General features: G+C 40.3%; 1 protein-coding gene and 4 long non-coding RNA genes across 8 annotated transcripts; 1 reads left to right on the top strand and 4 right to left on the bottom strand.

The window, feature by feature from the left end:
* Nucleotides 1-1,735: 1,735 nt before the first annotated feature.
* Nucleotides 1,736-2,996, bottom strand: LOC120441711. Of its 2 annotated transcripts, XR_005614217.1 has the most exons (5): nucleotides 2,820-2,996; nucleotides 2,409-2,528; nucleotides 2,154-2,329; nucleotides 1,872-1,943; nucleotides 1,736-1,788 (listed from the first exon to the last, which is right to left on the bottom strand). It is a non-coding gene; the product is annotated as an uncharacterized LOC120441711 (long non-coding RNA). The 2 variants fall into 2 exon arrangements; XR_005614218.1 differs by lacking the exon at nucleotides 1,872-1,943 and having other exon boundaries at nucleotides 1,742-1,788; nucleotides 2,820-2,994.
* Nucleotides 2,997-11,536: 8,540 nt separating this feature from the next.
* Nucleotides 11,537-15,429, top strand: LOC120441800. Its single transcript, XR_005614297.1, has 5 exons — nucleotides 11,537-11,764; nucleotides 12,919-13,030; nucleotides 13,797-13,954; nucleotides 14,382-14,440; nucleotides 15,397-15,429. It is a non-coding gene; the product is annotated as an uncharacterized LOC120441800 (long non-coding RNA).
* A 1,757-nt stretch (nucleotides 15,430-17,186) lies between these two features.
* LOC120441963 lies at nucleotides 17,187-18,213 on the bottom strand. Its single transcript, XR_005614422.1, has 3 exons — nucleotides 18,043-18,213; nucleotides 17,838-17,928; nucleotides 17,187-17,458 (listed from the first exon to the last, which is right to left on the bottom strand). It is a non-coding gene; the product is annotated as an uncharacterized LOC120441963 (long non-coding RNA).
* Nucleotides 18,214-24,900: 6,687 nt separating this feature from the next.
* Nucleotides 24,901-27,915, bottom strand: LOC120441721. The gene is made up of 6 exons (XM_039617068.1): nucleotides 27,637-27,915; nucleotides 27,350-27,537; nucleotides 26,997-27,128; nucleotides 26,720-26,791; nucleotides 25,107-25,465; nucleotides 24,901-24,972 (listed from the first exon to the last, which is right to left on the bottom strand). Exons 3-6 carry the CDS (start codon nucleotides 27,126-27,128, stop codon nucleotides 24,963-24,965), a joined length of 573 nt encoding a protein of 190 aa, XP_039473002.1. The 5' UTR covers nucleotides 27,350-27,537; nucleotides 27,637-27,915; the 3' UTR covers nucleotides 24,901-24,962.
* Nucleotides 27,916-29,981: 2,066 nt separating this feature from the next.
* On the bottom strand, nucleotides 29,982-32,242 carry LOC120441774. Of its 3 annotated transcripts, XR_005614265.1 has the most exons (6): nucleotides 31,888-32,242; nucleotides 31,650-31,770; nucleotides 31,278-31,413; nucleotides 30,933-31,052; nucleotides 30,727-30,828; nucleotides 29,982-30,581 (listed from the first exon to the last, which is right to left on the bottom strand). It is a non-coding gene; the product is annotated as an uncharacterized LOC120441774 (long non-coding RNA). The 3 variants fall into 3 exon arrangements; XR_005614267.1 differs by lacking the exon at nucleotides 30,933-31,052 and having other exon boundaries at nucleotides 30,727-30,790; nucleotides 31,888-32,240; XR_005614266.1 differs by lacking the exon at nucleotides 31,650-31,770 and having other exon boundaries at nucleotides 31,888-32,240.
* Between the last annotated feature and the right edge of the window lie 28,706 nt (nucleotides 32,243-60,948).

Genomic DNA, 60,948 nt, shown 5'->3' with positions numbered 1-60,948 from the left:
TATGCCACCTTCACTTTCTAAGCTTTGTTTCCGGGAGGGAAGTTCTTGTTCACGCGTTTCTGGTCCTGGAACAGAAATAAACTCCTTGTGGGAGCAACAACTTTTGTCAGCCGTTTTGGGTGCATAATGAATAATAGAGGGTCTGGTATCCTCTGGACTTTGCTGGCACTGAGGGTCAGCAGGAGGATGGCAGGGGGGCATCTTCAGGTCTGTGCTGCTGTTCACTGTCTGACTGTGAGTTGGGTATTTTTCATTGTCACTGATATTTACATGGTGGCTTCTTCTGTACGGCTTGATATGGTCAATGCTGTAGTGATTTTTAAAGTGGCTCCTTCCGTGTTTTTAATCTCACACATTTGCCAGTGATGTCTTGAATGGTGTAGGGTCCTGAAAAATCTGGATCAAACCTTCCTCCCTTCCTTCCACGTTTCCTCATGTTCAAGAGAAGAACTTCATCTCCAACGCTGTACACAAGGTTTCTGTACTTCTTCTGGACTCGTCTGGCATAGGCTTCCTTTTGTAAGTCTTGGCACTTTGCCATATTTTCCTCGACAGTTTTTTTAACTTGCTCTTGTGCGTCTCTTGTAGAAGATACAAAGTCACCGTAACTCGACTCCTCAGGGAGAATGATGGAGGACAACTAAAATTTTCACATTTTAAATTACAATTAAAATCATAAAGACAAATAATGCATGTGAAACATGAACTGAAAATTCTAGCTATATTAACTCATATTTAAAAGTAAATATACTATTATAAAGCTTTGAGCACAGAAAGCCACAAAGATAGACTCATATCATTTTTTGTATAGTCACTTTTTCCTCTTGATACACTTCCATAGGTGAACACATTATACTTAAAGGTCTCCTCAACATTTATTACTTTACATAAAGAAACAAACATAAAGAAGTAACTAGTCACTTACTTTATCTTTTAAATGTATCTTGCATATAGAAGTTAAGCAGAGAAGATTAAAGCTGCAGCCAATATCAATATGCACAATTTCCAATTAAGATGACATTTAATTTATGCATTATCATAGTTGTTGCATAAATAAAATTCCTTAATAACACTTACTGGGACTTCGACAGGAACTTCAGAAGGATACGTAGCTTCTCTCCCATACATTAAACGGAATGGTGTGTATTTGGTTGTGGTGTGGACCTTGGACCTCAAAGAAAACAGTGTAGCATCCAGATACACATCCCAGTCATTCTGTTGACTGTTGACTAATTTTCTCAGGGCTCTACATGTGGACATAAAAAAACCACAATAGTGACAGTGTCTTAAAAGCAAATGAAATGTTACATACAAATAAAACATACCTTTTTATGTTGTCATTTGTCTTTTCGTCGAGGTCATTTGTCTGAGGGTGATACGCTGCTGTGACACTTCTATCTATTTTCATTAAGCTGCAAAGTCTTGAGTTGAGCTTCAAAGAAAAAGAAAATTGTTTTATAAAACAATCACACAAAACCTTTGGCCTGGCAGCTACTTGGCACACTGTGGCCAAGTATTTACCTAAAGAGGTATGGAAAAGTAAACTTAACACTTACCTCGTTAACAAATTCCTTCCTTGGTCGGATAAAATTCGTTTTGGGCAGCCATGTCTATATATGATTGAGCACAACTGATGAGCTACCTCAGCAGCACTTTTGCTTTTTAATGGAAAAGCCTCAACCCATTTTGAAAAATAGTCTGTTGCAGTCATAATGTACTGGAAGCCACTAGACGTTTTGGAAGAGGTCCAGTTAGATCTATTCCGATTAGCTCCCAGACATGTGACACCTGTCAGTGATAAAAGAATCACATTAATATATAATGTACATGATAACATTACTATTTTCTACTAAAATGCTACTGATATTTACCTTTATACACTGCAGTGGTTGCACAGCAGCCAATGGTTTTCCCATTTTTTGACACTGGTCACAAGCCAGGACCTTAAACATATTGAATGATCTTTATATTATCCAACAATCGCAATTAATTAAACAACAAAATTGCTAATGTTCTATAAAAATACTTGATCAAGTGGCGATACAGTGTTAATTACTGTACATCAATCTGGTACGGGTCTTCAGGATAACTATGCATTCTATTGGTGCACTATTAACATACTATATATAAATGACAACTTTAAAAATACATACCCAATTAACAATGTCAACCGACATTCCATATCAGTAAAATCTGGAACACATTGCAATTCGAGTCTTGAGTACACCAGTGTGTCCACCGATGGGACTTGAATGAAACTCTTGAAATAGTCCCATGGCTTCTTCTTTTGTTTTTATCACTCTCCTGTTTCCAAACAAGAGCACTCCGCCTATATTTAAAAATGTAAAATAATTATAACATGTATTTAACCAATAATTACATTTAGTTATTTACATTACAATACTGACCCTTCAGCCTGAATTTTGCGGCGTATCTCCTAAGGGTTTGCCTCTGGGACTTATCGTATTCAGATGGGTAGGACCCAACAGACAGAAACATGAGCAGTTCCTCGTATTTGTTCTCCATAACTAAGGAGAAAATCGGACAATTTCAACATGGCTTCGGAATCCATACAGTAAATAAAACGACTACACAACGTTATCACGCAATTAACAAGTATGTGGTGCAAAAGTACTTTCTTCGACATAACAACGGAGCGTTTATCCAACATAACAATGGCGAGTGGTGTCCAGTAACTGCAGGAGGACTAAAATAAATTTTAAAAGCACCAAATAAACACTTGGAATATGACTTCGATTGAGCAGCTTAAGGTAAACAATTATCATCTGTAATAAAGAAGTAAAACTTTTAATACAAACCTTTTTTCGAAGCAACGAGATCGGCACAAAAGCAACGAGATCGGCACAAGATCGGGGTAGGATGAAATAATAGGCGTGTACTATTTAAACCGGAAATATGGCCATTTTGAATTGTGCGCATGCGCAGTAACAACAAGTAGGACAGCTTGATAGGTAGGACGTTTTGTCAGAACAGGGGGCTCCAGGGAAGTCCAGGGGGAAAACACACGTTCTTCGGGATCTCCACTCACACGACCACAGGCTCACTCTCCGACACTGCCACACGGGAATCACACGAGGGGAAAAATCCAGGGAGCTCTGTAAACAGGGAGACAGGGTAAGTACGACGCACACAGGGAAACACTCTTAACTGATTTGCTGTAGCTAGCTTCACTAACGCGTGGTAGACAACGATCCAGCGATGAACGGCAGTCACCTCCTGGCTTAAGTACTGGTCACCTTAATGAGACCCAGGTGTCTCATCTCCCGAGGGCGTGGGCCGAGGGCGTGAACCCACAGTGAGTTCCGCCCCGGCGAGAGAGAAGAGGGGAGAGAGAAGAAGAGAGAGAGGAAGAGAGAGTGCTGATCAGCGTGCAGCTGATCCGCCTGGCCGTGACACATCCATCCCACTTTGGATGGAGCAGCTCTCATTTCTAGAAATATGGACCAATTTATTAAACCCCCCAAAATATGACTATCCAGAGTTGGGACCAGGAATCAGAGTTGCAGTCTTACACACCTCTCTGCAGCTTCTCTCCTCCTGCTACCCCCCCAAAAACCCATCTCCATTGAGACTGTGTCAGCTCCCAAACAGACAAAAAACAAACCAAAAACCAGAAATAAACAACTTAAACATAAAAAATCACAAAGAAAGAACAATACAGTATCCACATCTGAACCAAAGAGTAAAACAGTGAAATGTGGATTATTAAATATTAGGTCTCTCTCCTCCAAGTCTCTGTTAGTACATGACTTAATAATTGATCAACAAATTGATTTACTCTGCCTTACAGAAACCTGGTTGCAGCAGGATGATTATGTTAGTTTAAATGAATCAACACCCCCGAGTCATTCTAACTACCAGAAAGCTCGAAGCACAGGCCGAGGGGGCGGTGTGGCAGCAATTTTTCACACCAGTCTATTAATTAACGAAAGACCAAGACAGACTTTTAATTCATTTGAAAGCCTGATGCTTAACCTTGTCCACCCCAGCTGTAAAACTCAGAAACCAGTCTTACTTGTTATCATCTATCGTCCACCTGGGCCTTACACAGAGTTTCTCTCTGATTTCTCAGACTTTTATCTGATTTAGTGCTCAGCTCAGATAAAATAATTATTGTGGGTGATTTTAACATCCATGTAGATGCTAAAATGACAGCCTCAACATGGCATTTAATCTGTTATTAGACTCAATTGGCTTCTCTCAAAATGTAAAAGAACCCACCCACCACTTTAATCACACTCTAGATCTTGTTTTAACATATGGCATAGAAACTGAACATTTAACAGTGTTTCCTGAAAACCCTCTGCTGTCTGATCATTTCCTGATAACATTTACATTTACAATAATTGATTACACAGCAGTGGAGAGTAGACTTTATCACAGTAGATGTCTTTCTGAAAGTGCTGTAACTAAGTTTAAGAATATAATCCACCCACTGTTATCATCTTCAATGCCTGTACCAACATAGAGCAGAGCAGCTATCTGAACGCTACTCCAACAGAGGTCGATTATCTTGTTAATAATTTTACCTCCTCACTACGTACAACTCTGGATACTGTAGCTCCTGTGAAAACTAAGGCCTCAAATCCGAAGTACCTGACTCCATGGTATAATTCTCAAACACGTAGCCTAAAACAGATAACTCGTAAGCTGGAGAGGAAATGGCGTGTCACAAATTTAGAGGATCATCATTTAGCCTGGAGAAATAGTTTGCTGATTTATAAGAAAGCCCTCCGCAAAGCCAGAACATCTTACTATTCGTCACTGATTGAAGAAAATCAGAACAACCCCAGGTTTCTCGTCAGCACTGTAGCCAGGCTGACAAAAAGTCAGAGCTCTACTGAGCCAACAATCCCTTTAACGTTAACTAGTAATGACTTCATGAACTTCTTCACAAATAAAATTTTTATCATTAGAGAAAAAATTACCAATAATCATCCCACAGATGTAATATTATCTACAGCTACTTTTAGTACCATTGATGTTAAGTTAGACTCTTTTTCTCCAATTGATCTTTCTGAGTTAACTTCAATAATTACTTCCTCCAAACCATCAACGTGTCTTTTGGACCCCGTTCCTACAAAACTGCTCAAAGAAGTCCTGCCATTAATTAATTCTTCAGTCTTAAATATGATCAACCTATCTCTAATAATCGGCTATGTACCACAGGCCTTCAAGGTGGCTGTAGTTAAACCTTTACTCAAAAAGCCATCTCTAGACCCAGCTGTCTTAGCTAATTATAGGCCAATCTCCAACCTTCCTTTCATATCAAAAATCCTTGAAAGAGTAGTTGTCAAACAGCTAACAGATCATCTGCAGAGGAATGGCTTATTTGAAGAGTTTCAGTCAGGTTTCAGAGCTCATCACAGCACAGAAACAGCTTTAGTGAAGGTTACAAATGATCTTCTTATGGCCTCTGACAGTGCTTGTCCTGCTAGACCTTAGTGCTGCGTTTGATACTGTCGACCATAATATCCTATTAGAGCGATTAGAACATGCTGTAGATATTACAGGTACTGCACTGCAGTGGTTTGTATCATATCTATCTAATAGACTCCAGTTTGTTCAAGTAAATGGAGAGTCCTCTTCACACACTAAGGTCAATTATGGTGTTCCACAGGGTTCGGTGCTAGGACCAATTCTGTTTACATTATACATGCTTCCCCTAGGCAGCATCATTAGAAGACATAGCATAAATTTTCACTGCTATGCAGATGACACGCAGCTCTATCTATCCATGAAGCCAGGTAACACACACCAATTAGTTAAACTGCAGGAATGCCTTAAAGACATAAAGACCTGGATGGCTGCTAACTTTCTGCTTCTTAATTCAGATAAAACTGAGGTGATTGTACTCGGCCCTGAAAATCTTAGAAATATGGTATCTAACCAGATTCTTACTCTGGATGGCATTACCTTGGCCTCCAGTAATGCTGTGAGGAACCTTGGAGTTATTTTTGACCAGGACATGTCCTTCAGCGCACATATTAAACAAATATGTAAGACTGCTTTCTTCCATTTGCGCAACATCTCTAAAATTAGAAATATCCTGTCTCAGAGTGACGTTGAAAAACTAGTTCATGCATTCATTACTTCCAGGCTGGACTACTGTAATTCTTTATTATCAGGATGTCCTAAAAACTCGCTGAAAAGTCTTCAGCTAATCCAAAATGCTGCAGCAAGGGTCCTGACAGGGACTAGAAAGAGAGAGCATATGTCTCCTGTTTTGGCTTCCCTTCATTGGCTTCCTGTTAAATCCAGAATTGAATTCAAAATCCTGCTCCTCACATACAAGGTCTTAAATAATCAGGCCCCATCTTATCTTAATGACCTTGTAGTACCATATCACCCTATTAGAGCACTTCGCTCTCGCTCTGCAGGCTTACTTGCTGTCCCTAGAGTATTTAAAAGTAGAATGGGAGGGAGAGCCTTCAGTTTTCAGGCCCCTCTTCTGTGGAACCAGCTTCCAGTTTGGATTCGGGAGACAGACACTATTTCTACTTTCAAGATTAGGCTTAAAACTTTCCTTTTTGCTAAAGCATATAGTTAGGGCTGGACCAGGTGACCCTTAATCCTCCCTTAGTTATGCTGCAATAGACGTAGGCTGCCGGGGATTCCCATGATGCATTGAGTTTTTCCTTTCCAGTCACCTTTCTCACTCACTATGTGTTAATAGACCTCTCTGCATCGAATCATTTATGTTATTAATCTCTGTCTCTCTTCCACAGCATGTCTTTCATCCTGTTTTCCTTCTTTCACCCCAACTGGTCGCAGCAGATGGCCCCGCCCCTCCCTGAGCCTGGTTCTGCTGGAGGTTTCTTCCTGTTAAAAGGGAGTTTTTCCTTCCCACTGTTGCCAAAGTGCTTGCTCACAGGGGGTCATATGATTGTTGGGTTTTTCTCTGTATTTATTATTGTGCAATCTACTGTACATTATAAAGCGCCTTGAGGCGACTTTTGTTGTGATTTGGCGCTATATAAATAAATTGAAATTGAATAAATTAGATCTTCTTAAAGGTTACTGGCAGGTCCCTTTAACTGAACGTGCCTCTAACATCTCTGCCTTTGTAACACCTGATGATTTTCTACAGTACACAGTCATGGCATTCGGCATGTGTAACGCTCCTGCCACCTTCCAGCGGCTGGTAAATAAAGTCCTCCGTGGCCTGTCCAACTGCAGTGCCTACTTAGATGATCTAGTAATTTATACTGAAACATGGCAAGATCATTTGGAAACCTTACGCCAGGTATTTCACCGTTTGGCTCAAGCTACTCTAACTCTCAACTTAGCTAAGTGTGAGTTTGCCAAAGCTACAGTGACGTACTTTGGCAGGGAGGTGGGACGTGGACAGGTCCGGCCCATTGATGCCAAAGTGGCAGTGATTACAGAGTTTCCCACACCTACCACCAGGCGTGAGTTGCGTAGGTTTCAAGGGATGGTGGGCTACTACAGAAACTTTTGTAAAAATTTCTCCTCTGTAGTCACGCCATTGACTGACCTACTCAGCCCAAAGGTTGAGTTTATATGGTCAAGTGATTGTCAAGATGCTTTTGAGAGTGCGAAAGCCCTCCTCTGCCACACTCCTGTGTTAGCTGCACCTGATTTGACGTGACCGTTCAAACTTGAGGTTGATGCCAGGGCTGTCGGGGCTGGGGCAGTGCTGTTGCAAGAAGACTTGCAGGGTTTGGACCACCCCGTTTGTTACTTTTCCCGCAAGTTCAATAAAAATCAGTTAAACTACTCCACCATTGAAAAGGAGACCCTGGCTTTGTTGTTGGCTCTTCAGCACTTTCACGTATACCTGGGGTCCAGCATGTTACCTCTTGTTGTGTACACCGACCACAACCCACTCGTGTTCCTTACTCGCATGTTTAATCATAACCAGCGCCTTATGCGCTGGGCTCTGTTGTTGCAGGAATACAACTTAAGTATTCACCACAAAAAGGGGTCTGAAAATGTTTTAGCTGATGGTCTGTCCCGGTCGTAAACATGTACTGCTGTGTTTGTTCTTTGTTTTTGTTCACACTCTGTAATGTCTGCTTCTGCCCAACATAGTTGGTATTTTAAGGGGAGGGGTGTTACGGCCTCTGGCCTCAGGTGGCCCCGCCTTCCTCTATGGAAATCAAAGTGTTCCAGGACTCACGGGGGATTGGCTGGCCCGGACCTATGCCTGCCCCAACTTCATGCAGATCAGAGTGTGCCAGACCACTCACACCATTGGCTGCTGCAGGAGCCTTGAACACGACGGACCAATGACACGGCTGCCTGCATTTACTGGGGAATATAAAAGGCTGAGGATCCTTCATTTGGAGGGGGACTTGTTGATTTGAACAGACTGTGCAGCTTGTCTCTCCTGCCTTTGCGCTGCTGCCCTTTGGAGCCTTTGTTTTGGAGTAGCCGCTTGTGAGATGTTTAGGTGATTGTCATTAGCTGATTAGTGTTGTATTCGTGTTATTTGAGTACATGAGCTGTTTGTTATGTTCGTTTAAAGCACCCTACTGCCTAGTGAGTTTCACTAACGGTTTTCAGTTGTATTAATAAACCTTGTGTTTTTCTTTTTATCTAACCCCCTGGTCTCTGGGCTCATTTATGTTACGTCCACTGTCGCCTAGCAGAGTCGGGTCGTAACATCCCTAGATGCTGTGCCATTAATCCAATCACTTTATTTACAAAGTGTGGACCATCATCACTATAAATAGTCTCCGGAATCCCGTGTTCCAGGATGATATTCTTACATATTGCTTTGGCAACCGAAATGGCATCTGCTTCCCTAGTTGATAGATTGATTGATTGATATACCTTTATTAGTCCCACAAGAAGAAATTTCATGTTACGGCTGCCGACCTATTGTACGCAAGGGGGGCGCCATCTTACCCTCCAACCACATTACACAAAAACATCACATGGTGAAGACAGGTCAGAGAGGTATAACAATGGAAAATGCACCACATGAGGAACGATAAGGAGACACATCAAATTCACCAGGGAGGATATGAAAAGTGGCAGGTTAGCCTTCTTAGACTGTGAGATTTCCATCAGCAATAGGGGACATTTAAAAAGCTGACGTGTACCGTAAACCTACACATACGGATCAGTATCTAAGGTTTGACTCTCATCATCCACTGGAGCACAAACTGGGTGTCATCAGGACGCTACAACACAGAGCGAACACCATCCCCACTGACACAGCGACCAGGGAGGCAGAAGAACAGCACATCAAGAAGGCCCTGAGTAAATGTGGTTATCCCAGCTGGACTTTTGTCAAAGCGGGAAAGGCACCTAAAGAAAGCTCCAGCCGATCCAGGAGAGAAGGACAACCGCTGCCCAAGCGAAAACCTGTAGTGATCCCATATGTGTCAGGAGTATAGAGCAGTTGAGACGCATTTTTTCTAAACACCGGGTCTCTGTGGCTTTTAAACCCCAAAACATGCTGCACCAAAAAGTGGTCCACCCTAAGGATCGGGTCTCCCGACACAAACAGAGTAACATAGTGTACGCTGTTAAGCACCAGGAGGATTGCCAGGATTTATACATCGGGGAAACCAAACAACCTCTGGCGAAGCAGATGGCACAACACAGAAGAGCTACCTCGTCAGGCAACACGTTCTCACTCCCAACTCGTCAAATGTGTGAGGCATGGTCAGGCTCCCTCTGCTTCACTTACCCCCCTCGCGTCGAGAAATGACGTGCACTGGGCCCCGGTCCGGATGGGCTTGGGCCCCCCTTTCCCTGGCGGGTTGCAGAGTATGGGGGTGCCTACTGGAGTCAGCGGGGGAGCTGGCCCCAGGGAGGGGTCACTTACCCCTCCCTTCCTTCCCTCCCCATCTCCAGCTGCCTCCCTCTTCTCGCTCCACCACAGTCACCCACACATGCAGGGCCTTGGGGTAGGGGTGTGTCACCAGGGTGCAGGAGGCATCCCCCTCTGTCCCCTTCTGGCTGCCTCTGCCTCAATTTTATCCCACAACTTAGACATTCACATTACTCACACTCTCATTACACATACATGTAGGATCTTGGGGGTGGGCACGCCACACAGAATCCAAATTACCATCAGGGTGTACACCTCACCCCTGGCGTCGTTGCCCACCTCTCAATTTTAAATACACGTAGACATTGAGGGCTAGCAGGAGGGGCTATGCGCTTACCTGCTGCTCTGGCAGGTAGCTCCATGCCCTCCTGGGTTTTAAATGCACCTTAGAACACACATACATCAACACTACATATGAGCGGGTGGAGGGAGGTTTGAGTCTTCACACACCCCGTTCTCTGCGGCCTGCTGGAGCGGGGGGCTAGGAGGAGGAGTTGGCCGTCCGACTGGGGTCTGGAATGTGGGGCCTCCCTGCTGCTGCGGAGTCGGGGCGGTCTGCTTCTCCCCACCGCAGGGAAAAGGTAACACCACCTGGGTCTGGGTGCAGTTTCCCCTCCAGGGGCAAGGGTACCTAGACCCGGTTCTTAGAGTACGCTTGGGGAGAGTGATTGTGTGTACAGCGTCTCTTTATGTCTGTCTCCGCGTTGGTTGAGTGTGGAATAATTGCCTATGAGAGCATGAGGGTGGGAATGTATGTTTGTATCTGTGTGTGCCTGTATGTCTGTGTCTATATGTCAGGTTGCCCTGGAGGACGGGGCAGTGGCCCCCCACACCCTCTAGCAGATCATTACACGAAGGAACCTTTCAAAAAAACAAAAAAACAAAAAAAACAAACGCGTCCATGCTCACAGGTGTACACACAGGTGATCACACACAAACTACACCCTTTTTGGCTCTTACCTCAAAGCACACTGTGCGCTGTCGATCTTACATGCTGCACAATAATGTTTAACATTTAGTATTTACTGTCATATTCCCATAGATCCTTGTGATGTTGTTTATTACTCTCGTTTTCTTCTGCTTGCTTTCTTCTTTCTTTCTCAACAGGTGATCCAGGTGATCGATATATGTATTTTTTTTGTCTGCTTATTCTGTTGGTTTTTGGTTTTTTGCCCTTTTTCCCCGTCCCTCTTCCCCGCTGTTTTTCTTTCCCCTCTTCTTTCTCTCCCTTTCTTTCCCCAGTCAAGTCTGTCCCGTATTCAGCAAGTGAAAATAAAATAAACAATAAAGTAGAATCAAATGGACCATTACGGCAAGGCTGGGATGGTCCATTTGGTAAAGTAAATCCGTTGGGCATCTTTCTTCGCCTTTAGACAATAATTCTGATGGCAAAAGAACCAAACGGGACAGGTATTAAAAAAAAAAAAAAGAAAAAAGAGAGAATTGACGTGCAGGGTCCTCTCATTGAATACTATAGAGCTCCCTAAACGTTGTTTATTGACGACAAGAGATTGCCGCGGAAGAGCCTGTTGTCCGTATATTTATAAATTTCCGAAATCACATTGTAGTGACGTGTACTGAACACAATATATTATATAATGTAAACAACTACCCGAGAAACAGCAGATACAGCAGCTAAATTAATTATAGGCTATTACTTTTGTATCGTTTATTGCATTCATGGAGGGAGAGGTGTATGCTGGGTAATGGCACAGCTAGCGACACGGTGACTTTATTCACCCGCTTCGGCTGTTATCAGTCCATACAATGGGCGTTATTAGCAGAAATCAGTCCCATAGATGTGGGCCATCTCCACCTGCTAGATTGTTGAGAAGGTTGTTATCATTCATCCAGATGGAGGATCAGTAACAGGAGCGTGGGAAGACTCCAGAATCCACTCTGGCTGGAATCCGGTGGATACAGCAGTGTTTACAGGTAAGACCATTTAAACGGACAGCATTTATAGAATGACTATTAAAAGTCAGCGAGTGTCAATAATGTTAATGTGGTTATGTTAGTAATACACCGAGTGCTAATATAACAGCTTTAAGATGCATTTGTAGATATTATCACGTGTTTTACCGTCTTTATGGTGCTAGCTTAAAGTTACGGTGTAAACGTTAGCTTATATTGTAGTAAAGCTGTTACTGTTTAAAGGATGTTAGCACAGAAATATTAGCTTCTGTCATGACTGATGAAGTTACTAGTTAATAAAGTTTCCAGTAAAGTGATTAATCGCAGCCACAGATTGACAGTAAATATCCCGATTAGCTTCAATGCATCTGTTATAAATATGTGCACGTTTCAGTGCTTCGTTTAAACTGTATGATACTTATACTGACCCAGGGTCAGTGTAAAATACAATCCTAGCTGTGTGAACAAAGCCTGGCTCCTTTAATCCTGCATGACAAACCTCAGGATGCAGGTTATTATTACTATTTCCTGCTGGCACACCTGTCACACCTGAGAGTCAGCTAGAAACTTACAGTGACGTGGACATCATGCAAAGACTGCCAGACTCTGTAATACTGTAAATGATCAGTGACTCAGGTTAACACTAAACTTTAAACAGTACCTCTGTGTCTCTGTGTGTGCTGAACATCTGGAATCAGGATTTCATTCAGGCTGCATTGACTGTGGGACTTTTCTCTGTTAAAAACAGGTTGAAGATGGCTCAGAAACATTTGAAGATTAAAATTTAGCGTTATGGCTGCTCGTGGTGTGTAAAGCTTCTACTCAGCCGTATTTTTGTTACTAATTTATGTTTGTTGTTGCTTAACACAGATTTCAGAAGAGCAAATATGAGCACTCTTGCTTAATCCTTAATAGTTTAAAGCAGGACTGGATTGGAAATAAAAAAAAAATCCAGATTCTTCTTCCACAGAAGTTTCATTTGTCAGTGTGGGACTGCTGAGTCACCTGAAGAACTCATTTCATTCTCCATGATGTTCATTTACAGAAATGTTTCACAGGAACTGATTCCTCCCAAAGGGTGAACTAGTGTGTTTCCATAATGATATGTTTTTCATATCTCTGTATGAATGTACTTCTTAAATGAAGGCAAGTGTTTGTCCTTTTTTGTTCCTCAGGTACAGTACGTGATATTAAGGGCAGGCGGTCATCACTGGGGGAAGACAAGAAGCAGACGTACTTCCAAGAGGGAGCTGCAGTGAGGACACAGCCTGGTCACTGAGGTCAGAGGTCAGAATCTGAAACAGCTCAGGTTTATATTCTAGGGGTTATAAAAAATTCTAAATGTATTTATAAAGAAACCTTTAAATAATATTTTAAATAATAATCATAATTATGATTATTATTAGAAATATCAAACATTTAAGTGGATTTTCTGTCACACGTATTGTGTTAGCCCTGTCACACGTATTGTGTTAGCCCTGCGATAAACTGGCAGCCTGTCCTGTCTTTGTCCTGTATCAGCTGGGATAGGCTTCATCCTCCCGCGACCTTGAATTGGATACATTGTATTCCAATTATGTAATCTCATCATTTACAAACTCAAGGTATCCAATCAAAATGTAGGCATTAATGGTAAAAATGGGAAAGCAGAAATAAGTGTGACATGAATGTAAATGTGTGAGCTGACATAGAGGAGAGCTACATGTAGTCTGAAAAATCTTTGTTGTCAAGTTTGCAGGTATATCAGCACGAGACATTCTTACATAGAAGAGACTGTTAAAGTCTCTAACTCAGTGAAGCATTATTGGTCCAGTCTGTTTGGATAAATATAGTAAACTGATGTATGTGCATTTATTGACACATTTTCTTAAGTGCTTATCCAGTTCAGGATCACAGTGGAGCTGCAGCTGGATATGTTCAGTAAAGAAACCTTACAAAAGTTAACAATATACCTGCATCTCTGTACGTTGTTGTCCACAGGATGAGAAAATCAAACTGGAAGACTGTGGAACATGTTAATAAATGTTTGTGTTTATGCCTGTGTCTTTCACAGGAGGCGCTTAAAGGTTTCCCTAATAGTTCCTGGTGAATCAAAGCAGAACCATAAAGGTTGCTGGACTGCATGCTGGCCTTACCCCTGAGCAGTCATCCTGTTAAAGGAGGAACCAGTTAGAAGCTGTTTTCAAAGTAGCTGAGCAGATTTCATCTCAAGTAAGCGATTAACTGTTTGTTTATTTGTTCTGCCACTTAAAGAACATTTAAGGACGTCTTTTGAGTGTTTAGTTGAATTAGTTATACTGGCTCTCATGGTCATTTGTGATTATGGACATATTTTTCATGTTTTCAACCATTTAGTAAATTCTATCTATTTAGTAATATCTGTCAGCTATAAAATATAAATATAAAAATATCTAAATATCTCCTGCCCTTTATATTTTAATGATGTAAGACCAGATGTCTGTTATCGTGTTACATTAGCATTCCTCACATATGAATGAGATGCTGTACAGTACAATCCTACTGACACAGCAGAGGGATAACGACGGTTATTCAACATTGTTACACGACACATTCGAGCTGCATGTTGCAGACAAAGTGACTAAATCGTCTTTTTTGTGGTTTATTGTCTTCAAACCAGCAGACAAAGCCGATGGCAGAAGATGTTTGGAGAAGAACTTCAGGCCGTGTACTGAAAAGGTATTTTTTTCTTGTTATCAAAAGACATTTAGAGTGACGGCTTCTACAGCTGTGCTGATGTAAAGCTTACAGTCTAAGAAATCACAGTGTTGATATTCAGCACAAAGAGAAAAGCTCACTTGTTCGAATTTATTTACAATCATAGTTTTTACACATTCTGACTGTAAACAGCTTTTACAGCTTTGATATTGTTTGACACTCGATAGCAGGTGATGGGATTTAATTTAAAGGTTTCTATGTCCCAATGAGCCATTTACACTGACCAGTGTTTCACTTTAACTGTAACACATTCATTATTTAGATCCAACATTTCTAAGAGAAATAACTGAATGTAAAAAATGGCAGCCCTCAGGCCAGGTTTAATTGATAGCGATATCTGCATGCATTATGAAATTTATGTATCCCAGATCATTTTTAGTCATCTAGTCATGGCAGACCCACCCCTTCCTCCCAAGTAAACTGCAACCCAAAAGAACTAGTGGGGCTATTTACACACTCACAACCAGTGTGGGGTAAAAAGAGCCACTAAAAACCTGTCAGCCTGCACAGCTACAGATGTGCTAAAAGCTATAAGAGTTAGAAGCTCTGCTTATGGAGAAACTTTCTAAGCCTAACAGGGGACAGGTACTCCTGCCCAAATAACATGATATAACCCCACATACAGCCCAGCCATAAAATGAACCAAGTCATTTGGTTAAAGACAGCATGGGACCAAATGCATGTAACCAGCCTGCACCAGCCTGACATTTCTTCCTCCTGAATTGAATGAATGGATGAAAGTTAAATGACTACAAACCTAAAGCCACTAGTTCCCACACTGGAGTTCCCCGACACTGTGTTAACTGTACTGAGCTTGTATCAACAGTTGTAACAGGCTAAGCTACGTGAGACGCTGCATTGAACGATTGTTTCTATCTTAATGGTTTCAGCTCATATGTTCTGCTTTTTCCTTTCAGTAGATCAAAGCAGCTCGTGCTCTTTCTGCTTCCATTTTGATGGCAAGAAGAAGAAGAAGAAGAAGAATGCTTCAGCGAAGTGGCGTTCATGGTCTCAGTGGACAGTCATGGTCACACACTGCATGTGGTTTTAAAAGCAACATGTCTGTTCACCACAACAATGGAGATGTGTAATATTAGTGCAGCTACAGTTTGTTCTTGAACATCAGTTCTGTTTTCTACTTTGACCACTTAGACCAAAAAAAGTGTTGTTTTCAGATTCTTTCTTATAAATTTGTAAAGCACCTGCTCATTTTTTATTACAATTAGTTTCACATAAATGTTAGTGTTTCCTTTATGGTCTTTTAATGCTTACACTACACTGTACACATCTACATTAGAGACATTTCTGTTACCTATTTATGAGACTGGGCTGCTTGACTACGATTTGGAAATGGATGCAAAATCACACGGATCGTGCTATTGTTTGTTTTTTAATATGATGGACTGAACACAGGAGGTATCTGACTAAGCAAAAATTAGTCCGATCCCATTTCTACCTGTCTCTACTGTTTCAACATTTCACTGAAGTTTGCTCAACTGTAACTGTCAGGATATATATTTATTCCAGCTCTCATAGGGCAAAGAAATGACTCAGACTTGTCAAATGTTCTTTGACTTGATACACAATATGAAGTTCATAATTTTCTTACAATTAAAACTATAATGACAAACATGAACAGCTGTGCTTATTTCTGAGACATGATTTTTTTTTGAATGTGTTCATATTTAGACAGTGTGCATTTGTATGCTGAAACTGTAATGGTGAACCTGAGGTGATGGTCAGCAGAAGGCAAATATATATAAATATAAAACAATATTGAAGTAATGTCTTTACCCTCTGCAGCGTGTGGACGCTGTGCACACAATCACCTTATTCACTGTAGTAAACGTGCACCGCTAGCTCACGTGACTGACTGTCTCCATGGTTACATCGTATACTAGAAAGGGAAAATTTCAGGAGAAATTTTAAGTGTGCCTATGCTACTGCCAATGAGTGTAGTTTGCCTTTAATGTGGTTCAATTAGTGCCGTTTGCCATTTATAACACTAGAGGGAGCAATATGCAACATGAGCATAGTTTGCTATTTATACCACAAGAAGGAGGGAAATGGAATACAGCTGATTTTCAATTTAAATCAAAGTAAGCTGTATTGTGATCTCTGTTATATGCAGCATACAGAGATGAGAGAAAGATGCTCCAGTTACATGATTACAAAAGAAGTTAACAGATATAAAATAAATAAAATAAATTATGCTTTAGTGTCAGGTGTTCAAGAGAAGTTACAATTTAGATTTTACAGTTTTGAGTCATTTAAAGTGGTAGAAAAAAAATGTCCATTAAGCGGTATTCAATTTGTATTTCAAAGGTATTTAAATGTGAAAGGGGAAAATACCACATGCAAATTATGAAATTTCCCCTTGTGGGACTAATAAATGTATCATGTTATTCAAACAATATTTTCTACAAATACCATTTGCAATAATGTATGACATTTAAACATGATATTTAGATTGTGGTAAATAGCAAAGCAATATAAAATAAAAAAGGAAAAGGAAACCATTCAAGTAACTTTATATTATGAACTGAAGAGTAAGGCAAAAGTATAAATCAAAAGCATACAAGCATTAATGTATATAGATAAACCCAACAATCATATGACCCCCTATGAGCAAGCACTTTGGCGACAGTGGGAAGGAAAAACTCCCTTTGACAGGAAGAAACCTCCGGCAGAACCAGGCTCAGGGAGGCGGCCATCTGTCGCGACCGGTTGGGGTGAGATGTAAACAAATCCAAAACTGTCCACAGAGCTACAGGGGGCACACTGGGATCGCAACAGCAGCCATAGAGGGAAACAGATTAGGATGTTCTTCCCAGTACTGAAGTGGGTCGGCTTTTCTTATGTGTGCGTTTTTCTCTGAGAGGTAGGTCTCCACTTTAGTTTCTGTTGATGAGGCACTTACGGATACTTCTGGATAAGAGTCATTTGGAAGCAAGTGGTTGGCTGACTTTGCGAAAACAGCTAGAAACAGATAAAAGTAAAACACAATTTAAAACAATAAAACAAGAGACATCACAAAGCGCAGCTCTTCAGTTAGCAAACTGGCAAGTAATGAAGTTCTAATAAATAATTGCAAAAACAAATCTAACTTTAGAACTAAATTACCCAAAACTAAATTAAAAATGAAGTAAAAAAAAAGAAATTGGCTTAATACTGGTGTCTTTGGATGAGGTAAGTTGCTATGTGAGGTAAAAACCACACGTGGCTGTAATTTGGTGGCCTGTATACAGTTTCAATCCAAGCATGTAGTTGGTTTAAATGGGTTTAATACTGGTGTCTTTTGATCACTTGACTGTATATAAACCTGTTGTACAAAAGGTGCATTTTAATTTCACTATACCTGCCCATCCTTGTAGCCGGTTTCTAGTAGCGTGGCACAGTTTCAAGATCAGTGTAGGGCTTCTCCACTGCCTTCACTGGACAGAACACATCTGAGGAGTTATGAATGAATGGATGACTTAATGAATGGATGAGATTATAATTTGTTTCAAACAATATCAATATCAAATGTTACAATATAAAGTAAGAAACAAAAATACAATTACCTGTTATGGCAGGGATCCCATCAGGTGCAGTTGCAGTCTTTCTGTTCACGTTTCTGGTCAGCTCTTCAATGGATGAGAGCAGTCTTATCTATCAGCTCCCACTGGTGAGCTGTCAGTGTTGCTGGTAGAGTGTGCTCAGTTGCAAAGACACTAAGATCACTTGGCAAGTCCATATCCTCACAACCTTGCAGTCATTTTGTGTTAGTGAATTACACAATAAATGGGGTTGTGATAACTGTGATATGTATTCAGAACACCTGATTGGAGGCAGGCGTATGGCTGTGATATGTAAAGGTGATCAATCAATGTGTGTTTTTCGGTAGTTGCAGCAGTAATAAGTTGTGCATATTCTCTTGACTGAAACAGTTCTTGGATGGTTTTTTTCCTCTGCTCATAAGGTCCTCATTGAAGTCTCCACAAACAATAATTGGTTGGCAATTCATCATTTCCAATGAGTCCAAAAGACATTGCATTTGTGGTAAAAACCTCACGTGGCTGTAATTTGGTGGCCTGTATACAGTTGCTATCAAAGCTGTGACTGGCGATTCAACCTTGATAACAACAAATTCAAGGTCAGTCACATTTTGCAGGTATTTTCGAGACTCTGCTGTAAGAACTGTTTTGTAGTACATTGCAACTCCACCGCCATTTACCTTTGCCATGTCTGTATGGTTTGTGTAAGAGACGTGTCTGTTGCGGCGTGGCCATGTTGTACTGTTCCAGCTGGAAGCGGGAGAAACTGATGATCCAGACAAGTGAGTTTCTGTTATACATAAAACATCAGCAAGGCTGAGTTCATGGTGGCATCTCATGTCCTCCATGTGAGTTGGGAGACCTTGTGCATTGTGATGGATAATTGTCAACGTGGGGACTGTGGGAACAACTGATTTTAAGAATTGCAACAGTGGTCTTGCATTCTCAAATGATGCATGTCTCATATTTTTGAGTGCATCTGTGATGGCAGGATCAGCATAGATTTTCCTTTCATCAAAGTCTGTGATGTACAGTCCTTTAAGAGGTTGTGCGGCTGAGTGCGACATAGGCCATTCCAGGCTCAAAACACGCTTCAAACATACTACTGCTGACTCCATTGTCATGCCTTGTACTTTGTGAGCTGTACATGCAAAGGCCAACTTCATTGGAAATTGCCTGCGAAGAACTCCTTTTTACTTGTAGATTCTTCACATTTCTCAATATATACGAGGTTGTCTGAGGATCCTTGTATTTTTCTGCGAAATTTTGCCCAGAATTTTGATTGTCCAGCGTAAGTCCAATGAGATTCACAGTTTTTGGTCCATCCTGTGTGTTGTCACAATGTTCGTGATTGTTCCAAATGTCCCATTAACAAGCCCATCTTCAACATCCAAATTTCTAATAATCATAACATGCACTCCAGGTGCAGCTTGTATGTTATCAGGTAAATCTCTTTTGTTGCCTTTCATCATATCTGCCAGGAGGACCATCTCACCCGTTCGTGGGTCTTTTCTGTAGTCTTCGCCTGAATATTTATGATATCAGAATGAAGAGCAGTTACAGTTGCTGAATTGTGTTTGTCGACCTCTTTGTTTGTAGCATAAATGTGTAATACATTAGATGGACAGTCTTTTATGTCATGGATAGCTTGTGTGAGCAAGGCTTTATCATTGGCTTCAAGAGAATCTGTTTTTGCTTCACTCTTATCCTGTTCAGAACTTCAGCAAAAGAATGATCATCTTTCTGTCGCATGATTTCTGTCAGGTTGACCATGTGGAAATAGTCTTTCCAGAGATCAAGGACATTGTCCTCGTACACACAGAGTGGTTTGGCTTTTTCAAGGGTGGCAGCTGGTAAAAGTCTCCTACTGCAAGGATAGACATCCCACCAAAAGGCTTCTTGTTTCCTTTGATCTGCTGAAGTCTCCAGTGGATGTAGGCAAAAGGTCTTTAGAAATCATAGATATCTCATCAATGACCAGAATCTCTGCATTTGAAAGTGAAGCTCTCACTTCATCCAGTGCATTCCCCAGGCCCTGATATGGCGGTTTTAAAGATTTTGGCAGCTTTAGCAGAGAGTGCAGTGTTTTCCCAGATATGTTAAAAGCTGCAGTGCCAGTAAATGCAGTCAGCAGTACTGCAGGGTAGGACATGTCTGCTTGGTCACGGAATCTGGGGAGTTGGTGCAAAATCTTTGTTGCCTCCTCATATATGCACTTGATAACATGTGATTTTCCACAGCCAGCTCCTCCAGAGACAAAATAAAAGAACTGCTCAGGACAGTGACCCCACACAAGTTTGAAACACCACTCACGCACTGCGTGAGAATATGGATGCTTGGGTTTCATTCAGACTTTGGTACATTTTTCTGACAAAGTCTGGGCTCAGCTTTGGTGCTATGATTGCTGGCATGGCTCCACTGCTGCTACCACTGACTTGGTAGTCTGGAACAATGTCCATTTCATTTTCGTCAGTGTCATGTCTGGATTGTCGTTGGGCCACACACTCTAAACGATCTACTTCAACCTCAGGTGCAAAGGTGTTCCATGCATTGATAAGTGGGCCTTGTTGTTCAATCTGTTCCAGTGCCCTTTCCATTGTTTTGCCATGGCTTTCATAACGCTTTTTGTTAAAGGTAACAATTGGCCGTACTGCAAAACCATGTTTTCATCCACTTTTGTAGAACTGTTCTGATGTGGGGTATTTTGTGTTTTTAAGGTCATCATTTGATCGATGTGGAAAATAAAGTTTTAGTAGTCTGCTATAAAACTTCTCTGGTTGTTTCTTTTCTGAGAACCGAGGATATCTGATTATTGCAGGTTTCCTCTTGTTCTCTTTTGAATATAACCCATGTTATTCAAAAGAGGATGGCATTTTTGACTCTGTTTGACGGCTGTAGAGAATCCTGTACTCTGAAGCAAATTCAGCCAAACACATTCTTTCAAACTCAGGTGTTCTGGGTCTGTTTGCATATTTTTCTGGCAATCCAGACATCCACACATTTTCATCATCTGGTGCCATGCTCTGCAACCTGCTCATCGGGAGACTCATTTTCAGGGCATCATCATCAGTCTGTATGAACACCACACTGTGTGAACACTTTTTTTAGTGGCAGGCTGCATATCCTTGCCACGGATTCTTGGGCACTGACTTCTGTGTTTAGCATATGCCTGTATTATCTGTTTCATTTCATCTCTTTCATTGACATTGGACTTTTTGACCTCCTGGATGACTCCATTAAGAAATTGTGTCATCTCAAATTCGGGTTTAGAGACATAAGACATCATGTACATCAGGCAGCTGTAGTCATCAATGACATATTGGATGTCCATGTTGGCATTCCAGGCTCTCAGCAGATCTGCATTGTATGCATTCACCCAGCAGTCATTAGGTTCACGCTTTAAGAGGATGACATGGCCATTGCTTAAATTGAAGACACAATCCAAGTATTGTTCATAAGTTAATTTGCATTTGTGAAGCAGCTCAGACAAGTCTTCAAACGAGGAATTTGGGTCACAGAGCAAATCTCTCAATGGCTGGAGTTTTTCTTTGGCCTCTTTCTGTTTTCTTGCGAGAGCCATTCGTCTGTTTTTTGCTTTTGTTTTCATTTGTGCCTTTCTCCTTACTTGTGCTATGCTGCTTATCATTGTGATCATCGTCATCATCTGGGCTTGGGAAAGTGATCATTGTTTGGTCTACGGTAGTTTGGGAACCCAAACCTACATGACACATTACCTTTTTACAGGATCTGGAGTGATTTCTGCTGTGGACTTGAACCTCAGACACAATTTTGTGAAGTTCAGGATCGGCATTTTGGTCGGCATTTTACATGTTATGTACTTGTCAATAAATTTGTACACGTGGTCTTCAAGGTCGCTTCCAAATTTAGGTGCATCTTTGACCCAAACCAGTAAATGGATATGAGGGCTACCTCTGGCCTGAAACTCCACTCGATAAAAGTAATCTTCTACTTCACCGATGGGCTGTGCCGGGGACAGGATCAGTGTGGTCATTAGTGCATCGACTCTTTTTTCAAACAATCGCATCACAGTCACAGGGTTGCTTCGGAGAATTTCACACTTTGTGTTCCAGTGAAGTTGTGAAAAATCCACTTGTTCACCTTGTTGAGTTTTTATGACCTCAACAACCTCAGGCCATCTCATTTCAGCAGCTGAAAATGTCAGGAAAAAAGTTGGCTTTCCTCACTGTCTGACCATAGCATGGAGATCTTTCAGTGCCTTCTCCCAATAGGCTGGAGTACCTCTCAGAGGTTTCATGAAGCGTGTTGCATCTTTGTTTTTATCAGTCTCTCCACTTCGTCTTTATTTTGAAGCATTCTGTTACAAATTCTCGTGCATCCTTGGTGATTGCCTTACCTTTGCGCAATTGGATGGACATGCTGTTTGTAGCCATGTGTGTTTCTGTTACAAACTGTGCAAAGAATAGGTAGCTTTGGTCAGTTGCAAACCGTGTATCTGCAGAGAACAGCCGTGTATTAAAATACATGCTTGGGGACAGTTTGACTTGTCTGGCTTCATCTAATGTGTTCTGTCCAGTTGGGAACTGCACAGGAAAGGCCATGGCTTCAAGTTTAGGAACAGAGAAGAAGCCAACAGGTCTATTTCTTTTTGGCGGGTGCAATGCTAAATATTCCTTCACCATATGATAAAATGTCCTGTGCTATATCTGGTGGTTGCATACAGGTGTCTAGAACAAGACCGGGGCGAAGTTCTTTCTTTTCTTTCTCCATATCTTGTAAGGGCTCTCCATTTGACTGTTCAGGCTCCAATAGTTCGTTTACATCATGACATGGCTCAAGTATTCCAGCTGTTGTATCCTCAGTGGTTCTTCTTTCTGGTAGAATTTGGTTGTCGAAGTTTCTGGGCAGTGCATCTTGAATATCTGCATCAGCAGTGTCATGTTCCGTCTCGATTATCTGATTATTTGTGGGATCAGCAAAAGTAGTGTCATCATCAATAGATACATCTTTGTATTCTGAATGCATCTCTTTTAGCTTTGATAAGCCTGCTAACACATTCTTCATGTTCACAGTGTAGAAGTGTTGGTATCCTTTGAATCTGATGTGTCTTTTCAGTTGTACCTGCAGGAGCTGGGCTTCATTGCAAGGTCTGGGAAGAGAGTTTACTGTGGTTTCCACATCCGACGGTACACAAACAACAGCCCCATGTACGGCTCTTTGCTGTCCTTTTGGTAATGCAATGATTCTGGCAAACGGGAGAATTTTAGCAATCAGTTGTCGTTCTAGTACATTTAATTGACTCAGTTCAATTGGAATGGGTGCTAGTGCTAAATTGTTTGCCACTGCGATGGAAGAGATCTTTCCTCATTGTAGGTGGCTGTCACAGTTGTAGCAAATCCACTCTTGCATTCTTTGTTTTGGAAAGGTACAATTAGCTGTACATTCACTATCACAAACATGGACAAATTTTCCTGTCAAGCAAGTGTCAACAACGTGACTATTTGTAACATACTTTGATCTTTTGCAGTGTTGAACTTGATTAGGAAACAGAGTTCTGTGGCACACCGTACAGACATGGGTGGGTCCTAACTTAATTGTTTCACGGAAAGCTAATGTGGCTGCTTGCATCACGCTATTCACTACAAGCTGGGGCTGTGCTTCAGACTGTGGACCCTGCTGGAATTGTGTTACTAGTCGTCTGTATTTCTTCTTTATTCTCTGTGCACACAACTTTTTATAAATGGCGAAAGATGCAGTGGTAGCCATTTTGTGTCTCTGGTACTGGGCACAGCGCTGTATATGGTGCAGTCTGAATTGTGAGTCATTGTGGTACCTGGCATGAATTGATTTTTTTTTGTTTGTGCCTGTAGTTTGGATCCGATGCATAATTTGTTCTTATGTATGCCTTCTTCCTTTCTCTGACATGATCCTCTTTGTATTTCTGGTCCATATATTGTTTCTGTCTGGTTTGAAAGCTGGCATCCGTGTTGTACCTCTGGACCACATATTGCTTCTGTCTGGTTTGAAAGCTGGCATCCGTGTTGTACCTCTGGACCACATATTGTTTCTGTCTGGTTTGACAGTCAGGATCTGTGGTATATCTTCTGATAATGTAGTTTCTCATTTTTTGTTGAAAATGATGATCACTTTGGTATCTCTTCACCTTGTGGGCTTTTACTTTTTCTTGAATATGAGGATTTGCATAATAATTTTTGGCTGATAATAGTCTTTGTTTACGGTAATGACAGTTTTCAGCATATTGAATTTTCATAGTCTGTAATCTTTTCATTCGAAATTCACGACAGCAGGCATATCGTTCTCTTTCATGTCTTTTTTTTTTGTTTGTCTTCTTTGCCACTTCTTCAGTTGAAGATTTGTCTTTAGCTTTTACATACTCCCTCTGACTTTTTTGAGCTTGACGAATAGCTTTCCCACGTCGTCCTTTATTTAATCTGCTCACATTTCTTGCTTTTTGGTGGGTTTTATCTTTTACTTTATCTCTTTCATTATTGAGGCTAATTTCTTGTTGTTCTTTCTGGATGTTGCTTGTTGGGTCAACAGATGTTTCAAGTTGATGTTCACAGATTTGATTTGAAGCCATTTTGTCTTGTGATGAGTTTGAAGTATTTTCTAACATTGTCATGTAGGTTTGGGCTGATTCTGGTTGAGGCACTTGCACAGTGGAATTTGTGATTTGTGGTTCATCATTTTGTGGTGATGATGTAGCTGTTGCTGCTGTTGCCCGAGTTGACTGTGCAGGCTGTTCGTTGTGAGTGCTGACTCTTTTGAAAGAAACAGGCACAAACTCATATCTTGCATACCTGCCTTGATTTTGAAAAAGGTTATGCAGGTGGTTGATCAGGTCATTCACATGAGTGAAAGTGAGCATGACTGCTGTTCCATTTGGCTGGGGTAAACCTGCTGCACTTCTTGAATGTGAATCAAATAATCCATACCTCCCAGATTTGTCACGGAAAACTGCAATGCACTGAGGTGAAACCATGAGCAAAGCATAGTTCACATCTGTTGACAGACATACAAGGCGACTAGCAAGAGGCAACCACCACTCTTTTCTTTGGTAAGTTTTGTCTGCTGCTTTCAGGTATCCATACCTTATGTTGTCCATTTTCACACTGTAGACATTTATGTCAGCATGAACTTCTTTGGGCAGGTCCTCCATGGTCAGATGATCTTGTGTATAACGCCTCTCCTGCTGAAGATTTGTTTTAATCCAACAGTATAGTGCATCTCCCTGTTCAAGCACCTTATCAAGTCGGGCTGTGTTGAACTGGTGTTCCTCATTAAGGTAGGCCAGGAATGTGAGGGCATTACATGTGCACTGATGATTTCGAGAGAATTCTGTGTACCTTTCATCACTTTGACAATGAGTTGCACTGACACACCAGAAGTGCTGAACTGCGTTGCTCTGTAGCTCCTCTGTCAGTAGTTGTTCATTTATGTTGTGGAAAGGCTGATCAAGGAATGGTAAAGGTGACATGTTATTGTTTAGTATTTAATGATAAGCATTTCAAGGTTGAGCAAAAACATATGCAACTCTTGGTACAATGATGTAAGACATTTTTTTAAGTGGCAAGGGTTGTATAAATAAAGATTTTCTTTAAAGAAAAACATTTTTAACTATGGTAAAACAATGAAGAAATGTTCAGGCAAATTAAGCCAAATTATATCACTGCTGAATCATATTACAGCATAATCTAAAGATATGCAGCATCAGATAAGCCAGAAACTGGTAGAAAGAGTGTGACAGGAACAGTGAGAGAGAGCAGAGGTGGGAAGTAAAAATGACGAATATTTTAGATATCTGCAATTTGCTTGAGTGCTGTTTTTTAATGACCTTTTATAAAAATCACATCTGTACTTTCTGCTCCTTATATTTTCCAAGCAGTTAATTACTTTACATATAACACATTAGCTGTTTCCTAAAATGTCGGCTGTATCCTTCGGAGGACCCGACCTACGCGGTCTATGTGGGGCGGGTCCTTCGAAGACTGAGAAGGCCGGAAGTACGAGGCTGTGAAATGGGACGGTCTAGCCTGCAGATTTGCGTCACCACTGTCTCGGTGGAGTTTAATAAAGTCGGCCAGGACACTGGCGAAAATTCTCGACTGTCTCACACTTCTGTTTAAGCAGTTTTCTGTTTGACGTTTATTCAGCTGTGTGAAAATCCCGGAGGAAACCACCCAATTGATTAATAATGTTTTATTTAATCCAATAATCTTATAACTTTGATCTCAGCCAAACCGATTTACTGCCTGGAGGACATAAGGAGGTGGGTCTATTCTCCGTTTCCAAGGACAAGCTGGCTGGTGCTGTCTGCTAACCCAGGCAAAAAAGGATATAATGTTAAGACATTAAGTGACCTGACACTTTAATTTCACTTTACAATGCAATGCATGGCATGAACTGTTATGCCAGTTGGGTAACATTACAAGATAGAAATGGTCAACTGTATGGGTAAGTGTAAACTTTGCTACAATGTCGTAGCTGCACGACGGAGCAACACTGTAAAGTTCACTAAACATACATGTTTTAAAGCCATTATTCAATTGTTAATTATTGTTATTGTTAAATAAATATTGTCAAATAATGGAGATCTAGATTTCAGTGAAAATAATTGTGATTATCATTTTTGCCATAATCGAGCAGCCCTATGGGTGGGCATACCTTGTAATTTCTTAATAGAGGAATATTTTTTGATATTTACCTTGGTACCTGGGGAACATAAGGAGGTGGGTCTATCCTGTGTTTCCAAAGATAACCCGGCTGGTGCCGTTTGCTAACCCAGGAAAAAGGGTATAGAAGACATTAAGTGACCTGACACATTAATTTCATTTAAATGTTCTGTATACCATGCACTGTTATGCCAGTTGTGTGACATTATAACAAAAAATCCTAAACTGCATGGGTAAGTGTTCTTAACTGTCTCAAACGTGTTTTGAAAACTGTTCAACTGTCTGTGATCACTACCATATCCTCATTACCTGGTCAGATGGGAAACTACTGACTGCCTCATCTTGGTTGTGGCCAGTGAGCATCGGGACAGCAGGATCGACCAGGTCAAGTGGTTTCCAGCGCTTCCTTTGTGCCTGGGATCTTTTATTTTTTCTCGGCATCTGGTAGAATATCAACATAAAAACAGAATATTAATTATTGGCATTTCAAGCAATTTGTTATTTTAACCCTCTGATACATTGACAGACAAGATGACTACAAGAACAAAAAAAATCTCTCTTTTCTTTAAATAGACATATTGATAGTGTCACTAGCCGGTCTTAAGGCTTTGTTAAGTAAAGTTCAATAACAGTTTGTATATTGTAATTGAGAAAGTGATTACCTTGAAAGTTGGGAGGCAGATTTGTTGACCACGACAGTTACTTCGTTTTGGTGTACAGTAATTGGGAAAGTAATTACCTTGCAAAGCTGGGAGGCAGTGTTGTTGCTGAGACGCTGGTCAAATGCCAGCAGCAAGCAAACCCAGATGTTCACAGCTCACAGTTACCACCTCAAACTTTTCAAACAAATCTTACAAGAACATTTAGCAAAGTGATTGGCTTGCAAACTTAGGAGACAGTCTTGTTGCCCACAACAGTTTTGTTATAGAGTAATTGGAAAATTGGGTACCTTGCAAGGCTGACAGGCAGTCTCGTTGCTGGGAGGCGGTCTTGTTGCTGGGGCTCTGGCAGAATGCCAGCAGCAAGCAGACCCAGATGTTCACAGTCCTACTTAACACCTTAAACTTTGCAAACAAATCTCATAGAACAATTAGCAAACTGATTGGCTTGTAACACTGAAATGTAGCCTTGTACTGTCTGGTTTAAATTTCCTACTGAGAGACAAAGAGGAACTTTACTGTTTGGAAGGGAGTAAAAACACTGTACCATCTAAAACGCGACTACAACGCAGCTATTGTTTCGTACGCGGTGAGAGTCGCATCTTAAAAGTTTTAATTACAAACGATACCACTGGAATAAAAATCAGTCATTTTGTAGATATCAGCGTCAAGACACAGAAAATACCTTTAAAAGTAAATCACTTTCAAAATCAATTTCAAACCGGGAGACGCTTAATATCCTCTAACTAGCCAGCAACAAAACGCCACGAGACAAAGAGAGGTGTGAAACGCAACTGCAACGAAGGGAGTTTTTTTTGAGAGTCGTATCTTAAAAGGTTTAATTACAAACGTGTACCACTGGAATAAAATCACAGTCATTTTGTAGATATCAGCGTCAAGACACAGAAAAACAGTTTCAAAGGTCAATTTCAAAACCGGAGGAGGGACGGAAACGCTTGCCTTAGCTGAATATCCGCTAACTGGCTTTAGCATCGTGCCGAAACAAAGAAATCGATAAAGAAACACATAAAAAAATCACTTTCAAAGCTAAATTTACTTGGCATAGGCACACTTAATTATTAGCTATGTAAACAGCTTCCAAAGATACCGCCATAGCTCTCTGCAGCTGTAACACTTTCACACTTTACAAATCATTTCACGTTTTTGATAGTTATGAATAAAGAATGTGTTTTAAAGACATGCTAGGCTGTTGCTATGGTGGTTGCTGTGGACTAGGGTGGACCGCGTCCGATTCCTGTTGTTAGCTGTCCGCCGTAGGAAGGCTGCGTTCCGTTTAGAAGTAGCACCAGTCTGCCGTAACTCGAACTCAAACCCCGCTTTGTTCTGTAATTAAAGGGCTTTTACAGCCGTTCATGACACGCACGCACACACACACATAAAGCACTTTGCCTCACCATGAGAATGCAACTTTACTAAAACCTTTAAAGTATCTGAGATAGGATAGAAAAATGAAGCAACCACAGATTTAATGATGAAGACTCTGGGTTCTGTAGTTCACGTTTTACAGTCCTGAATGACTCACTGCATATCCATATAATTTATTGAAGAGGAGTTTAGAATGCACTTTAAATTTAGACTTGCTGTTTAATTTTTTACATTGCTACCATGTCATGAATAAGGTTCACCTGCTGGGGGTTTGATGGATCAGCTGGACAATACAGTCAAAGACAGACTTCACCCATCATATGCAAGAATCCTAGTTGGAGTTTTGTTTTCACTCATATTTTAGAACCAAATATTGAAAACAATTCTGACAGACTGGATACCTGGTCAGGGTGTACATTACCTTGTACTCAAGCATCCCAGGACAGAGCCCTGCCCCACCATGAGCCTGGGTGGATACATGGTTATAATATAAAATGACTGATACTGAATATGAATATTTCATGAAAATCAAATTATAATATGAATTCCTAGGTGTTTGTTATATCCAGCAAGAGATTGATTACATATGTCTGAATTGTTAACCCTAACCCTAACCCTAGCTCAACAGACCACAATGCCCTGGACTGTCAGTATTATTACATGCTGTGAACATAAGTAGCTTTGATCACAGTTCATGTTGTAAAAGAGAAGGAATATTGAAAAAAAGATCAACATTGTGATATTATTTCTTCCAAACTGACCAGAAACATGTCAGACTCTCACAGCAAAGGATCAGACTCACTGTGCATGATGGCTCAGGCCAATAATGTTTGTTAGGTTGTCAGTTGTTTAGTGCTTCTGTACAGTTATGGTCACCATCTCTATTTCAGTATAATTAATATGCAGAAAACACTAAAAGTTGATTGTCTTCCAATATTCTAGCATAATTAAAAAACTTTGACTTTGTTAGTACATATTGTTACAGTCCTAATGCCAATGATTCTTCATAACACCTGCTTTGAAATACTGAACTTGAAAATTTACCTGATGAAAGATAATTTACAGTGGCACTCTGTCAGGATAATTCTGACTATAAGATCACTGTATTAATCTGAATCCTTCTGAAATGTGCTGTGAATGAATGCTGATGCAACTGACTGTGGGAAAGGTGTTAATAAAATGAATCTGTGACACATGCAACACATTCACAGAGGAAGAGGACACAAAGGGAGGACACGCAGAGGCTGTGTTAAAGTCAGAAATCCAAATCTTTAGTCAAAAACAGGCAGCGGTTACAAGACAAGCAGTCCATTAAACAGTCTACAGGGTCAAACATGCAGAGAATTCAAACAGCAGTAAAAAAATAACTGGACACTGAAAAACTTAAAGCAATGTGTGACGCAATAAAAGAAAGCAGCGCAGTATATTCACTGAATTATCATCAATTACAAAAGAGAAAAACAACGATTTCTAAGGATTATTTGCTTAATTGCGGGTAGAGTGTGGCTGGTAAAGATGGAAACATACAGAATGTAAACTGTGTGAGTTTGGTGAACTTTGTTAGTAACAAATGAGGTAAAAAACAAAACAAAACAAACCAGACAAAACACAGAAAGAGGCTCTCAGTATTCATTAATAATTAGAAAGCATCTAAACATTCTGGTCGTGGATTTTTACAGTTTTAGTTCCGCTCGCTGTCATTATTATAATCATCATGATCAATGGCGAGGTCCTGAGGTGGGCGGGGCTGTCTCTGGTGATGAAACCATGAAGTTACAGCGTCTGGCACGTGTTGGTGAAACAGCCCAGTACTGGTTTAGTCTCCTCTCCAGCTGTTTGACATTTGACACTTCAACATTAAGGGGAAGAAGAAGAAGAAACAGTGTTAGGTCAGGTGACCACATGGTTTCTAAAATAACTGACAGGAAGTAACCAGGCCGTTAGAAATGGATGGCATGTGTTTATAGTTACTGTAGTTAGGTAACTCTACTTACCAAAAGCAAAGCTGCTGAATGTTGCAGGAACATGCTCATGTGTGGTGGTCATTCAGTGCTGCTCCTGCAGGTTAGACAGTGCAATAGTGATATCCTGCTCATCTGAGAGTTTGAAAACACACATGCAAAGATTTAATTGTATTACAGTCAAAGTGGGATGTTCGATTTTGTCCTTTAAAAATGTTTGTGTATTTGAAAGCACTAACATTTTATGATTACTCAGATCGTCTCTCTCTAAGAGTGTCTCCTTTAAAGGAGAGACAAGTGTATCCACTGATCCACGTCACTTTACCTGGATGATGACTCCTCTCTCCCTCACTCAGAAACTGGAGATTTACTTACATCATTACAAAAACATCAAAAACTTCTCCCTTTGATTCCATTTCTCCATTCCTGCTAAACATCAGGCAACAAATATCCCAATAAATCACAGTAAAATGTAAAGCACATATTTTCTCTGCTTTGTCTAACCTCTGCAGAGCCTCTGTCAAGAAAAACATATCTGTAAGCATAAAACAAATATACATTTCATAACACTGCACTGGACAAACCTCGGTCAGTTGATTTCCTCTGTGCAGTGCAGACGAGCATCAGTCAGCAAGTCAAGGTGGTGAGATGGACTCGTGTCCTTGGTGACTCTGCTGGTTCTTCTGAGGAAACACCACCGTCTCTCCACACCATCACCATCTGTGAGCGCGCATATATATATATATATATATATTTCATTTAACAATTGCAACTAAAAGAAATTAAATATTGAACAAAAATATATTGTCACATTCTGCATTCTCAAATACAAATTTCACAAAGTAAATTTTTAATTAACAGAAAAAATATGAATTACAAAAAATAACTGTATATTATTAAAATATTATGCAACTGTGACCAAAGTCTGAATCTTCATTACAGTACTGTGGACTTACTGCTTGTATAATAGTGATAAACTTCAGGGGAGATCATGATGACAGAAAACTAAACAACACTCTGAAGTCAAGCTGCTTTTCTTGTTTCTGTGACCTCAGCACGCTGACAGACTTGAAGTTGCTAAAGATTTTAAAAAGTGATAATTACAGGGAAGAAACTTCTCTTTTTCATCGCTTTAATCAAACATGTGATGCCTCAGCTGTCTCAGTCCTATAGCATTCTGCAACTACAACTAACCTGAGGAGGCTTGGATTTCGCTGCAGGTGCCCCTGTACATCCTTCTCAGCAGCACACATGTGGGTACCATTTAATCACACTTCTTCCTGAGCTTTGCTTCATCACAAGACTAAAGGTGGCATCCCGTGTCACAGTCTTATCATCATCCAATTGGAGAAGAAACATTTACAGGCCTCCTGGTTTTGTTTTCTGATCCTGCAAAAAGACTGAGGACAACAAAGCCCAGAGAACACGAAATACACAACATCCAACATTCAGACTCAAACAGCCTCCATAAATGAAGAGCACCAGGTTGGTCCAGTTATACTAGATATGAGCATGCTTCACATTACTGTGTATGAATAATAATCAAGAGACAAACTTTGAAGATGCAGAGCATGATGTCCCATCATCAGACTGCAAACAAATATCCACCAGGCTTCTTTGTTGGCAGAAGTGATGATTCTCCCATCAGGGATCTGTAGAGTGTTTTAACCTGTGGTATAAGCAGCAGTCACTGAAATGTTACTGTTTCAGATAAGAAATCTAGCACATAAAAGCCAGGGTGGGAGGGATCTCTACAAACTGACTTACCTCTGCAAGTGTGAGGCTGTTCCTCCAGCCTCAACAAAAATCTGACTCTCCAGTCACAGACAAACAAAAAAACTCCAGCTGGGAGATAGAAAACGCTGTCTGGGTCTTGCTGGATGTTGCTGGTCAGAGTCCACACATTAGCAGTGTGCTTCTTGGTCCCACTGACCCATGTGGACAGCGACTGTGGAGAACTGTTCAGGAAAATGGAAAAGAGAATTAAAATGACAAAAAGCCAAACAGGATTTCCACAAAGACTCTCTTAGAATCAGCAATCAGAAAATCATTGGTTCATATTACAATTAAATATGACCAGGCTCCTTAAATGTAAGCAGTTAAGATCTGATTTGATTTACATCCTTCACACAGCACATTTGTCCAGGCTGTCAGGTAAACATAGAATTAATCTAAGGTAACATGACTCAGAGTAGAGATTCAGTAAGAAAGATTGCTAGCTCTAATATTATTACCACACCAACAGCTCAGATTTCTAGAACTATTTAAACAAATGTCTTTTGAATATTCAATTCAGGTTCACGGTGGGGGGGTGTATCATGGAATTTTGTAAATAAAGTCTGCAACACAGAAAGAGCTGTGATCAAGCTATTTATTACTGCGCGCAGGAGAGCCAACACACATCAAACATCACAGTTCACAGTCATGTCAGCTCTGCCACAGAAGTCGTGCTCCCACTCCTTTATGCATTCCAAGGAAGAGGGAGGAAGTTACAAACTGATCATATCACACTTCACGCGTCTCGCTATGAAACCTGACGGATCAATGGTTAAGCTGTTTTGTGCCCTTGGCCTTATCAGCACCTGTAAAGGGAGTTGTTTTCTCAAACTGCTGACGCTGAAGTAAGTTCATCTAATTTTAGAAACTTTCACTGAACAGTCTATAACAGTGTCACAACTAAGCATATGCATAAGCACTTAAATACTTTAAATGAGAATAATAGAAAATTTGTATTACAGGAGCAAGAGCCTGTCCCAGTAGTCATAGGTAGAGCAAACCTGGACAGGTACCAGTCTGTCAGAGGACTAACACAGAGACAGACGTCAGAGTAACAAATCTATTTAAAATTAATGTAAGCTTGCTACAGCTGTATGTATGAACATGTGTTCCTGTGCTCACAGTCCACCTCTCAGGAACCTGGAGTTCAATTTAAGTCTACTTTAAACAGACCTCACAAAAGGCTGATGTGGCTGGATCAGTAGTCTGATTTAAGTACGATACCTTTGGCCAGGGATTAATCTGGTACATCTCTTCACTGCAGTCTTACATATTATCCCCACACCTGAATAAAAAATATTGATATTTACAAATAACAGATTCAGCTGATGCAGCCTGACTCAATCTGATTCTAGATGTTCAGCACACAGAGACACAGAGGTACCGTTTAAAGTTTAGTGTTAACCTGAGTCACTGATCATTTACAGTATTACAGAGTCTGGCAGTCTTTGCATGATGTCCACGTCACTGTAAGCTTCTAGCTGACTCTCAGGTGTGACAGGTGTGCCAGCAGGAAATAGTAATAAAAACCTGAATCCTGAGGTTTGTCATGCAGGATTAAAGGAGCCAGGCTTTGTTCACACAGCTAGGATTGTATTTACACTGACCCTGGGTCAGTATAAGTATCATACAGTTTAAACGAAGCACTGAAACGTGCACATATTTATAACAGATGCATTGAAGCTAATCGGGATATTTACTGTTAATCTGTGGCTGCGATTAATCACTTTACTGGAAACTTTATTAACTAGTAACTTCATCAGTCATGACAGAAGCTAATATTTCTGTGCTAACATCCTTTAAACAGTAACAGCTTTACTACAATATAAGCTAACGTTTACACCGTAACTTTAAGCTAGCACCATAAAGACGGTAAAACACGTGATAATATCTACAAATGCATCTTAAAGCTGTTATATTAGCACTCGTTGTATTACTAACATAACCACATTAACATTATTGACACTCGCTGACTTTTAATAGTCATTCTATAAATGCTGTCCGTTTAAATGGTCTTACCTGTAAACACTGCTGTATCCACCGGATTCCAGCCAGAGTGGATTCTGGAGTCTTCCCACGCTCCTGTTACTGATCCTCCATCTGGATGGATGATCAACCTTCTGAACAATCTAGCAGGTGGAGATGGCCCATATCTATGGGACTGATTTCTGCTAATAACGCCCATTGTATGGACTGATAACAGCCGAAGCGGGTGAATAAAGTCACCGTGTCGCTAGCTGTGCCATTACCCAGCATACACCTCTCCCTCCATGAATGCAATAAACGATACAAAAGTAATAGCCTATAATTAATTTAGCTGCTGTATCTGCTGTTTCTCAGGTAGTTGTTTACATTATATAATATATTGTGTTCAGTACACGTCACTACAATGTGATTTCGGAAATTTATAAATATACGGACAACAGGCTCTTCCGCGGCAATCTCTTGTCAATAAACAACGTTTAGGGAGCTCTATAGTATTCAATGAGAGGACCCTGCACGTCAATTCTCGACGCGAGGGGGGTACCCTGCGCGTAGGGATGGGTATCGAAAACCGGTTCTTGTTGAGAACCGATTCCCACTGTTTCAATTCCTTGGAATCGTTTGCCATTTTTGCAAACGATTCCCTTATCGATTCCAGTTGCCCCGAATGACGTCACCACGTTGCGGAGCGTCGGAGCGTACCTGGCAGGAAACACGGCGCCTAAGCGGCTCAAACGCTTAAAAGTTTGGTTATACTTTACGAGAAAGGATGACAACAGGGCAACTTGCAATACTTGCAAAGTAGATATTTCATTTAAGCGAGGAAACACTACGAATATGCAAAAGCATTTGCTCACAAAACACGCGATAACCTTAAATGAATGTCGTGTTTTTAATTCCGCTCTGGACTCGTGAATCTCAACCCAGCAGCAGCGGTAACGTTTGCACGTCCTCTCCCGTTAATGCGGCAGGTAAATAATCAACTAACAGTGCATATTATGTTAGCGCGATCTGCCTTATTACAAAACCTGCCATTACTGTGCATTTAGGTGACCGTGATGAGAGAGACAGACAGTCTGGCTGGCGCTCGCTGGCAGTTGTCGCTGCAGTCCACCGGTAGCGTCTCTTTTCAGGCCCGAATGTCACCGAGCAGTGACTAAGTTTGTGGTAAAAACCTTGCAGCCATTTGCCACAGCAGATGGTAAGTGAATGTGTTTAATTGTAGGCAGGGACATTACTGAATATTCTTGTGTAATTGCTACAGAATAATTTATGTTATACTTTGTTATTGCTACAGAAGAATATTTATTTTATTATTTTACATTTACAATTTTCCCCGGGGACCCTGTGACACCCCATTGAAGAGCCATAGGCTGGATCTCTTAAGATCTCACTGTTGGGTTTATAAGGCCATGTTACTCCTAAATTTCTATCTTGTTCAAAGAGAAGATATAAAACAAAATTTTAAGCTAATCGACCTTAGTGTTCTCCTTTTTAAAAATAAGAATCGATAAGAGAATCGATAAAGAATCAAATCGTTAAACAGAATCGAAAATGGAATCGGAATCGTTAAAATCTTATCAATACCCATCCCTACCTGCGCGTCGATAAGTGAAGCAGAGGGAGCCTGACCATGCGTCACACATTTGACGAGTTGGGAGTGAGAACGTGTTGCGTCACGCCAGGACTCTGCAGTCTATTCACACCTACAGGCCAGTGGACACTCTTTCAATGATGAGGATGTACACATCCTGGTCAGGGAGGAACGCTAGGTTGAGGGCGGAGTCAAGGAGCCCATTTACGTGAAAAGGGAAAGACCATCTCTGAATCGAGGAGGGGGCCTAAGATTATTAGACACCACCAGAAGGCAGCAGGTTCTGTAGCAGGAGTAACTGTGTTTAGAGTGTTTTAAAATGTGAAAGTATAGGCAAACTTTTAACATCTCTAAAACCTTCTTCTTCTCTTATCACAGCCCTCATAGATGTCTGAATAGTCTAAACTCACAAGTAACCATAATAGACCAGAAAAAGAAATCTTATTGATGCAAATCTTTTCTAACACCTTCACGTAGCAGGTATCAAACTGATGAGACACTTTTTCTCTTCCCGTTGACAAGAACTTGACATGGACTTGAATTTTCCATACTTACTGTTCGTTTTGTTGAGGATGTCTAAATTACTAAGGTAAATGGCCTGTATTTGTATAGCACTTTACTAGTCCCTAAGGGCCCCAAAGCGCTTTACACGTTCAGTCATCCACCCATACATTCACACACTGGTGATGGCAAGCTACATTGTAGCCACAGCCACCCTGGGGCGCACTGACAGAGGCGAGGCTGCCGGACACTGGCGCCACCGGGCCCTCTGACCACCACCAGTAGGCAACGGGTGAAGTGTCTTGCCCAAGGACACAACGACTGAGACTGTCCAAGCCGGGGCTCGAACCGGCAACCTTCCGATTACAAGGTGAACTCCCAACTCTTGAGCCACAATCGCCCCATTGGTTCTCCTGTAGACCAAACAGGAGAACCAATGGGACACAGCTTTGTTTCACAAACAAGTGGAGCTGGGTACAGGGGGATGGCATGAGCTTGCTTGGGGTCAAGGGTTCTTCCAGGTCCAGGATAAAAGAAGTTCCATAAAAATTCTTATCCAGTCTAATTCATGCTCCTCAAAGTCTATCGATTTATTGGATTGTGAACATTAGAGTTCAGAGGGTTTCAGGGCTGCTGGGCATTCGTAGAGAACAAAATATTCCATCTATACTAATGAAATTTATTTTTTAATATTTGTCACATAGAGCATTGCACAGTGCTTTACATGATACACAAGCCCCCCCAAAATAGGTCCACTTGCAGGGTTGTTGTTGGTTGTTGCTGTGTGTCTGTTCTGCTCCTGCTGTCCTCTATATATCACAATGAGTACCAGCTCATAAAATATATGGCTCTTGAAGTACCGCCCTTATTGCCGACATTAGAGTACAGTAGTTTAGGCCTATTTAACACCATATACAGTTTTCTTGAGACAATTTCATTTCATATATGAATGTTATTCATTTTAACAGTCAGAATGTGACAGGAGTTTAATAATAACAACTGTACTGCATTAAAACTCCACAGCAGGTGGGATATCCAGTCTTTAAGTGATGACCTGATGAAACTTGCTTCTGATTCCAAACTACATTTATAAAGACTGTGGTGTTTTTAACATTTTTTCATGCTTTGTATTTTGTTCTGTTTTACAGTGGTTTGCAAAAGTATTCGGCCCCCTTGAATTTACATTTTGTCACATTACAGCCACAAACATGAATCAATTTTACAACATTTTGTCACATTACAGCCACAAACATGAATCAATTTTATTGGAATTCCACGTGAAAGACCAACACAAAGTGGTGTACACGTGAGAAGTGGAACGAAAATCATACATGATTCCAAACATTTTTTACAAATAAATAACTGCAAAGTGGTCCAAACTGCATTTATAAAGGCTGTTGTGTTTTTAACACTGTTTAATGCTTTGTATTTTTTTTTTCCTATTTCATATGAACAAACCCTTCCTGGCATTCTCCTGGCTACTGGGAGTTTCGCCATCCAGGCAATAGTTTTCGACTATCGCCATCAGCGTGACAGCGCCGTGCCGGATTTGCAGTTTTAAGGCTCAGCTCTTTAGCGGCCACGACCGCTGGAAAAAAGGAAAGGCTACTTTTTATAGGTGGGAATAAAAAAAAAGGACCCACACCCCAAAAAACAAACAAAACAAAAACAACCCCCAAAAAAACCAAAAAAACAAAACTCATCTGTTATGAAAAAATTGTATAGTGTGTATAGTGCAGGTGGAGCGGTGCTGCCTTCAACATCCTCCTTTTATTATCTCACACTGTAGAGACTGTAATAAAAACACAGGGACCAGACTTGGTTTTTAGAGAGAAGTTTGGCAAACAAGGAAAACTGAGAACATTTTTTATTTTCATTACTTCACTTTTGTTTCATAGCAGCCACAGGATGGCACCAGAGTCCAGTTAAAAAAACAAAGTTTAAAATCTGTTTTTCTTCACACCCCTTCAGGCTCTTCTTTATGTTTACATCCAAAATGTAATTTAAGGTTCCCACAGTTCCCACGGACAAACAAATCTAACTAAAATCTGCAGTGATGAACGAGCAGAGAACCCAACCCCAAATCCTCCAATCATGTACACCTGACATCAGAGCGGTGACAATGAACAGACCAACCAAGTTTTTTTTTTTGTCTTTTTTTCATGGATTAGAGCTGAAAGAAGAAATTCTTCTTGCTGGGAGCTATTTTCAGAAGCAGATTACATACTGCACTAAAGATTTCTTGCAGGTAGAAGGCTGGATTAACTCAAAAATAAACTACACTGCATGTGTTCATTGTAATAAGACAATGTGACCACTGACTGAGCCCACTGACACAGACTGCCTAAACAAATAGTCCGTGTTTATTTCCAAGAAATCTTTTGACATAACCTCAAAAAAGCGTGAGCTGGCAGTGCAGTGGACTCCATAATTGGTCATAATGGCTCATTACCTGTGTGGACTCAGACTGTGGAGGCAATAGTAGATACAAAGAGTCAGCCACGCTGTTCAGCACAGAACTTACGGAGCATCAAAACTGCACACATTCCCTTTATCATGATGGCCCGTTTGAAATTTTTTTTAAAGAAATTTTGAGTTACAGTTTAATTTTCTGAGTTAAACTCTGCTACACCTGACCGTGTAAAATCTGACATTAAAAATCTGAAATTAATCAGATGTTAAAGATTATTTTCAAAAATGATTATCTAATAATTATCTAATAGAGGCAGTATCTTGGTTACATCTCTTGGATGAATGGATGACAGGGTGCTACAGCAGAGGCTTTCATCTGATTAATGGCAGATATTCATGGACTCATGCAGGGTTTAATTTTTACTGAAAGAATGTTAAATATCCAAATCCAGCTGTGTGGGTCTTTGTGCTGTCACTGTGAAATGTGGACTGTGCACCCCACAGCTATGCAGGAGTTTCTTAAAGTGTTGCTTCAGAGACGTCTATAGCTTGGACACATAGTATTTGCACACTGTTATAATGATTATTTCTTTGCATCTCTGCAGTCTTTTATAGTTAAATAAGAATCAAGTGCAAAACCCTTGAAATTGATCCAGTGGTTTGTGGTTAAAAAATAGCAGTTTTATAAGCTGAGGTTGTCCATTTTCTGACTTTCTTTATATTCTGATAGTTTGTAACAATCTGAAGTGCAAGAAGAATTGTGAAGTAATTTTAAAATATTCTTCCTAATTTGGGAACAACACCAGCTGCTTCCATGTCTTGCAGTAATATTTTAATAACTTCTCTGCTTATTGACAATTGTTCCTCAGATAATTATATTATCTCTATTTGTACGATACGAGGAATGGAAAAACAGGGCACCCTTTTGAAAGTCTTGAAACATTTGTGTAATTATTTATTTTTGCAAAATAGATGCATTATACTCTGTGCTTTTTCAAAGACAATGACACTTGGGGTTGAAATGAAAGCACTGGGGTGTAACATTATTGGAGATTATGAAGATATTAACAAACTGTAAAGATATGAGTGCTTTGATATCTATATATAAATTTGGATGCACAGAAATGCCTGAAAGCAGTGGAATAAAGGAATAAAAAGATTTCAGATGATAAATTCAGGGGGTCCGTCTAGCCATCCATCCATTTTAACATTAATTAAAATAAAGTCATGCAAGGTTCAAATGCAACGTCAAGAATAAAACACAGTGAGACATGGTCAAAGAAAGACACTCTATAAGAAGTCCCAAGATATGAGCAAATGTATGTAAGGAGATACTGTAGCAGAAAGGCAGCTTCACATCTTCACCATGTTGGCGATGACTGGAACAAAAAAACAGACAAACAAGAGCTTTAAGCTTTTCTGCAAATACTTTTCATGTGTTTGTGTTTGCACGTATCTTTTATCTTCTTTACTGTCAGACAGTTAAACACCAGCGAGGCTGCAGCTGAAAGAACAAACGAGAAATGTCTTTTAAACATTACTTTAATGAAATGCTCAATCATGATGAATCAGATTCTCCTGCATCTTAAGAAAGTAAAAATAAACTAAAAGTAAACTTACTGAAAGTAAAAAAAAAAAAGGGTGAAAACTAGCGTATGTGGATAAATCTGGTATATTTACACGATGAATTCAATACACATTCATATCTGACTCTGCTGCTTTGTCAACAGCAGCTGTGTTGCTTCCAGTCAGTATCACGTGCTGAGCTCTTGTGCCCTCCTCCTCCTTTGCATCCTTTCAACATTTTCATGTACAAAAATGTTGATGCACAAAATCTGCCATAAAAATCCTCACACAACAATATTGTTTTTTGCTTCTTTTTTCATAAATGACTCATCATCATCATAATCATCTTTGTTTAGATGCAAGAAGAATCATATAGAAATGAAAAATGTATAAATCTTCTGACCGAACCTGCTGGGACTGTGTGAGGTCCTGAGGCTAAAAGTAAGGATTTATCCACAGGAGAGCTGCGTTCTTACAAACCATCCCACTGTGTAAACCTGACATCTGTGGAACAGCTGAGCTGTATGATGTGTATAAGGACACAAAACATTATTTACCATCAGATCCCGAGCCCTCCATGTGTTAATCAAGAAACTGCTGCTGTGCTACATCCATAAATAATGAATAAATTAACAGCTAAAGCTAAAAGGACAGTTTATTTGTAAGATTTTCATGTGAACACATTCAAGAACATCACAGATGAAAGAAACATTAAAAACTTCCACACTACATAAAGCAAGAAAAATAGTTTTTCTTTCAGGTGGTTTCAGAAAAACAAAAACATCAAACACCTCCAAGACTCTCTTTGAAAGAACTAAAACCTTTATTCTCATGGTCCAATCATGAGTGAACTCCCGATGAAGCCTTGTGTGCTAAAACATGTCAGAGTTTTAAAGGTTAAACATGAGTTTCCAAAACGTTTTGCTGGAGAACAATGAACTATTTGACTGAGTTTCAATTATTTACAGACGAGCAAAACCAGGACAGAAAAAAGGACAAAACTGACTCAGTAAAACGACAGAAAATAAGATCCCATGTAAATCTGTATTATGTAGAAGTTCAGCCCAGCAACCAGTTCAGTTCAACACAAGTTTAAATGATTCTATCTGAACTCTGTGGAGCCTGATCTCAAGCTTTTTGAGTCTGACACTGAAACCAGAGGATCTTTCTGTCTCTTCAGATTCACTGTGATCCAGTGATGGGAGTGATTACAGCCCTGAGTGATCACGCTGATGTTTGCACAGAGCAGACAATGAGGTGAATGTTTGGGCACATTGGTAACAGTGAAACAGTTTATTAGTAACGTGGGATCGTTTGTGTTCGGAGTATGAACTGAGATTCCTGAAGCTCTTGTCACACTGGTCACAGCTGTAGTTTCCTTCCATGTGTGTACGTTCATGATTGTTACGATGACCTGATTGTGAGAATCTTCTGTCACAGTGTCTGCACTTGTATGGTTTCTCTCCTGTGTGGACCCGTTTGTGTGTTTTAAGCTCCCTTGCAGTGGTGAAGGATGACCCACACTGATCACAGAGGTGCTTTTTAACCCCACTGTGAATCAGTTCATGTCGTTTTAAGTTATGTGATGTGGTGAAGCTTCTCCCACATTCTTTGCAGTATTTCAGTTTGTCTCCAGTGTGTCTACATTGATGTATTTTTAGGTTGTGTTGTTGACTGAAAGTTTTTTCACAAAGGTCACAATGAAAGTCTTTCCCACCACCACAGTGATGACAGGGTTGAGAACTGGATCCATCTGTGTCGCTCTGCTTCTAAACAAAGACACAAAGACAGTGTAAGTCAGTCCTTCAACATTTTTATCCTGAACGTCGCCTGAAATAAAGAATCTCTGCAGACGTCCAATTACATTTTACTGTTTCAGTTAACACACTCAGTTTACTAGGCTGCAATAACTACAATACTACCACCATAATACTACAGTAATACTAAAATCATAACTGACATGAAAATCTGAATAATCACTCAGAGCTGCTTTTCCATGCAGTAGAATTGCTAACATGCTAACACAGTTTAATGAGCAGAGTTGTTCCAAACAGTCAGGCTAAAGTGACAAGATAACAATATAAATACATACCTCACAGTAACTGCACTTGTAGAGTCTCTTTCTGGTGTGGATCTGTTGGTGTCGTCTCAGGTTAAGTGGAGATTTAAAAGTCTTCTCACACAGGTCACATTTATAAGGTCTCTCCTCAGTGTGGGTAAACATGTGTTGTTGTAAGTGTGTGTCTCTAGCAAAGTATTTGCCACACTGTTCACAGCAGTACACATCATGTCCGGTGTGAATGCGTAGGTGTATATTTAGGTGCCCTCTCTGGCTGAAAGGTTTTCCACAGATGTCACAGCTGAATGGTCTCTCTCCAGTGTGGATGAACTGATGACGTTCTAGTGAAGCCTTCAGAGCAAAATCCTTCCCACAAATGTCACAGCTGTATGCCTTAATTCCAGAGTGGGTAAGTAGATGACTCTGTAGTTGACTACTTTGAGTAAAAGCTCTGCCACACTGATCACAGCTGTACGGTTTAACTCCACTGTGGATGAATTGGTGTTCTTTTAGGGAACGCTTCCAGGAAAAAGACTTTCCACACAAGTCACAGCTGAACGGTCTCTCTCCAGTGTGGATGACCTGATGAAGTTTTAGATTATACTTCAAAGCAAATTTCTTCCCACACTTATCACAAGTATGCGCTTTAACTCCACTGTGGATGAGCTGGTGTTTTTTTAAGCTTCCATTGTGCCTAAAGCCTTTCCCACACTCGTCACAGGTGTATTTTTTCTCTCTCTGTCTTCTGTGAGGTTTGTCGGCCTCCTGAGAGCGCTGACTTCTCGCTCCATGTTGGTCCTGCAGTGACAGAGATACAAACAGAGGCAGTGAGTGAAATGCAGTCGTGGAACAAACTGAACCTTCAAACTCCCTCCATTAACACTAGTTTTAAACCTGAAGGTGGAGTGTGGCACCAAACACCTTAAAGGTCTCTTATCCCCACCTGCTGGTACTTCTAACACATTACATCCAACCTGGTGTTAAAAATAATTCATGACTGTTTAAACACTAAAATCATGCCCATCCCTCCTGATTGTACACACACACAGTTTCATATTATTTTATAATTTATATTATTTTGATGTTTTTATTACATATTTCTATAATTTTTATAGATTTATACATAATTATTCAGTGATAATAAATCCTATGTTTGTCTATTTGTTTATTCAAAAGGAACCCCATTAGCTTCCACAACAGATGTTGCTCATCATCCGTGAAATACAATCACATAAAATATTATACAATAAAGTGGATTCAAGATATCCACATAATTTGGCTCTTACATCCACTGTGAGGTTTCACAATTAAAATATAAGCAATCAATAATAACAATAATAATAATAATAATAATAACATCAATAACATTGAGGCGCATTACACAAATATCAAAAACAAATAATCTCTTACAATATTACAACAACTAAAAGTTCTGTAAATCGGCTTTTAAATGTTCATTGAAGTTTTGAATAGTTGCTAATTCTCTAATTTTATGAGGCAATTTATTCCACTTCAAAGTTGCTCTAAATATAACAGTTTTACAAAAAGTTACTTTTAACTCGAGCATTTACTAAATTGCAGTTTGTTGAAAATCGTGTAATATCATTATGTATTTCATCTGGATACTGCAGCTGAGCAGAAATAAATGTGGTGTGTTTAACAGAATTGCGTTCTTTATAACTACAAGTAAGCCATAGAATATTTGAGCCTGTACAGGAAGCCAAGAAAGTTGATAATGCATTTTATCGATATTAGTATTAGAGATGGCACGATGACACTTTTTAATGTCCAATACCGATTCCGATATCATATGGATATCTGCCGATACCGATATGAATCCGATATAGCGTTTTTTGTAATCAATAAAACTGTTTTTTAAATAAATATCTTGCTGCATTTTGTATAAGTTCATACTCAAGTTTTAAAAACAAGACACTAAAGCTATTCCGTTATACCAAATGAGCCCTTTCCTCTACTCCCTCTTCACCCACGACTGCAGACCTGCTGATGGTTCTGACACCATCATTAAGTTTGCAGATGACACCACGGTGATTGGCCTCATCAGTGACAACGATGAGGCCGCCTACAGGGAGGAGGTGGATCGTCTGGCTGAGTGGTGCGACACAAACAACCTGCTGCTTAACACCGAGAAGACCAAGGAGCTCATCGTGGACTACAGGAGGAAGGCTGACCCACATCCACTCATCTACATTAAGGGGACGGCTGTGGAGCGTGTGAGCAGCTTCAAGTTCCTTGAGAGTCCACATCTCCGAGGATCTCATCTGGACGACCAACTGCTCCAAGCTGGTCAAGAAGGCTCACCAGCGCCTCTTCTTCTTGACGACTCTGAGGAAGAACCACCTGTCCTCAGACATCCTGGTGAACTTCTATCGCTGCACCATCGAGAGCATCCTGACCAACTGTATAACAGTCTGGTACGGGAACTGCTCTGCCTCGGACCGGAAGGCGTTGCAGAGGGTCGTGAAAACTGCCCAGCGCATCGCCGGAGCACCACTTCCTGCCATAAAGGACATCTACAGGAAGCGGTGTCTGAAAAGGGCTGGGAAAATCATCAAAGACCCCAGTCACCCATCACATGGACTCTTCACCCTCCTGCCCTCTGGGAGGCGCTACAGGAGCCTCTGAACTAAGACCACCAGGTACCGGAACAGCTTCTTCCCCACAGCTGTCAGACTCCTGAACTCTGCCTCCTGACATCTGACCCACGTTAAACTCATGGACTGAACATACACACACCCACAACCACCTATACACACACGCAATGGACAACTGAAATAACAAAGAAAAGTATTTTTTGTGCCTCCCTTTTCTTGTTAATGCCCTACCTGCCCCCTGGTAAAGCTTTGCTAGACCCGCCCCTGCACAGTTACCAGCTGTCACCTACTTAGAAAACATGAGAGAAGAAGAGGCAGCTGCAACTTAAGGACACAGACTAACTCCACAGTCTTTTTTCCTCCATTCTAGCTGAAGTACGGGACAAATCGCTTCCTTTTCGCCTCAGTATGGAAGAGATTAAGATTAAAAATGCTGCGGTTTGGAAGCATGTAGTGAGGCTCCAAATGCTCCACCAGTTCGCCGACAGGTCTCACAGACAACAGCCGCTCTATCGAGTGACACATACTTCTCTGATAAGCAAAGCTGGGTTACGCCAAGTAGCGCGTTTTGTGAGGCGAGGATCGGTCCATTTTTAATTAGTATAGTATGAACATCTAATCTGGACGCCTTATTCTGGACTAACTGAAGTCTGTTAAGATCTGTCTTATTAGCTGCTGACCAAACGATTGAACAATACTCCAGATGAGACATTACTAGTGCATTAATGACATCTTTCATAACTGAAGAAGTGATACAGAAAGAGCATTTCATAGCCATAGCTATGCCTTGTCCCGTTTTCTTAAAAACAGTCGATGTGCTGAGACCATGAAAGGTGGTGATTTATGGTAACGCCGAGTAGTTTAATCTGGGTGACGTGTTCTAACACTGGCTATGGAAAGACTCAGTTGTGGGCTGTTGACTAATCTGCTTCTAATTAACATAGATTTGGATTTAGATACATTTAAAATCATGTTGTTTTCACTTATCCAGTCAAACACATTCAGCAAATTTTGTTGTGACATGCTGGTCAATTCAGAGTTGTCACTGGCTGAATAAAACATGGTGGAATCATTGGCATACCCAAGATTAAGCCAAGACATATTGCAGATCGTTAGTGAAAACTGAATAGAGAAGTGAGGCAGCTGCCTTGGGGTAGACCACAGTTCATGTCGCAGCCCTCGGAGAAATAAACATTATAATAAACCTTTTGCCGTCTTCCAGACAAATAACTTTTCATCGAGCACAGAGCAGCTGGTGAATATCAATAACATTTTAGTTTATCAATCAAAAGATCAAAATTTATCAAATCAAATGCAGCACTAAAGTCCAAGAATACCACTTTCCCATCATCTAGATGTTTATACCATATATTATCTGTCATATGAATTAGAGCTGAGCTGGTAAAATGACCAGCTTGGTTCTGTTAAAGTGAACTGTTAAATGTTGTCATTTTTATGCTACCATCTCTACATTGTTTTAACTCTGTGGTGAAAGGAATTTATTTGTCCCCCTCCCCAGCCTCTCGAGGTTCTGGGGGGGGGCTAATGAGATTCGAAGTGCGTTTCTCAATACCGACGAGGCCTCCCTTGCAAGTAAATCGATGGATCGCTGTTGTCTTGTTTTTCTTTCATGGGAATAAGTCCTGGAGACAGCGGGGTCTGAGTTTAGACCCAACAGGTTCAGTGAAGAAAAATGTCTGATTGTAACCTGAGGGGTTTTTTTACATTAAGAAAAAGGCACCAAACTAGAGATGGACCGATCCGATATTACGTATCGGTCCGATACTGACGTAAATTATTGGATCGGATATCAGAGAGAAATAAAAAATGTAATCCAATCCATTAAATATCAAAAAAGCACCTCACAAAACTTGTGACACGCCGTAACTCGGCTCATAACCGTAGGGCGTCGGAGCAGTGTGCTCACGTGATAGAGCGGCTGTGTGTATTTGTTGCCTCAAACCAGCATTTCATCTCCAATGAAGTTATCCCAGAGAGAAGTAAAGCAAGTGTGTAAGTTCATCTCTGAATGTTTGTAAAGCATTCCCACGTTAAGCTTAACAACAGAGCGAGTGCCTCTTCTTGCTGCTACTTCAATCGTGAAACTGCTTAATGATCAGCTGATCGGCTTTTCTGTCGCGAGTCCGTCTCTCTTGTTTGTTTTTGGCCCACTGCACCAAAAAGAGGAAACCAGCGGCTGAACAACAGCAGCACGTTTAACCCTGATAAGCTGTTGTTAGAATTTATTTAATATTAATTTCTACACCAGGATCTTTTTCTACGTTGCTGACGGCTGGTAACTGTGCAGGGGCGGATCTAGCAAAGTTTAGCCAGGGGGGCCGATAGGGCATTAACAGGGAAAAGGGGGCACAAAGACATACTTTACTTTATTATTCTCATTTAAAATGTCTAGCTTTTAATAAATAATTATCTGAATCTTACACCCAAAGTTTTAATCTGATGTAAAATATATAGAAGTCCATTACTGTATATAGTAACTGTTAAGTCTAATATACCCTAGTAAGCTATACTACTTTTTCCTTTGGGAAGATACAATCTGTGCAGTCTGCAATTCTGTTGAAGAAAGATGTTGAATCTATTTAATTATTCTTTAAAAATAATTTATTTCTGTGCATTATTTTCCCCACACTGCATCAAATTAAAGTTGATTACGTCGATTAAGCATCATGAGGTGGAGAGTGGGGTGTGGTTCCCTATTTTTTTTTGCTGGGAGTTTGCAACCCTATTAGTTAGGTTGCTTAATATTTCTGCTAAGTACTATTTAAAATACCAGAATAGGAAGGATTGAGTAGGTTTAAGTCTGTGTAAATAATCATTCTGTACATACAATAATTTTTAATCCTACAATTGTTTACAACTTGCATAGTTCCCATTTCTGTATAACTGTATAACTCAGATTTCTGTAAAGTTATTTATTTCATATTCTGTATAGTTTTTCATATTTATATCCTGTTCATAGCCTGTACATAGCTTGTACTCACTACAGCCTGTACATACTTATAGTTATAGAATATTCACAACATACTTCATACCGTGTACATTATAACATACCATAATAGACCCATTTCTGTAATATACTTACATATCTATATTATTGCTAATATATATTGTAATATATCTATATCACTAAAGCACTTCTGGATGGATGCAAACTGCATTTCGTTGCCCTGTACCTGTGACATGTGCAATGACAATAAAGTTGAATTCTATTCTATTCTAATAGATTGATCAGTATTGCTGAACTATGAAATATTTTGGGTGCAGTGTATTTTTTTTTTTTTACATACAGGTATAACAGAATAGCTTTAGTGTTGTTGTTTATTTAAACTTGAGTATGAACTTATACAAAATGCAGCAATATATTAAAAGCTTTATTGATTAAAAAACACTATATCGGATTCATATCGGCAGATATCAAAATTTATAATATCGGTATCGGACATAAAAAAGTGGTATCGTGCCATCTCTACACCAAACATCAAACCAATTTAAGCCTAAACAGTAACACATGAAAGTAGAGCAGGGCAATATGACCAAAAATATTAACAGTGCAAATGCAAATTCCTCGGAGCAAATGTCGGCCAATTTCCACTGGAAATGCCTTTTGGTTAAACTGTCAGCAAGGAATTTGCATTTGCACTGTTAAATTTTTATATAACTTCAATACACATAAAAAAAACAGCTGTTTGTTTAAGTGAAAATACATTGATGGGATTTTTTGCACTAATAAAGTTGTGGAGTTGTAAAGTATTTTGTCTCGCGTCAATTATATCATCAGTTACATCATTATCGCAAATTTTCAAATGTATATCGTGATAAATATTTCTGGTCATATCGCCCTGCTCTGTCTGTCACCTTCTGTGTTGAGCTCATTGTTTTCTCTGTAGTGGCTGAGCTGAGTCCAAGTAGCTGAAAATGTTCCTCTGCTGCTCCGTCAGACTCTTCTCCTCCTGCTGATCAGCTGTAACACAAAGCAGATCTTTGTTAGGCTCCACACTGCACTGAAGAGTCAAAGTCTCTCATATGTTCATCTCACAAGTAAAAGAACACATTTTTGCTTCCCGAGGTGGGAAACTTATTGGAAACAAACGCAAAAGGTTTAAGCACCGATACAAGATTTAGCAGTATATGTATGTGTGTATATATATATATATGTACACACACACATATATATATATGTGTGTGTGTACATATATATATACACACATACATATACTGCTAAATCTTGTATCGGTTCTGACATAAACGGTAGTAACCAGACCGAAAAGCAGCGCACATTTCGGTGCTTTATTTCGATGCTTTTTTTTTTTCATGAGATGTCATACACTTTGGATTTGTGTGTGTGTGTATGTATGTATATGTGTGTGTGCGTGTGTGTGTGTATAGATGATAGATAGATAGAGAGAGAGAGCCCTTTTGAATGTTGGCAGGTATGTGTATGTGGTGTTAAATAGACCTATCCTACTGCGCTTTTATGTCGCTCGTAAGGGTGAAACTCATTGTGAAACGTTTGAGAACCACTGCTACAGAACAATGGAGATTTCCGTTATACGGTAACACCTGCAACTACACATATATGGTAACACCCTCAAATCACGTGACGCCCAGAATTGTACAATACTGATGCTTGAGAGCGCGCGTGTGATGCAAGTATGTGTAGAGTGTTGAGCGCGTGATCAGTGGTGAGAAAAACTCACGAAACTTGACCTTTCTATACTTGTGCCTCACTTGCTAATCTAATCTGTTCGTTTGCACACTTACACACACACAGCTGCTGTTTCCTGTTTTGCTACACTCTGGAGAGCCTCGCCTTTAACGGTCTTCTCTCACAGAGAGCAACAGAAAACTTCATTCAGAAAACTTCGAAAAACTCAAGATTGACTGAACTCAGTTCAAAGTTACCTTGGCACTTACCTTTAGATGTGAGAGGTAGTGACGGTCCGCTTGAAGCTAACGCTCCGGTGCGTGTGTCAAAAAGATCAACACGCTGCTTCAGAAGCACTGGCTGTGTCCCAATTCAGGGTCTGCACGCTTGAAGTACGCACACTACGCGTACTACGTACGGTGCGTACTACAAGTACGGGAAGTGCGGAAGTGAGAGGCTTGTGAAATGGGACGGTCTAGCCTTCGTCGCGCTGTTCAGGTTGCCTAGCAACCATGATACTAACCGCGAGAAATGTTTCATACAGCATTGTGTGACAGAAATGAAGGAGAAAAATGTTTTGTTGTTCATTCATTTTTGTCATGACATCACTTTGATTAGTTGAGACCACAGGACTGTAAAACATGATAGTTGGGCTCCATTTCTGTACTGAACAGTCATTTCAAGATTAGTTAGTAAATAATAATTAGCTAATGTTATTCATGAGACTAAAGTCATCTCACTGTGGTAATGTTAATATAATATGGACAATATTATATGTATTGTCAGATTATATATATGATCTTGAACTCTGGGTCAAAGATGCAAGTAGCAGTTAATTATATTTCCTATCACCTTAAATCTTCACTCAAAGACAAGCATCTCTGACAGTGTATATACAGATGTATTATATATAAGAGACAAACATTGTTCTATTAATATGTTGGCATTACTAAATTTGGCTCAATGCTTACATATATGTGTAAAAACAAAATGTACGAGCTGTGATAACTGTTTCTGATAGAATGAAGAGTAGACTGATATATGAAATATTCCTTTATTGGGTGAGAAAATCAGACCATGTCATAACTGCTTTAAGTCATATAGAATAGATATCAGAGCCTTAAACAGGCTGACTTCTGCTAAATGGGTCAAACTGGGCAGAAACTATACAAACACATAACATCCTTATAGAATATGATGTAACACTATAGATCAACTTACCTCAGAATATATAAAGCATATAAACAATTACAGCAATATGATGCAACAAACACAGCAGTGCTACTAATCCAAAATACTCAAAGCTTCATAGAACTGAAACAAACATTTATTTTTAGGTCCATTCTGCTGCTGATACATACTTTAGGTTTCTGAACATTAAACTTGTTGCTGCCTTTCATAGTGTGTAACTTGAAGGCCCTGAGTACTTTCTCCCACACTGAAAACACTGGAATGATAACATTATTTGAACATTACCTAATAAGACTGATTCAGGACAGACAATTAGTTATGTTAAACTTTCCTAGCAGTCCTTCACAAACAGGGAACAGTCTGTCTATTCTCTCCATCTGTCAGCTGCTGGCTCTTCCTCCTCCTCTTCCTCACACACTGCTGAGTTTGTCCTGGTGGATCATCAGGGGTGCAAAGCCTCACAGATGATGTGCAGCAGTGGGTCCCTCAGTCTGTCCTCACTCTGGACACTTGCAGTTGTCACACATGGAAATCAAATGTGTGATAAGCTGCAGGATTCAAACACAAGTGTAACTTATAAATACATGTTCATACTTTTATTCCACAATCAGAGAGAAAGAAACAGAGAGAGAGTGCAGGACAGACAGACAGGTGACAGTTTCAGGTGTATACACTGCTACAAAACAGCACAAGAGAAGGAGGATTTAGTGTTTGTGTTATTACGAGTGCTAAACAAGAAGAGTTCCCAGATGGTGCAGTGGACACATGTGTGACTCCTGTGATTAAAGCATCTTTCTTTCAGCTTAACGAGTGAACCGTCAGCTCGTTCAAACACACGTTAAAGTCCGTTTGGCTCGACACCACCGAACAGAGGCAGCAATATAACACAGCTAACATTAACAGTGCAGTGAATCCTGCTTGTGCCGTCATATTCAGGACTGCAAACCGAGCAGCATCACTGACTTTCAGCTTGTTGTGTTTGTGGATATATGACTGACTTTAATTATCCATAAAATCATCACATTCTCTGTAAGATTAAGGTCAACTATATATATATTTAGACGTAGAGGCTTTAAAACCAAGTTACCGCTGAAAGTACAAACATCACTAATGTCACATAACTTTGCCGACATGTGGCCAACAGTAATGTTTTAATGTTCTTAAACATTCGCACATAAATAAGTGACATAATATTCAGTACTTACTTTTGACAGTTCACTCTTCGGCCGCTCCTTCTGCCGTATTTTGCGGCAAAATCATCCACACCCACCGCCGCGCTATGGATTGTGGGATATATGGGGCCACGAAGCGTGCACCGGACCACGCTTGATATTTGGGGAAATCGACAGCGCATTTGGAGTATGCATTTGAAGTGCACTTTGAATTGGGACAGCCGTCGTCGCGTGGCGGTGACGTAATCGCACTTGAAATGCGTACTTCAAGCGTGCATACCCTGAATTGGGACACAGCCACTGTGTCGAGGCTTGATTCGTTTGGCCAGAGTCACGTGATTAGTGCTGTCTGAAGCTTCATTTAGAACATACTTTTTTTCGGGGTTTTTTTAAGTTTGACGAGCATCTTGACTTTTGGTCTTTGGATATTAACAGTCCTGGGTATGTGACTTCTTGTTTAACAGAAATGTTACAGATAGCATTTGCAGTGCAGCCTTTAATTGGTAGTAATTCATATTTTTTAGATTTAGACATAAACCAGATGCCTCAGAGAAATCACTAATAACACTAAGTGCTAGACGGATTTGATTTGCATTCTTCAAGAAGAGTGGTGTCATCAGCTAGCTGGCTGATGATGAGCTCCTTATCAGCTATGGTGATTCCTTGTATAACAGGTCAAATCTTGGGGTGGAGTCTTAATCATTTTAATTGAGCTATTGCCATTCGTGTACAAGGTTTTGAAGCTTTACAGAAAAATTATCCAAAGCCAAATTTTTTAAAAGAGTGGAAAATGATGTTCAATTGTATCAAAAGCCTTTTAAAAATCCAGGAAGAGAATGAAGCTATTGTCAGATACCAAATCAGAGTAATCAAGTAGATCCAAAACCAGTCTAATGTTATTAGAAATGTGTCTATTTCTCATTAAGCCTGATTGTGTCTCATCGATAATTGTGTCCAAGAACTCTTTAATTCTGTTAGCAAGCACTAAAGCCATAATCTCATAGTCATTATTGAGCAGACAGATGGGTCTCCAATTATCAGTAAGAAGTAAGTCTTTGTTTGGCTTTGGAATAAGTGTTATGAGACCCTGAGTAAGAGTAGGAGGGAGGGTGTTATTCTCTATACTTTCTATGAAAACCTGCAGTAAGAACGGAGCACTTCCTCTCCATGGCCTTAACAACATCCAATCTCCAGACTTCAGACTCTGCTCCTGCGGAGAAACAGAATCATCTGGCAGATCATTTGTTCTCATGACTTCTGTACTTTTAAACATTTTGAGCATCCAATCTGCTAATGTGCTCTCTCTTCTGCGTTTCTATCATCACTAGGGATGGGTACCGGTATCCGGTGCCATGATGGCACCGGTTCTGACATAAACGGTAGTAACCAGACCGAAAAGCAGCGCACATTTCGGTGCTTTATTTCGATGCTTTTTTTTTTTCATGAGATGTCATACACTTTGGATTCTAGCCAATCATTTTACCTTTACAAGGATAGTAGGCGGGCCCAGGTACATACATTCTTTTAGAGCAGAGCTACAGATTAAAAATGCCCAAGGCATAGCGGTCAAAAGTCTGGCTGTATTTCACAGCAAAAGATGCAAACTCAGCAGCCTGCAACAAGTGCTTTAAGCCCCACGTCCCCTGTACCGGGAGCAAAAAGGAGGAGATCACATTTAATCGGTTATAACACGAGGTGAGAAATATAAGTCCAGACATGTGTGGTATCCACAGAAACCTCTGAATCTCAGCTAAAATGTCATATAAACCATTTCTACAACCAGCAAACTCAACAAAAACAAGCCATGATTAAACGAACAGTTATTTAAAAGCGCCCATGTCGGCTAAACAAACAAGGCGAACCAGAAATTCTCCAGTCTTCCTGTAACTGGCTAAAGATAGGCTGTTATCTTCCAGAGCTATCACCAATTCCAAACACCAAGTTTCACCACACTCTGACCAAAATTCACTGAATGAGCCGCAAAAGACGACTGCAAATGCGCGAAGACAAAAATTGGCTTACCGTCCAGATTTCCTCCGTTATATTTTCGCAGGTAGCCGGTAGCCACGTGATTATCAGCAGTCACCACGCCTACCTAGCCGCATCAGAGTCCTTTTCCGTCAACAACCTCCATTTTAGACCCACCTATAGACACGTGACTGGACAGATGTCACATGCAGTAAATTTGGGCCCACGTGGGTTTTGGCATTGCAACGTCTGATTGGTTGACGTAACGTGAACGTGGCATCGTTACTATGACTCTACAGGGAGTGCAGAATTATTAGGCAAGTTGTATTTTTGAGGAATAATTTTATTATTGAACAACAACCATGTTCTCAATGAACCCAAAAAACTCATTAATATCAAAGCTGAATGTTTTTGGAAGTAGTTTTTAGTTTGTTTTTAGTTTTAGCTATTTTAGGGGGATATCTGTGTGTGCAAGTGACTATTACTGTGCATAATTATTAGGCAACTTAACAAAAAACAAATATATACCCATTTCAATTCTTTATTTTTACCAGTGAAACCAATATAACATCTCCACATTCACAAATATACATTTCTGACATTCAAAAACAAAACAAAAACAAATCAGCGACCAATATAGCCACCTTTCTTTGCAAGGACACTCAAAAGCCTGCCATCCATGGATTCTGTCAGTGTTTTGATCTGTTCACCATCAACATTGCGTGCAGCAGCAACCACAGCCTCCCAGACACTGTTCAGAGAGGTGTACTGTTTTCCTCCTTGTAAATCTCACATTTGATGATGGACCACAGGTTCTCAATGGGGTTCAGATCAGGTGAACAAGGAGGCCATGTCATTAGTTTTCTTCTTTTATACCCTTTCTTGCCAGCCACGCTGTGGAGTACTTGGACGCGTGTGATGGAGCATTGTCCTGCATGAAAATCATGTTTTTCTTGAAGGATGCAGACTTCTTCCTGTACCACTGCTTGAAGAAGGTGTCTTCCAGAAACTGGCAGTAGGACTGGGAGTTGAGCTTGACTCCATCCTCAACCCGAAAAGGCCCCACAAGCTCATCTTTGATGATACCAGCCCAAACCAGTACTCCACCTCCACCTTGCTGGCGTCTGAGTGGGACTGGAGCTCTCTGCCCTTTACCAATCCAGCCACGGGCCCATCCATCTGGCCCATCAAGACTCACTCTCATTTCATCAGTCCATAAAACCTTAGAAAAATCAGTCTTGAGATATTTCTTGGCCCAGTCTTGACGTTTCAGCTTGTGTGTCTTGTTCAGTGGTGGTCGTCTTTCAGCCTTTCTTACCTTGGCCATGTCTCTGAGTATTGCACACCTTGTGCTTTTGGGCACCCAGTGATGTTGCAGCTCTGAAATATGGCCAAACTGGTGGCAAGTGGCATCTTGGCAGCTGCACGCTTGACTTTTCTCAGTTCATGGGCAGTTATTTTGCGCCTTGGTTTTTCCACACGCTTCTTGCGACCCTGTCAAGGTTATTATCGTTAACTAAAACTAACGAAATAACGAAAACTAGAAGTGAAAAAACATTTTCGTTAACGGAAATAAAAATAAAAATGAAAAAAGGAAAACTAACTAAAACTGTAATGAGTGTTCACAAAACTAACTAAAATTAACTGAATTTATAGCAAAAATGTGTTTAGTTTTCGTTGATGTGTGCGTGTCATACAATAGTCAAGGGTAAAAAGAAGTTTAGTTTCAGGTTTTTTTTTCGTGCTGTGTCTCATTATGCCAGCAGGTGGCAGTACGTTAGTCGAGTCGCTCTGTGTCGCTGCTCCGTCCACGCACAGAATCATGTCAGGAAAAGTCTGGAGAAAGCGCCAGAGTCCAATTTGGGATTACTTTGAATATGACTGTGTTTTGGATAAAGCAAGTGTCTTGTAGTGGAACGAGACAAATTATGAGGGACATTTCTAAAGGGAAAAAAATCCCACAAACCTTAAAGTGCACTTGAAAAGCTGACACAAGAAGGCTAACCTAGCTTACCTTGAGAAGGTAAGGGAGCACACTCAGCCCGCATCCCCAGAAACAGAAGCTAACACCAGGCAAGGCAGCGTGATGCATCCCGAGACAACAGGACTGGGATATCTACATAACTGTGTGAGTCAATTGCCTTCAAAAGGTTTATAAATTCACTTGAACCAAAATTACGAACACCCGGTGCTGCAAGAGTTAATAGTCTCATTGCGGCCAAGATATACATTTTATAGTTGCCTGGTATCAACGGTTGTTCATCTGCCCTAATTTATTTATTTATTTATTTAAAGAACCCATAGATGGGAATGTGAGTTGTCTGTCTCTGCATGTTAGCTCTGTGACAGACAGGCGACCTGTCCAGGGTGCAGGGTATGGTAGCTGGAATAGCGACATACCCAAGGATAAGCAGAAGAGAATGACTGATATGATGAAACTGGGATTTTGTTACACCTAATTATTGCAAACACAACTAAAACTATAACTGAAACTAATCAAAACTAAACTGAAACTAAGGATTTTCAAAAAAATAAAAACTAAACTAAACTAGCAAACAATTAGTAAAAACTAATTAAAACTAATATAAAATTGAAAATCTGAAGTCAAAACTAAATAAAAATAAAAACTAATGAAAATTGCAAAACTATTAAAACCCTGGACCCTGTTGACTATTTTGAATGAAACGCTTGATTGTTCGATGATCACGCTTCAGAAGCTTTGCAATTTTAAGACTGCTGCATCCCTCTGCAAGATATATCACTATTTTTGACTTTCCTGAGCCTGTCAAGTCCTTCTTTTGACCCATTTTGCCAAAGGAAAGGAAGTTGCCTAATAATTATGCACAACTGATATAGGGTGTTGATGTCATTAGACCACACCCCTTCTCATTACAGAGATGCACATCACCTAATATGCTTAATTGGTAGTAGGCTTTCGAGCCTATACAGCTTGGAGTAAGACAACATGCATGAAGAGGATGATGTGGACAAAATACTCATTTGCCTAATAATTCTGCACTCCCTGTATTGGCTCAAACAATTAAAAAGCGGTGTCAATCATGCAAATTGACCAAAAGAAACCAAAGTTACAGCCCCTCAGAGTTTAAAGGGCCAGAGGCCAATTAAGCGCTCCATGCGCAGAAAAGGCCCATTACCATGTTAATGTGTGGTTAATTCTTCAAAAATTTATTTTTTTTAAAAAGCATTTTTAGGCATGTTAATAAAATTGATTAATTTCTGCTCTTAAATACCTAAAAAATTAAACTGTGTGCAAAAATTGGACATTTTTCTACAACGTCTGAATATTCATGTATTGACAGCGCTGTAATTTTTCACTGTTTCACTTTAAAAACATAAATCTTTACACGGATGATGTTTATATGTTGTTACGGTTCTTATCATTTTGCAGAAAAAAAGAGACCACTAAAAATAAAAACATGAGAGGTTTTTGGACAAAATTTGTGTTCTCCACTCTTTAAGCACCGGTTTGAGCACCGTTTAAGCACCGGCACCGTTTCAAAAGTACCGATTTGGCACCGGTATCGGATAAAACCTAAACGATATCCATCCCTAATCATCACTACAGAAGACTAAAACTCTACCATATATAATCTCAAAGAGTCAGACCGTTCTCTGTTGGAGTAATCCTCATGTACATCTTAACTAGTTCTATACAGTCTAACCATGTCCTGCCTGTCTCTTCCATTGACTTCCTAAGTCTTAGCTTTACTGTGCCGTTAGTTCTCTCTACCAACCCTGCACTTTGTGGGTGATATGAACAATGATGTTTTAGTGTTATCCCTAGACAGTGTTGGGGAGTAACGGAATACATGTACCGCCGTTACGTATTTAGAATACAAAATATGAGTAACTGTATTCCGTTACAGTTACCGTTTAAAAAGGTGGTATTCAGAATACAGTTACTTTGTTGAAATAAATGGATTACACGGCGGTACTTTCCTGTTTCATATTGTCGCGGGTCAGGATTATTTGGGTTTGTTTGACAGCTATGTTCTGTTGTTCCAGGCGGCAGCGTTACGGTTGCCATGGTTACAGGGTGACGCGCTCTTTCTCTGCGTGTTTCCTGGGTGAGAGAGCGCTTTTTTGTTGTTGTTGTTGTGCTAAGCTAAAAGGCAGAATGCTACAGGCATGGCCCTAAAGAATGTAGCCTCATGGGCAGTGTAGTCCGTGCTGCAGCGAGAATGGACTACCGTACACGTTATGTGTCTGTGAGCGAGGGAGGGAGAGAAAGGAAAAGTCTGAGCTGTCACGGAGCAAAAACGGGAGCTGGAAGCATGTAAATATAATAATAACCACTGCAGCCAAGAAGAGTGCCTGACGAGCCCATTTGTAAGTAAGCTATTAAGACTCAACTGTACACTGTGTTCGTGTTTTCCTCCGGAAAAAATAAGTTCCGTTGGAGCAGCCTTTCAACGCCTCTCTCTGTCTCTGGCAAGCAAAGTTGACCCAGACAACAAAGTAAAGCTAGTTTTCAGCTACGAGACCGACACGGAACCCACCGTATTAGCCAGAGGTCCCTTTACTACTGTTCGGAGCCGCGGACCTTCAGTAACAGTAATAAATCACAGCAATAGTACATTCACGTAGTTGTAAACAGCACGATAATATATTAAGTAATCCAAAGTATTCAGAATACGTTACTCTCATTGAGTAACGTAACGGAATACGTTACAGAATACATTTTGGGGCATGTATTCAGTATTCTGTAGTGGAATACATTTTAAAAGTAACCTTCCCAACACTGTCCCTAGATGCTGTGCCATTAATCCAATCACTTCATTTACAAAGTGTGGACCATCATCACTATAAATAGTCTCCGGAATCCCGTGTTCCGGGATGATATTCTTACATATTGCTTTGGCAACCGAAATGGCATCTGCTTCCCTAGTTGGTTGATTGATTGATTGATTGATTGATATACCTTTATTAGTCCCACAAGGGGAAATTTCATGTTACGGCTGCCGACCTATTGCACGCAAGGGGGGCGCCATCTTACCCTCCAACCATACATACATTACACAAAAACATCACATGGGGAAGACAGGTCAGAGAGGTATAGCAATGGAAAATGCACCACATGAGGAACGATAAGGAGACACATCAAATTCACCAGGGAGGATATGAAAAGTGGCAGGTTAGCCTTCTTAGACTGTGAGATTTCCATCAGCAATGGGGGACATCTAAAAGCTGACGTGTACCGTAAACCTACACATACGGATCAGTATCTAAGGTTTGACTCTCATCATCCACTGGAGCACAAACTGGGTGTCATCAGGACGCTACAACACAGAGCGAACACCATCCCCACAGACACAGCGGCCAGGGAGGCAGAAGAACAGCACATCAAGAAGGCCCTGAGTAAATGTGGTTATCCCAGCTGGACTTTTGTCAAAGCGGGAAAGGCACCTAAACAAAGCTTTGGCCATCCAGGAGAGAAGGACAACCGCTGCCCAAGCGAAAACCTGTAGTGATCCCATATGTGTCAGGAGTATAGAGCAGTTGAAACACATTTTTTCTAAACACCGGGTCTCTGTGGCGAACCAAAGGGACACAGCTTTGTTTCACAAACAAGTGGAGCTGGGTACAGGGGGATGGCATGAGCTTGCTTGGGGTCAAGGGTTCTTCCAGGTCCAGGATAAAAGAAGTTCCATAAAAAGGAAGAGACAAGTTTTAGATCCAAATCCAAAGTGACTGCTGATAACGATGAGAGAGAATTGACAGGTGAGTTTGAGCTTACTTTGAGCATCCATAGGGGAAGTGTTGCAGAGGGGAGGACCAGGGCACAAGCTGACATTTCAGGGCAGTGTTACTGTTGGAGGGTGAGAAGGCAGGTGGATCGGCTGAAGTAAGTCATCCATGTTCGGCTTGCTTATCTTTACAATGAGGATAGACGGCAAGATTCTCTTCAGCCATCAGGAGGAAACTGGGAACAAGATGCTGCATCCACAGAAGTAATTATGTGTTACAAATAAAGTTCAGATGTTATTCATTTTATTGATTGATTGATTGACTGATAATATTTGATTTATCCCGAGGGAATTTGTTTTAAAGACGATACAGAGTCTTTAGAGGATGATCTAAAAATATAGTCAATATGTCTGAAATAGACAATAGACAGTTACAATTGGTCAGAATTAGATGATGAATCTTTGCATTAATTAACTATAAAATAAAAAGCTATGCCAGCTTCTAGCTTTGCTTAACATTGTATAGAAAAGACCTGATGACACAAAATCTTTAAGTGTAAAAGTTAAACTCATCTAAAGTCTGAGGGCTGAAGGCTGTTATGTTTATAACAATAGACATAGCAGGATTTTTGTTTTTGTTTTATTTGACAAGCTGAGCAGCTGATAAAACCCCACAAAGGTTAAAAAATCACAGCTTGTTCTCTACTACTACTTTTCTTTCGTTATTTGTTTGAAGACTTCTCCAAAATTTATGTTGATCACAATTACTAACAGTCTGGTATAATGAGTATCTTTGGAAGAGAATGTCTGCAGGATAATCTACTTGGACGAGGCAGAGAAACTAAACGAACCTACGCCCATCATGACAAATACATGCTAAATGTGCAACAGTATTGGGCCACATCTCTTAAACTTGGTGTTGGCGTTTTCGGTCTCATTGCCACAGATTCAGAGCTCCATTCATGCATGATGCTGTAACAGGATGCACCACTGCAATAAATCAGTTCATGAAATTTATTCCAGCTAAGATATGCCGAGATCAAT

This window comes from Oreochromis aureus, linkage group 9 (genome assembly GCF_013358895.1).
Source record: "Oreochromis aureus strain Israel breed Guangdong linkage group 9, ZZ_aureus, whole genome shotgun sequence".
Lineage (NCBI taxonomy): Eukaryota > Metazoa > Chordata > Actinopteri > Cichliformes > Cichlidae > Oreochromis > Oreochromis aureus.
The sequence above is the reverse complement of the archived record's forward strand: the minus strand, read 5'-3'. Positions and strand labels throughout refer to the sequence as shown.

Bases quoted from the DNA above. Each gene is read 5' to 3' on its own strand.
- LOC120441721 (XM_039617068.1), bottom strand. From the start codon at position 27,128: ATGCCGAGAAAAAATAAAAGATCCCAGGCACAAAGGAAGCGCTGGAAA. The intron at 26,792-26,996 runs GTAATGAGGATA...TTCCTGGGTTAG, and splicing joins GTAGTTTCCCATCTGACCAG to CAAACGGCACCAGCCGGGTT. The intron at 25,466-26,719 runs GTAAATATCAAA...TTCCTTGATCAG, and splicing joins TATGTTCCCCAGGTACCAAG to CCTTTCCACAACATAAATGA.